The sequence below is a fragment of the Lathyrus oleraceus genome, chromosome 7, assembly GCF_024323335.1.
Source record: "Lathyrus oleraceus cultivar Zhongwan6 chromosome 7, CAAS_Psat_ZW6_1.0, whole genome shotgun sequence".
In the NCBI taxonomy this organism is placed as follows: Eukaryota; Viridiplantae; Streptophyta; class Magnoliopsida; order Fabales; family Fabaceae; genus Lathyrus; species Lathyrus oleraceus.
Window position 1 is genome coordinate 121,622,838 of NC_066585.1, and position 72,089 is coordinate 121,694,926.

Below are 72,089 nucleotides of genomic sequence, written 5' to 3' on the forward strand. Positions count from 1 at the left end.
TATGATCGGTCCCCGAAATTTAATTTGGTTTTAATAAATTAAAGGAATTAAAATTATTAATAATAATAATGTGTTTATCATTATTGCCTTATGGTGATCAGTTATGGCCTTAGTCTTCCTTCATTTTGTTTTGGGTTTTTTAAATACAACCTGTGTGTCGTGCCTCTCCTTTTAATCTCTTAATGTAACTTCTTTTCTCATCTCAATCTCTCGTATGTAAAACGAGTTTCTTCTGTAATGTAATGTTATGAAGAAAGAGAAGAAGACAATGTTATGAAGAAAGAGAAGATTTCAATATCAAAGGAGGACAACCTTGAAGATCAAAGGAGGACAGCCTTGAAGATCTTGCTTGGAGAAGCTTAGATCGTTATTAGGTTAACTTAGGTTCTCTCATTGGCTTGGGAGAACAATTGCGCTAGGGGCCATAAATGTTTCATTATGTATATTGATGCATGTGAATATATGTTGATGCATGTGAGAGACGATTTATATGATAAATAAGCCGGTGAGATCAGAACAATTGCAATTCCCTCAAATTAAATATTAAGTTTATGCTTTCTAAGTTTTAACACTCATCAAGACTAGTAATGGATAATGTAGATTTCGCCTACGCGAGGTGCATGATCTATATATTAGTAAGGTGCGATGGGATAATTGTAATATCCAACTGTTAAAACAATGGGTCAAACTTAACTAAACAAAGTATAATAAGATTATATATATGTTTAGAAGCAAGAGTTGGTAATGATCCATATGATGGATTGGAATAAGGAGTTATTCACCCAACTGAAATTTTCGAGAGTTGTATGAGATACAATTGGAAGGAGTTCCTACCTAAATAACCTAGTTTTGTGTAATCCGCCTACGCGGACTTAGAACGAAGTGAAATATGGATCTCGACCCACTAGAAAATCTTCCAACGGGATTTTCCGAATCAAATGATGAGGGTCATTTGTTTTGAGTAAAATAGTGGGAGCATATTTAATTAAAGGCCTAATTAAATATGTCAATGATACTTATATTTTCATTAATCCTTATGTAGATTACCATGACAACAAACACCTCTAACAACATTTTGCGATCAATCCTTGACAAGGAAAAATTGTCTGGGACAAATTTTCTGGATTGGCACCGAAACCTGAGGATTGTCCTCAAACATGATAAAAAGCTGTATGTCTTGGAGAAACCTGTTCCTGAAGAGGAACCTCCTAGTTCTGCACCTAAGGTAGAAAGAGATGCTTATAAGAAGCATGTCGATGATGCCAATGAAACTGCTTGTCTCATGCTAGCTACCATGAACTCAGAATTGCAAAAGCAACATGAGAACATGACAGCGTTCAATATGATCGAACACCTGAAGATGCTCTATCAAGAGCAAGCAAGGCATGAGAGGTTTGAAGTTTCAAAAGCCCTTTTTCAAAGCAAGTTAGCTGAGGGAGCCCCTGTAAGTCCCCATGTGCTCAAGATGATTGGGTATGTGGAAAACCTTGAAAGGTTGGGTTTTCCTCTCGGAAACGAACTTGCGACTGATGTGACTTGCAATCGTTGCCAGATGGATTCAGTCAATTTGTCCTAAATTTTAATATGAATGATATGGACAAATCTCTTCCTGAACTGCTAGCCATGTTAAGAACAACTGAGCAGAATCTGAAGACAAAAGGGAAGTCCATTATGATGATCGGGAATGGAAAGAGACAGAACAAAAGGCCCACCAAGCAGTGTGATAAAGGGAAAGGCAAGGAAGTTTCCAAACCCAGACCCACTTTTGCTGCTTTGAAGCCTAGTGGAGGCATAGCAAAGGCAGGCAACTGCTTCCATTGTGGGAAGACCGGACACTGGAAGAGAAACTGCCCAAAGTACCTGGAAGATACGAAGAATGGAGTAGAGACTTCAACTTCAGGTATTTTTGTTATTAAATAAATTTATCTACTTCTTCATCATGGGTATTAGATACTGGATGCGGTTCTCACATTTGTACAAATGTGCAGGGGCTGAAAAGGAGTAGAGATTTGGCAAAAGGTGAAGTTGACCTACGAGTTGGCAATGGAGCAAAGGTTGCTACTTTAGCCGTAGGATCTTATGTATTGACTTTACCTAGTGGTTTTATAATTCAGTTAGAGAACTGTTATTATGTACCTGCAATTAGCAGGAATATTATTTCCATTTCTTGTTTGGACAAGTTTTTGGTTTTTCATTTATAATAAAGAACAATTGTTGCTCAATTTATTTGAATGATATATTCTATGCTACTGCACAAATGAGCAATGGACTATATATCCTTGATCTCGAAATGCCTATTAATAACATTAATACTAAAAGGGTGAAACCTAACGAGTTAAAACCAACTAGTTAAGAATATTAAAACTCTTTGATCAGATCGAGGTGGTGAGTATTTAAGCCTAGGGTTTGATGACCATCAGAAAGAGTGTGGGATCCTATCCCAACTTACTCCTCCTGGAACACCCCAATGGAATGGTGTATCTGAGAGAAGAAATCGAACCCTGTTAGACATGGTCCGATCCATGATGAGTCACGCCGATCTTCCAAACTCCTTTTGGGGACATGCACTATTGACAGCAGCTTACACACTTAACCATGTTCCATCCAAAAAGGTTGAGAAGACACCATATGAGATATGGAGTGGTAAGAAACCACATATGTCTTACATGAAGATTTGGGGTTGCGAAGTTTATGTGAAATGACAAGTTTCAACTAAGCTTGAGCCCAAATCTGACAAATGCTTATTTGTGGGGTATCCTAAAGAAAAAGGAGGGTATTACTTCTACAATCCTTCTGAGGGCAAAATGTTTGTCGCTCTAACTGGAGTTTTCCTAGAAAAGGATTTTATTTCCAAAGGAACCAGTGGGAGGAAAGTAGAGCTTGAAGAAATTCAAGAATCACAAAGCATTGATACACCTATGGAGGAATTAGAGCAGGAAACACAAGTAGTTGTGTAAGAGCAACCTGCTCAAGTAGAACAAGACCAACGTAGGTCAGGCAGGATACATCACCTACCTGAGAGATATGGATATCTCATAACTGATCAAGGTGATGTATCACTCATGGATCAAGAACGAATATGAGCCTTGTGTCTACAAGAAGGTTAGTGAGAGCATGATCATTTTCCTGGTATTATATGTAGATGACATATTACTCATTGGAAACGATGTCCCTATCTCGCAACAAGTAAAGTCTTGGTTGGGGAAAAGCTTTTCTATGAAGGACCTAGGTGAAACAACCTATATATTAGGAATCAGAATCTATAGAGATAGATCACAAAACTGGTTGACCTAAGTCAAAGTACATACATAGACAAAGTGCTGAGAAACTTTAATATGCATGATTCCAATGGTTATGTGTTTTGCTTAAATGGTGGCGCTGTGAGCTAGAAAAGTTCAAAGCAAGATACAGTTGCTGATTCTACAATCGAGGCCGAGTATATTGCTACCTCAAGTGCAGCAAAGGAAGTTGTTTGGATAAAAAAGTTCATTAGTGAACTTGGCGTGGTTCCTAGCATTGTGGATCCCATTGGTCTCTATTATGATAACAATGGTGCTATCGCACAAGCTAAGTGTAGCACCTCAAATTTGCACCTATCATTGTACATACATTTTCATATTAGGTCATAGCATATCATGGTCCATTGCATAGCATTGCATTGCCTTTTTGCCTCAAGTGCAAGCCAATCAGAAGAATTAGGTCAAACTGATCAGGAGATCAGTCAACCAAGCAAACAAGGGTGTTTCCCAAGGAGCCAAGGCCCTGGGGTTGGTCCAACATGTTCACACAACTTGGGACATCATTTGAAGCCAAGTTCTCAAGGAATTAGGGTTTGGAAGTCATCAGTCAATGCACAATCAGCCAGAAACCCTAAAAGTCAACTGTTGGTCAACTGTCCATTTAATCAGGGATTTGATGATTGGATTTGGTTTGAGAGAGCTTATTCATGTCCAAATAGGCCTCATATATCATGTCAAACACCATCATGGAAGAATTTGAAGCCAGATCAAAAATTTCCAAAAATGGAAACTGGACCTGTAACTGAAACTTACCAAAAATGGAAAGTCTTGATCCTCAAACTTACATCATGATACAAGCTTCAAATGAATTTTTGCCCAACATGAAAGTTGAAGATCTTGTTCTCCCATTTCCAAAAAGTCCAAGAACTCTCAATTCCCATGTGTGGTTGGCAAGTTATGATCGGATCGATTTCAGAAAATCTTGAACTTCAAAAGGCCATATCTCTCAAACCATTTGGCCAATTTTGGTGGGGTTTTTTCCTACAAGTCACATTTGATCCCCTCTTTCCAAAAATATAAATTTCATGAGCCAAAACTTCACCAATCAAAATGGCATTTTTTGACTTGTCTCATTTAAATTCAAGTGTGGACCAAAGTTTGACTTTTTGAATTAGTGATTTTTAAACCATTTGGCCAATTGGGAATTGTTTAGAATATTATTTGCAGCATGCTCAAAGTCCCTTTTGTGCAGTACATGGAGCCCATGCTAGTTTGCTTGAACATTGGAACAAAAGTACAACTTTCTACTAACTCTATCCCACCATTTCATGGACCATGCTTTGTACTCTTAAACAGAATTTTTGGACATTTTTTTCTGTCACTTAGAAACACTAATTGCAGCCACGATCAAAGATTGCAACAGAAAAAAAGATCACTCATCCTCAAACTGCATTGACCTTGCTTTGCATTTCTACTTTTCTGTCCAAACTTCCAATGGACAAACCTTGGCCTTGCTTGTAACAAGAAAAGCTTCATTTTCCTGTCATGAGGAACTAGCAGACCAAGCACTTATCCTCTTATTTCCCTCAAGCCTCAATCCTTGCATTTTCCAAAAAACAGTCAAAACACAAAATAACTTAAACCTGGCATTGCTGTCACTATCTTTTCACCCTCTCAAACCTCACCTTGTTATTTGGCATTGAAGATTTTCTGTCAGAAAAAAACACAAAAAGCACCAAAACCTTGCCTTGCCAAAAAGCAACATGAAGGAGCAGATTATGGTCATTTTCCTGTCATGAGGAACTAATGACAGCAGCACCATCCAACACAACCAACTGACTCATACAAAAATCCTCACTCTCTCTCATTGGACATTCTCTCTCAAAAATTGCCAATGCTATTGAAAAGAACCAAAACACAAACCAACAGAACTGATTTCTCTCACTCCTCCTAAAAAACCTGCATTTGACCTTTGGCTTTGGCATTTTAGAATTTCCTGTCCAAACTTCCAATGAATTAAACCTGAGCCTTGCATTGCATCTTAAAACCCTGCTAGCCAACATAACCAACTGCATACAGCACTCTCTCTCAAAAAACTCACCTTGCTATTTTTGCATTTCAAACTTTCTGTCAAACACCACAGACCAAACTTTGCCCTGCAGCATCCAAGAGCAACATCCAACAGCAGGAATTCACCTTGCTTTGGCATTTGAGAAAATGCTGTCAAAAAGATTGCAACACAAGAAAACAACAAGGCCTTGTATTGTCACATGAAACAGCCACAAACCAACTCACTCATGCTGAATCCCTCTTACTTGCATTTCAAAAAGCTGTCAAAAACTCAAAACCACAAAGGCAATTTCTAACAGCATGATATACCTCATTTTCCTGTCATGGCATTGCACACAAAACAGCACACCTTTTCATCATTTTGAATGAACATTACACAAGCCACAAGACAGCAGACCAAACACTTGTCCTATCATTTCTCTCAAACCTCAATCCTTGCATTTACCAAATCATTCCAAAACTCACAAAATGAATTAAGCCTGGCTTTGATACAACCCAAACTGCATTTCCTGTCACAAAAAACCAGTAGCCCTACCACAACCAACTTCACATTCTCAAAAGACCTTGCCTTGCATTTCCAATTTCCTGTCCAAGAACTAAAAGGACACAAACCTAGCCATGACTATTTTCACCACCATTTCACCATTTCAAAACCTGTTTTCCACCACCATCCAATAGCAGAAAACATTGGTTCACAATTTTCTCAAAAATCACACTTTTGGCCATTTTCCAAAAACAGTCAACAAAACTCCAAATAACCAAGCCTGGCTTTTGTTAATTCATCATCAAGACAACATCATGAGCATACTTCCATCACCCTAAACCATCTGCATCAGCATCTTGCAAACACTAATTGTGTAGAACATTCATCCATGGCAATCCAAGTTTGAAGCATCCACAAGTCACAAGACCTTCACCATTCATCATCAGGAGGGCTCTAGGGTAACTGTTTCACTTCAATAACACCAAACAACATCAAGAACACAACTGCCCTTCAATTTTTGGTAAATATTCGACCTCCCTCTTTTGTCAAATTGATACATGATTTTAAAAGGTCTTTCAATGCTGAGTGTCATGATGCTTTTCTTTTTGAAAATGGTTGTGTATTCATGAAGATGTGATGAGATGAAGTTTGATGCTCGAAAATGTTTCCATTGATTTCTTGTTGAGTAGTTCAAATTAATGAAAACCAATGTTAGGATGTTGTTGTATGTTGTTTGATGATCACAATGGTGTAATCAATTGCAATTTCTGGAGAACTTTGAAAATCACGATTTGGGATGGTGATGAACAGTGGAAACCCTAATTTTCTTCAAGCCTGCCCAGAATTTCTTCCCCTCTCTCACGTGCATGCATGCCTTCATTTCACCAGCCAATAAGAACATTTCAATTCTGGGCCAAAACGGCATCGTTTAGATTAAGTGAATCATGGAATTACAAAAATGCCATTCTTTCAATATTAATTCAATTAATTTCTTCATGTTATTTCATTTTGATATCCCATCTTACAAAAATCATAACTTGCTCATTTTTGATCAAATTCAATGGGATTTTTTGTGTTGAGTTCATCATGACCTCTAGTATTTTATCATTATTTTTCCAGAATTTTTGGATGAGTGGTTTTTAAATGTTGCTAGGGTTTGTGACATGTGACCAAGTTTTGTACACTTTGCCAAAACATTTGTGAAATGATGAGAATGTATCCAATGGCTCCCAAATTTTTTGTGCTTAAACTAGACACACTCATGGTGATTTTGGTGTAGAGTTTGTGAATTTATCATTTGTGGTTTGTGAGTTATGATTTTTTTGAATTAGGGTGTGACAATTTGTGTCACACCATTGATGTCCAACTTCATGATTTTCATTACCATGCTTCTTGACCTCCAAATGACTTGATTTTTTGCATGAACCTACTATTGTATGTCTAGTTTACATGTGAATTTTCTTGGAATTATTTGTGGCATTTCCTAATTGTTTGAGATTTTCTCCCCTGTTGACCAAGATGTTGACCTTGTGTGACACTTGTTCCCATTTCATTTGTGAAATTCTCATACTTTATTAGATGGACATGAAATTTTACATGAGATAACTAGACATCCTCATCTTTGCCATGGTTTTAGTCCCATTCATTTATCATACACCATTTCTGACTTATGATTTTTCTAAGTTGATGCATGTTTGGTTGACTTCTTTGAGCATGTTCAAAATTGCTTTGACTTTCTGATTTTCATTGACTGCCTTCCACTTGTCCAAATGAGATGAAATTTGACATGCTTACCATGCTGTGGATTGTGATTGATCATGATTTATTTGGTGATTTTTGGAAATGTTTAAGATTGCTTTTGAGTTAAGTCTTGCTGTTGACTTCTATGAGCTTCTGTTTGCCATGTCTTGACCTAAATGGTTCACGAAATGATGATAGTGATTGATATGGATGTGAACCCAATTGGTTGTGTTTCTTAATTGTTTGAACATGATTTTAGATGCTTGCCCTTTGCTGTTTTGACTTTATCATTCATTTTTGACCCTAGGCTTGCCCTAGTGGTCCTGTTACTCACCTTTGAGCTTGTGTTTTCAGGTTGACCATCAAATGGCCATTGAGACCAATTCTTTTGATTGAGCTTGCTTAGAAATCATTGTCTAACTTGTTTGTTTTGTAGGTGGCTTGGCTCACATGCCCTAAGCCTTGTGCCTTGCACATCCATGTGCCTCTAATTGACTGTTGGTGTCTGTTTCTGTTTGAAGTTGCATACTAACATCTGCTTGACTGTTTCAGGTGCTTTAGTTGCTTAGTTCCTTGTGAACTTTTTTGCTTTGCTTTGCTTGTATAAGCAATTTGCATTGAGGTATGTCTCTTTTACTTCATGTAGTCTGGAAGACCTGGTCTGTTACTTGACCAGGCAACTGTCTGAAGTCCTCCTTAAGAGGCAATGTTTGTGGATGTTTAATTTTGTCCTTGCATAGAGTCAAAGACCTCCTAAGTGAAGAGGCAATTGGTGGAAGGTAGGGATATGCAATCTATCCCCCACTATTCAGTGTGTCATCTGCTTTGCTCACACCACTGTGTTGATGCATTGCAGATACAAACCCAAGATCTTGTACAATTGTACAGTTGAGTCAGTTTTAAATGTGTAGAAGGGTTCCCACTTTCTGAACCCACACATTCTTGTCTTAAGCTCTCCCAGGCCAGGGGTAAGAGCTGTGAAGTCTCATCTTCACTCACCTTTCATCTGCTTCACCTTAGCCCCTCAATGGCAAGGTTAAGAGCAACACTCACCCCATTCCAGAGGTTTGTTTGTTGAGGTTGATATGACCCCTCGACTAAAACCTAACCCTTGTTTGAGCCACTTGCTTGTGTATAGTGTGTGCTATCTGTGCTTGTAGGATTGTTTGACTTGCTTCCTGTGCAAGTTAGGATTGTTTGACTTGCTTCCCGTGCAAGTTAGGATTGTTTGACTTGCTTCCTGTGCAAGTTAGGATTAGTTTAGACTTGCTTCCTGTGCAAGTTAGGTTTTGCTTGGCTTGCTTCCTGTGCAAGTTAAGTGTGTGTGGCTTGCTTCCTGTGTGAGCCATGCTTAGGATAGGTTGGCCCTTGTGCCATTTAGCTAGAAACCTTAGCTTAGGGATGATTTTGCATGATAACATCTAGGCTCGAGTCGTAGTCTCCCTAGTGTTGTGTCTCCCTCTGTTATCTGGTTAGGCTAATCCTTTATCCCTCCGTAGGGGAACTACATCGCCCTGATCTTCATACCAGATGAAGTATGTAGGCAGAAGATTGAGCTGATCTCTCCGGGCGCCCCTTTTTTTTCTTTTTGAGTGTGTTGTCTGACAGTTGCTAGGCTCGAGTCCCCGACTCCTTAGCAATCTGTTACCCTTTTTTCTTTTTGAGTGTGTGCTTGACAGTTATAGGCTCGAGTCCCCGACTCCCTATCAACCTGTTGTGTTGTTGTGTGCTTGGAGGCCGATGTAAGTCCATCGAGTGGCATTTGGGTTCCAGTGTGCGTGTGTTTAGGTTCGGATGTCAATGTAAGCCCAGTGATTGGCATTTGGGCTCCACGTTTGCCTCTTTGCGTGTGTTTTGGTTCGGATGCTGATATAAGTCCAGTGATTGGCAGTCGGGCTCCACGTTTGCCTGTGTCTTGTTTTGTTTGTGTGCGTGTCAGCCGAGCTACGAATGCTCTGATTCTTCTTCGTCCAAGAAGATACGTATGCATAGGATGCGACATCCTAGCGAGCATGTGTCGTTTCCCCAGTCCGAACTACTTCGACTCTGATGTCTATGCCTGATAGACTAAGTAGGCCCAGGATACGATATCCTGCCGAGTCAGTTTCAGTCAGTCTCTTGCGTTTCTTTCAGCCAGTGTGTGTGAGTATTTGAGCAGTGTTTAGCAACCAATATTCTTTCCTTTTGTTCGTGGATCCCGTAGAGTACTACGGATGCGTAGGGGTGCTAATACCTTCCCTTCGCATAACCGACTCCCGAACCCATTCTCTTTGGTCGCGAGACCATGTTCTTTCCAGGTTTACTCTGAGCGTTTCCTTTCCCTCTTTTGGGATAAATAACGCACGGTGGCGGCTCTGTTGTTTCTTTCTTTTCCCGCCGGTTTTTCGCGCGATGCGACACTAAGGAGCCTAGATCTCACCAACGATCCAAACACATACTTAGGCGTTATCATCTCATTCGAGAGATAATAGATAGAGGACATGTGAAAATATGCAGAGTACCTACACTTGACAATATTGCTGACCCACTGACAAAGCCTCTTGCGCAGCAGAAGCATGATGGCTATACTAGATCTATGGGTATTAAGGGTATGCCTGATTGGCTCTAGTGCTAGTGGGAGATTGTTGGTGTAAGCCCTAGAGGCCAATACTTTTGGTACTTGTATCGAATTATATATTAATAATAAAAGGCTTTTTCTTGATTACGTTTGTTGAATAAAGTCCCTAGAATAGCTAGTCTGTTTAATGTATCAAGTATGACTTAATCATGAGATCACATTAAACATAAGGACACTATTCTTAAAGTATCCGTAGTCGAGCTTTAGTGTGAAATGGGATAACATTAAAGCATTAAGACTATTATGTTTGTAGACTGATGATTACATCTCATGGATCATGGATAATAAGTTATCAAGTCTTAAACATAGGTATAAATATTAAGAGTAATATTTATACCGGATTGACCCGCTATGAGAATACTATATAGAAAGTTATGCAAAGTGTCATAAGTAATTCTCATGGTGATAATGGTGTATACCACTCTTCGACCTGAAACCACTATGGATCCTAGATGTGGAGTCAGGTGCTTTATTGCTGATCCAACATTGTCCGTAACTGGATAACCATAAAGACAGTTGATGGGTACTCCACGAAGCATGCTGAGGGACATGAGTGACCTAGATGGAATTTGCCCATCCTGCATAACAGGATAAATGTCTATGGGCCCAATATTGAACTGGACAAGGATGACACGGTCTATGCCTTGTGTTCAATATAGACATAAGGGCAAAAGGGTAATTATACACATAAGTATTATCACAGAAGGTTTTGTCAGATCACATGACATTTTCGTGTCTTGGGTAGCAGTGATGTGTTGCTAGATACCGCTCACTGTTTATTATGTTAAATGCGTGATTTAATATAGTTGCCAACGTCACGAAAACCTACAGGGTCACACACAAAGGACGGATTGATGAGAGATAGAGTAACTAAGGAATACCGTAAGGTACGGTGCCCTTAAGTGAATTATAGAACATCGTAAGGTACGGTGTACTTGAGTAGAATACGAAATATGGTAAGGTACCATGGGCTTAAGTGATTTTGGGCATATTATAAGATATGGGCCAAAATACACTTAAGTGGGCTTTTTAGCTTGAAGCCCACACAAGTGGTTCTATAAATAGAACCCTTGTGCAGAAGCATTCATTGCGGTTGCATTTTTTTTATTTTTTCTCTCTCTCTCTCTCTCACTCAAAGCCTTCATTCGTACCAGCTAGCACTGAGATTGAAGGAATCCGTTCGTGTGGACTGAGTAGAGACGTTGTCATCGTTCAACGTTCGTGATCGCTCCGTGGATCTGCATCAAAGGTTCCGTAGACCTTATGTTAAGATTATCTGCAAAAATAGAGTTTACGAGGTTATTATTGTTATAACCATTTTTATGTTGTTTGTGCAAATATTAAATTTGCAAACTTCAATTTGATCTCAATAAAGATTTCGGTTTGAATAGTTGGAAATAAGCATAATTCAGATATTACATTACGTGAAATTTTCATGTCATTCATCTATATCGATATATGTCATCAAGTAAATTGATGTGGTGGTTGTCGGAGTCCTGTCACATTATATGTCAGTGACGAAAGTTGCGGTTGTTCCATTATTGATATATGAGTTTGACTAGATTGTAAAGTCGAAATCTACCGATAAATATCATTTGGATGCATGCCTAAAGAACTCTAATATAATTATTAAGATATATTGCCCAAGTGGGAGATTGTTGGGATATTTTTTATATAAATATTATTTAATTATTATATCACAATAATTATTATATGGGTATATATATTTATATTAATTATTATCAAATTAAGAAACTTAGGTTATTAAATGGTTAAATAAAGTTAAAAAGAGTAATTACATTTTTATTTAGTAATTAATTAATTTGTTGGATATGAGCTGAAATATGATTGACTGTCAAGATAACTCATTTCAAAATAATGGAAACCCTAATTGTCCATCACTCAATATATAGGTTATGATCCTTAATATATCGTATAACATGCATATTATCTCTTCTTTCAATCTGAAGAGTATTCAAAGTATTGCGACTACCAGTTGAGGATAGTCCACAAACCATCAAGTGTCGGTCACTTGTCAATCACTACTAAGGAAAATACTTATCACAACAGTTGCAAAAGGGATACCACGACGTTGAATTTAATGAGCTGAATTTAATGACACTTGTTAGCTCCTAGGTTATAAATAAACGGTTTAGGATCCAAAATAGGTCTAGCAAAAATATATTAATAAATTTGATGAGTTATTTGTCATTGTTTTTCCTATTAAAATATTCACTTACATTTGAATAATATTTAATACTAATTATTTTCTAAATAGTAAATAATATCAATAAATTAATTTTTAATTTATTTTCAAATATCAAGTTTTAAATTTCAATATGTTTCTTGTATATGTACGTAAATTTATAAAAATGTTTTATTTTATATTTTAACAATTTGTTTGTTTGTATATAAAAAAATTAGCTACTGATGTTAAAAATTGCAAAATAAAGAAAATAAGTTTGTGGAACTAGACCCAGATTCAATGAAAATAGAAAAATGACACCTACGAATATAAATTCATAATATACGAGATTTTTAACTATATATTGGAAATTTTGTAATAAAGGCCAATTAAATGATAAAAATAATATATTATTTTTATTTAAAAATTGAACTTTTTTTTCCTATGCAAGGATGTACTTTTACAATGCATGTTTAATGTGAAAAAATTAATTTTTTATATGTTCTAAAATGTGGTAATGTGTTAATGTGTGTGTGTAAGACCCCAATTTTGGCCCTACGATCCCTCATGGCATCATAACATGACATTTGCATAGCCTCAAGGATCATGATCATCTTGGTTCCTTACCTTTGGGTGGGACCTCTTGTGAGTGTTTTGAGATCATCAAGCATACTTGAATTGTATATTATTGCTTTTCTCCTTTTTTTTTCTAACCAAAAGCACAAAAATATGTCACTAACATCTTTTGTTTGAAGTTTGAGCAGTCACAAGGTCAAAAGCTCCTAGGAGATCCTTTGTGCAATGATAAGGTCAAAAGGAGATAAAAGCAAGCATGGTAATGGTTCCCAAAGATCTCATCCATCAAATATGCCTCCCTAAGTATCTCAATTCATCATTTTGATCAAAGCAAATCAAAGGGTTTGAGGTTTGTGTCCCAAGGAAACCCTAATTCATCTGTGTACCAAGTGTGCCTTGCTCATGAAGCAACCCCAGCCCATGGTCAAATACAATCAAGGGAAGTTCTTTAATTCATCATTTCATGCATATTTGAACTTATTTTAGTGTCCTCAATCATCAATTCATCAAGATATGAGTTATGGACTTGAGAAGTTGATCAGTCAATTCATCTGACTATTTTAAAATGCACTGAGACCTAACTTTTCATGTGTTGGTCAAATGGAGATGACCCCAAGAGAAACAATATTCTTAAGAACAATATGAACAACTTTCATGTTCATCAAAATTGGATTTGAAGCATGGAAGGTCATCATCCATTCCAAGACATTATAGGTCATTTTGACTGAAACCCTAATTTTGGGTCAACTTCCCAAGAACATAACTCATTCATTTTTTATGATTTTGAGGTGGAACTAAATGAATTGGAAATATTATTGTGTCTAATTCAAATGTTATGTTGAGAAAAATTTCAAAATCTCAAAAGAAATACATGTGATAATGCAAAACATTATAGGTCACTTTGGGCCAAATGCATTGAAATGTAAAAAAGTCCAACTTCAAGTGTCTATAACTTCTTCATTAAAAATCCAAATGAGGAAAAATTTAAGTCCAAATTGATTTTCTTGAAAATATCTACAACTTTGATGTTGAAGGTTTTATCATTTGGAGCTTGCACCATTTAGACAGAAGGGCTTGAACATTGGCCAAATTTGGAAACTTCACTTTTGCATGTTTTGCACCCTATACTTTAAACTCAAAATTCACTAATTTCCAAGGCCCAATTGAAATTTTGATCAACATATCATTTGTTCCTTATGAAATAAGCTTTCTAACCATTACACATGAGGTAGAATTTGGAGTTTGGAAGCACCATTTTCGAAGACATGAAGATTGAATGCATTTTGTGAAATTCCATTCAAATTGCCATGCATGAGCTGTTTATACTTAATGTACACGTCCATTTGCAATTCACATGAACTCAGCAGCTTGTTTCAGTCTTCATTGGGCCTTCCACATGATCACACAAGCCCATGCAATGAGAAATCCATTTGCCATGCACACGAGTAAACTCATGCACTCAGCCATTTCCAGCTATAAATACATGTGTTATGCTTCCTAATTCTCCAACCTAAAGGCGCCTGAAATGCTGCAAGAGTGAATCCCTAACCATACCAAAGGAATTAAGTTCATCTTTCTTCAAAAATTCAGATCTGAAATTCAATTGCATTTGGTTGAATTTTCAGATCTAAAGTTCCTAAACCTTCATCATTTGATCCATTGAAGTTCTGTTTTGCAAAAGGAACCAAGGAAAGAGACTCAAAGCTTCATAATCTAAAGGTTTTGATCAACTGGTTTTTGCTTCGAATCTCTTTATGCTTTGATCCATTGGCCTTGATATTATGTTGTCTGAAGTCCTCTCTATAGAGGCATCATTGTTGTATGCTTAATTTTTGAAATCGAGCAAGTTCATGATGAACACCACCAAACTTCCATCTCTAATTTCTCTCTTAATAGGAATCTAGAGTGGAAGTGAGTGGCACAGGAGTGATGTACATCCCTTCACCTTTCGAACGGTGCCTGGATCGTCCATTTTAATGAACATTTGAATCTCTGCATTTTTTGAACTTCGCCGGAGCTCACCGGAGAAGACGGTGGCGCTGGCCACCGTCTCATTGCCAGATTGCATCTGGACCGTTTGATCACTTTCCCAGATTGAATCATGGCCTTTGTTTGTTATGACTTTTTTAAATGCATTGTGTGACGCGTTTGACTAAGGCATTTGGTAGGCGCGCGCTTGAGATCCGTCTGATCTGCCAGGTCAATTAATGAACTGGATCCAACGCCTCTCCTTTTTTCTGATTTTTCTAATTTCCATTTTATTTCTTTTATTTCATTTTATTTCAAAAATTCATAACTCTCTCATTTTAATTCCAAAAAATATGGGACCAATTGCATTATTTTTGTTTTTTATTCTAGTTTCTAAAAATGATTTTTAATATTTTTTATTTGATCATTTGATATTTTTTGTGAATTTTCTCTTTTCTGGTTATTTTTAATTCATTTTAAATAGTTTTTGATATTCAAAAAATACAAAAATATTTTCTCAACCTATTTGAATGATGATGGATCTATGAAAAATATTCTCATCAATTTATTAATTGATTTGAAAGTTATTTGAGATTTTAGTTCAATTAGGTTATTTTTATTCATTTTTAGTTGATTAAAAATAGTTTCTGACTTTTAAAAATGCTGAAATTTTTTGTCAAACTTTGTTTGACCTTGTTGAACTTGGGATAATTCACTTGGACTTTCCAAAGTTGATTTGAAGTGATTTTGAAGTTTGACCTTTCTTTAATATTTTAATTCAAGTTTATTTTCAGAAATTAAAAAATGCCAAAAATATTTTGTTTATTTCTTGACTTCCAATCTTCATCCCACTTCTGTTTGACCATGATCCTCAATGTCTTTGGTCAACTTTTGATTGATTGGTACATTCCATTCCATTTTAATGCACTTTAATTCTTCATCTCCATTCTTCTTCTTCTTCTTCTTCTTCTTCTTCTTCTTTTCTTTTGGATCAATGAGTTAAAGATTGATAAGTTAGCATTGATTAGGGATGTTTAATCTTCCTTGATTAAAATCTAATTCATCTTGATCAATTGATCAAGTGAATGGCTTTGCATTAAGGATAGATTGCTTCCTAAATCATGCAAAGGACTTAAACCAATACAAGATCATTTCTCTTCTTCTTTTTTGGCATGGCAATTTGTTGGAACTTGGTTCACTAATCAAGACTTCTAACTTGTGTTGTTGCCTACATTATTATTGGCCGACCTTAGATAGTTGTGACTTCTACATAAGTCCAATTACGATTGCTTAACATAGCGCTAAATTTGCCTTATGGCACACTAATTACTAACATTAACCATTAACCATTAACATTTACTTCTTGCACTTTACTTTTATGCAATTTATTATCCTTGTACATATTATTCATTTGCTTTTCCTTTTGCTCACTTGAGCACATGTTTATGTTAATGCTATTTGCCTTTTACTCACTTGAGCACATAATTGTGTATATTTCATTGTGTTTGTGTTTTGATTGTTGTGGACCAAATGCAAAGAAATGGACAAAAGGACTTAGATGTTAGGACCTTACCCAAGCTAATGGAGTTTGAAGAGCAACTAGGCCTCATGCCTTTAGAATGCTTAAAGCTTGAAGATGAACATTGAAAGGACCAAATTTTAAACTCCCTCTTGTCCATTCTTTGATTGCATTATAGAACTTTTTGATGTGTGTGTTCTTGTGCTAGGGATTCTAACATTGAGCCAAAGTGAAGAACCATTGCCATGAGCTTCCAAGAGAGAGAGATCTAAAAGCCATTGGAAGATTCCTAGGAGCTTGTTGTGATTGTGTGCTTGATTGCTTGAATGTTTGTTTATCTTGCTTGCACATTCCAAAGGATGGGAGCTACTTGGATCATCAATATGATCTCAAGAGAGGAACTCCATTTGTGGTCTTGTTCTCTTATCTCTTACCTCTTGTATGATTAAGACTTTAGCCATTCTTCTTCTTCTCTCCACTCTAACCCAAGCCAAAACTTTTTGTGCAAACATTTAACACTTCTTTTCAAACATTAGAAACCCAAGACTTATGCTTTTGATTTTCAAACTTCCTTTTCATAACACTTATTTTGAATTGAATCTTTAAGTCAAACTTTGACCATATTTTGTAAATACTTTTCATTGGTAAATATAACCCATTCAAATATCTTTTTGTGGTTTCAATGGCCACTTTCTTAATCAAACTTTTCATAACCTTTAGCTATTAGGTTTGAGTTATCCTTGAGCTAGATGTAATACTCACCTATATCCTTAGTGATGGACAATGAGTCTTCCATGCTTATTATAGGGCTAACCCCTCACTAGCATGTTGAAGCTATCCTCACATGGTGGATTTGTGGTTTTTAGGTTGAGTTTTCTCCCTTGGATAACAAAATACCTTAAGGCTTTTGGACCAATCAATTCACCAACTCATTTCAAGATTTTTTTACCCCGAACTACGAGGTTTTGATCCTAATCTTTTTTAAGATGGTACGTAGGCAATGGGTTTATCCATCCAAACACAAAATGTAAATAAACTTGTATATTCTCTTCTCACCTCTTCAATCATGTTTGCACAAATAAATTTCACAAAACACCAACCTTACAACAAATGTGAAAAGGGCTCCCTAGGAGTACCTAGGATGTTTTGGGTGCTTAACACCTTCCCATTGCATAACCAACCCGCTTACCCCGATCTCTGACATTTTTACTAGTTTTTTATTCGATAAAACTTTTAGGTTTTTGTTTGTTTTCTAACCATTCCTTTGGATAAATAGAAGTGCGGTGGCGACTCGACTTGTATGGTTTACCTTGGATTTAGTCAATATCTCTAATGGTAACGAATACCCCGCTACAGTGTGGTGCAAAGTCGTTATTAATGAAAATATAACATCAAAAAAAGTAATGGTCGGGTACTTATAATAAATTTATTACATTGAAAATATCACAGTGATCAGGAAACAAGGGACAACTTTATCTAATCGGAAAGTCTATAAATTATTAGATTTGTATTCATATGATTCAAAGAACTCTAAAAAGAATACAATCATAGATTTTTGCTGTAACATTTTTAATTGTTTTAAAAAACAATAATTATCATCTTACAAGTTGTCATGCACATAAAAATCTAGTATAAATTTGTTTTCCTCTTCCTACTGAGTAATTGCGATTTATTATCAAACTCCAAAAAAATATCTTTGGATGCAGAAAATATACATTATGTCATCTTTGAGAATTTCTAAAATTGTTCTTGCAATCTTGTCGTTTGTTTGGATTTCCAACATTTCCACCCATGCACAAGTTCTATTTCCCTTGAAGAAAACATCTGAGTTTCGTCAATCACTTTCTTCACAGATTGGAGAATGGGCTACAAATAATACATATGACTCTATATTAAAATTCATAAATTCACCAAGTTTTCCGAGTCGAGGATCATTTCCAAATGGCTTTTTGTTTGGTGCTGGATCTTCTGCCCTTCAGATTGAAGGAGCGCAACATGAAGGAGGAAGAGGACTTGGTATATGGGATGATATAACTGAGCATAAAAAAGTGTGTATTTAGATGTGGATAAGTTTTCCAAAAAGAATGAACATTATAAGCGCTATAAGGAGGATGTGCAACTTTTAAAGAAGCTTGGAGTAAACTCTTATAGAATGTCCATCTCTTGGAATAGAGTAATGCCAAATGGAACCTTGGAAGGAGGTATAAATCAAGAAGGTATCAACTTCTACAACAATTTGATCAACGAGTTGCTAAAAAATGGTATTGAACCTTTTGTGACTATCATGCACTTTGACTATCCATTAGCTCTTCAACAAAAACTCGGTGGCTTCTTAAATCACTCCATTGTGACACATTTCAAGGATTTTAGTGAACTCTTATTCAAAACATATGGAGATCGGGTGAAACATTGGACTACAATCAATGAGGGAGAGGTCACAGCTGTATTTCAATACATGCACAATAGTGATAATATGTCTGTTGAGGCATGCCCAACTAAAGGTAGAATATGTACAGAAGCATACATTATACTTCATAATTTCCTCATTGCCCATGCTACATCATCAAATTTATACAAAACAAAATTTCAAGCAATACAAGGGGGGGATATTGGAATTGCCCTTTCATCAGGAAGTTATGTTCCCTACAACTCTAATCCGGAGGATGTGGCTGCTACTAAAAGACTAACAGATTTCTATTGGGGATGGGTTTTAGATCCAATTTTCCATGGAGACTATCCATAAATAATGAGAAAGCTAGTGGGGAACAGGCTACCCAAATTTACAAAAAAGGATAAAAAAATGTTAAATGGAAGCACAGACTTTATCGGGATCAATTATTATACTTCTCACTTTGCTAGATATGAATCAAATAGAACCAAAGTTTTTGGTGATAATTTGGATGCCTTAGCCATGTCTGAAGTTTCTAACATCGAAGGAAAAACTCTAGGTTACATCAATCAATACGGTTTAAACTTTGTCTACCCTGAAGGATTATATGACTTCTTACTTTATATTAAGAAAAATGACCAACATCCAAAAGTCTACATAACGGAAAATGGCATTGCTTCTTTCAAAACCCCAAATCCATTAAAGGACGAACATCGAGTTGCTTACATTGCTTCACATATTAACGCGACCAAAGCAGCCATAGATGCTGGTGTAAACGTTCGTGGTTACTTTGCCTGGGCAGCTTTTTATATATTTGAATTTCAAGCCGGCTATTCTAGAAATTGGGAGCTTTATCATGTCGATTTTAATGATAGTCTAAAGCGTATACCAACTGACGCAACTAATTGGTATAGCAAGTATTTGACAGATGAACTTAGTTATCTAAACTAAAAAATAAAGTATATCAATCCAAATGGATAACATGGAAAACAATCCCGTTGAAAAATTATTATTTATAACACGATGATTATTTAATTTGTTTGTTTGGAAATTATTTAAATACTCATATTTATGATTTTGATTAGCGTAGATACTAGTACGATTCACGTGTTAATGTTCACTCGTGTAAAAATTCAAAGAATGTGTAAGGAATTTTGCGGTAAAATATATTGTAAACTCGTTGTTTGCCAAAGTTAAACAAAAATTTATTTATTTTAAGTGATTTCATGTATGTGAAGAATTTATTACCCATTCCGTCTAGCTATTAGAGTAAATTGTTAAATACTTCAAAATCGTAAGCTTAGCTTTCTAGCGCAGGTGTTATATGCATTAGACCACTTTATAGCTCCTGACAATAAAAACAATCATGCGTACATTTTTGTTCATATAAGTTACTTTTAAATGAAATATTATGAAGCCATTGTGGCAAATGACCATTCATAACATTATTCTCTTTCACATTTTGTCGTATTGCTCATCTAAATGTTATATTCATCCTAATTATCTAAATTGAGTTTTTAATCATATGAAAATTCTATAGCTATTGAACATCCAAAACTAGAACACACGTCATTTTTTTTATTTTAATAATATATTTAAGTGGACTTTGATTTGAATTAATTTTGCATTTTGGGTACTTATATCTAGCCGTTTTAATGGGTAACAAAGAATATTCCTACTAATTACTATTGATTATTTATTTGTATTGTTGATTGTCTCATTTGTAGACAATTTTAAATCTAATTAATTTTATTTTCTAAATTAAAAGTAATACTATTTAATGTTCTGTCAAAGAGATGTGAAAGACTAATTAGAAATAGAAATGGAAAAATATATCTCCATAATACTCTTCCTTTAATGTCCATTGAAGAAGTGTCTTGATAAAATCTTACAAAAAAAAGTAGGACAAAAATCAGAGTGAATATAAAAGAAAAGTGCAACATCAATTTATAGGAAATCTGGATTGTTAAAAAAATCTTACAAAGAATTAAAAATGATACAAAACCATTGTGAAGATAAAATGGTGGATAATTTATTTATACCTCTTCTTCACGCACAATATAATTTCTCATATGTGGAGACTAATCTTCGCGAAATCATTTTGATTATGCGGTGACTTTGAAAAATTACGGTTATATATCCTTTAATATATTCTTTTTCAGATTAGCAACCCAATCAATATCATACTCATTGAATTATTGATAAAAAATTTATGTTGAAGCAAGGTCGTCAGCTTCATATAAGTATCAAATCATAGACCTCAACCAAAACAAACTCACGACTTATTTCATATTGTGCTAAAAATCTACATATCCATGATAACAAACTATATGCTTGATGGGTCGGATAAAGTTTTGAAAAAAAACACTAATGTGGCTATGATAGAGTTTCCTTTTTCATAATGGACAACCATCCGTTCCAGAGAGGATGGAAGTTCATGACTAGGGCATCATGTGTTAAAAATATTGACTATAAAGAAAAATTCTATTTGGTTTTCTTGGAAACTCTTTGTATGGTTACTCATGAAGCTCTTTGTTCATTATATATTTTGGACTTACATGAGATGAATGTTAAAATTGTACTTCGTAATAAAAATATTAATGAAATAATATGGTATAACCACGAGAAACTTTATGCCAATAGAAAAAAAGTAGATGGTTTGAAAATTAATAAAATTCTTTTGAGTTAATAACGATATCTCCTTAGCGATACCACATCGTCATGCAACTTAATTGCCTCACTTGGTTTTGAGATGAATATTATAATATTAATTGTCTTATTTATTTTTAAGATAAGTATTTTAAAGTTAGTTGTCTTATTCGATTTTGAGATGAATAAGAGGAAAAATTATGGGTATTATAAAGTATGTGGGAGTAAATTTATGTTTCTTATATAACCTATCGGTTTTATTCTATTAAGTGGAGTTTTCTTTTTACGTGAAACCAAGAAGTCTCTAATTAAAATTTACCGTGCAAGATCTTGGGGACACCTCAGTTATTTTGATATTTAGATATTATTCTCATGGTATCCTTTGAATATCGCAAAAGAGTTTAAATCATTAAGGTTGAAAGTAAATTCGACATGAAATAAAATAAACTTTAGGACATGTCAATTATAAACTGGAAACTATTAGGTCTCATTTATATCTACCTTAAAGTAAATATGAAAATTTAAAATTTTGAGCATTCTCCTATGCTTAGGTTGTGAGAATTTTATATATGATTTTATTTATATGTATATAATTTGAACAAATCAATATTTAATTGCTTAAATAAATAAAAAAGCAACCACGAGGATTGTTATAGAGAACAAAAGAGTTTTTGCTCATAAATCGAAGATCTAACATCGGGGAGATCATTAGTATATTCAACTCAAATCTTTTAATAGTCAAATAGACATTCTAATATGATAAAAATAAAGGTAAGTATTTACATCACACAGTTACAATTCACTACAAAGTTTTTAAAGACCACTCAAGTTATGTTGTGTTGTAAGACAATCATATGGTGTTTCAGTAAAAGATTTTAAAAATTCCATTGACAAATAAGTTATTATTCTTGAAATAGAATATATACAAATAAAAGTTATGATAAGAGACTCAATCATCAAAGACTTGACATATAACATCTTTCATATGATTCTTGTCACTGAGAATGTCTTGGATTAGTGAGAGACACTACTTATTAATGTTTTATATTATTGTTTCCATATCAATATAGACTTTATGTTAAGATTATCTGCAAAAATAGAGTTTACGAGGTTATTATTGTTATAACCATTTTTGTGTTGTTTGTGCAAATAATAAATTTGCAAACTTCAATTTGATCTCAATAAAGATTTCAGTTTGAATAGTTGGAAATAAGCATTATTCAGATATTACATTACGTGAAATTTTCATGTCATTCATCTATATCGATATATGTCATCAAGTAAATTGATGTGGTGGTTGTCGGAGTCCTGTCACATTATATGTCAGTGACGAAAGTTGCGGTTGTTCCATTATTGATATATGAGTTTGACTAGATTGTAAAGTCGAAATCTACCGATAAATATCATTTGGATGCATGCCTAAAGAAGTCTAATATAATTATTAAGATATATTGCCCAAATGGGAGATTGTTGGGATATTTTTTATATAAATATTATTTAATTATTATATTCCAATAATTATTATATGGGTATATATATTTATATTAATTATTATCAAATTAAGAAACTTAGTTTATTAAATGGTTAAATAAAGTTAAAAAGAGTAATTACATTTTTATTTAGTAATTAATTAATTTGTTGGATATGAGCTGAAATATGATTGACTGTCAAGATAACTCATTTCAAAATAATGGAAACCCTAATTGTCCATCACTCAATATATAGGTTACGATCCTTAATATATCGTATAACATGCATATTATCTCTTCTTTCAATCTGAAGAGTATTCAAAGTATTATGACTACCAGTTGAGGATAGTCCACAAACCATCAAGTGTCGGTCACTTGTCTATCACTACTAAGGAAAACACTTATCACAACAGTTGCAAAAGGGATACCACGACGTTGAATTTAATGAGCTGAATTTAATGACACTTGTTAGCTCCTAGGTTATAAATAAACGGTTTAGGATCCAAAATAGGTCTAGCAAAAATATATTAATAAATTTGATGAGTTATTTGTCATTGTTTTTCCTATTAAAATATTCACTTACATTTGAATAATATTTAATACTAATTATTTTCTAAATAGTAAATAATATCAATAAATTAATTTTTAATTTATTTTCAAATATCAAGTTTAAAATTTCAATATGTTTCTTGTATATGTACGTAAATTTATAAAAATGTTTTATTTTATATTTTAACAATTTGTTTGTTTGTATATAAAAAAATTAGCTACTGATGTTAAAAATTGCAAAATAAAGAAAATAAGTTTGTGGAACTAGACCCAGATTCAATGAAAATAGAAAAATGACACCTACGAATATAAATTCATAATATACGAGAATTTTAACTATATATTGGAAATTTTGTAACAAAGGCCAATAAAATGATAAAAATAATTTTTTTTTTTTTGTTTTAAATTTAACTTTTTTTCCTATGCAAGGATGTACTTTTACAATGCATGTTTAATGTGACAAAATTAATTTTTTTATATGTTCTAAAATGTGGTAATGTGTTAATGCATGTGGTGCAAAGTCGTTATTGATGAAAATATAACATCAAAAAAAGTAATGGTCGGGTACTTACAATAAATTTATTACATTGAAAATATCACAGTGATCATGAAACAAGTGACAACTTTATCTAATTGGAAAGTCTATAAATAATAAGATTTGTATTCATATGATTCAAAGAACTCTAAAAAGAATACAATCATAGATTTTCGCTGTAACATTTTTAATTGTTTTAAAAAACAACAATTATCATCTTACAAGTTGTCATGCACATAAAAATCTAGTATAAATTTGTTTTCCTCTTCCTACTGAGTAATTGCGATTTATTATCAAACTCCAAAAAAATATCTTTGGATGCAGAAAATATACATTATGTCATCTTTGAGAATTTCTAAAATTGTTCTTGCAATCTTGTCGTTTGTTTGGATTTCCAACATTTCCACCCATGCACAAGTTCTATTTCCCTTGAAGAAAACATCTTAGTTTCGTATATTGGAGAATTGGCTACAAATAATACATATGACTCTATATTAAAATTCATAAATTCACCAAGTTTTTCGAGTCGAGGATCATTTCCAAATGGCTTTTTGTTTGGTGCTGGATCTTCTGCCCTTCAGATTGAAGGAGCGCAACATGAAGGAGGAAGAGGACTTTGTATATGGGATGATATAATTGAGTATAAAAAAGGTGTGTATTTAGATGTGGATAAGTTTTCCAAAAAGATTGAACATTATAAGCGCTATAAGGAGGATGTGCAACTTTTAAAGAAGCTTGGAGTAAACTCTTATAGAATGTCCATCTCTTGTAATAGAGTAATGCCAAATAGAAACTTGGAAGGAGGTATAAATCAAGAAGGTATCAACTTCTACAACAATTTGATCAACGGGTTGCTAAAAAATGGTATTGAACCTTTTGTGACTATCATGCACTTTGACTATCCATTAGCTCTTCAACAAAAACTCGGTGGCTTCTTAAATCACTCTATTGTGACACATTTCAAGGATTTTAGTGAACTCTTATTCAAACATATGGAGATCGGGTGAAACATTGGACTACAATCAATGAGGGAGAGGTCACAGTTGTATTTCAATACATGCACAATAGTGATAATATGTTTGTTGAGGCATGCCCAACTAAAGGTAGAATATGTACAGAATCATACATTCTACTTCATAATTTCCTCATTGCCCATGCTACATCATCAAATTTATACAAAACAAAATTTCAAGCAATACAAGTGGGGGAAATTGGAATTCCCCTTTCATCAGGAAGTTATGTTCCCCTACAGCTCTAATCCGGAGGATGTGGCTGCTGCAAAAAGACTAACGGATTTCTATTGGGGATGCGTTTTAGATCCAATTTTCCATGGAGACTATCCACAAATAATGAAAAAGCTAGTGTGGAACAGGCTACCCAAATTTACAAAAAGCGAATAAAAAAATGTTAAATGGAAGCACAAACTTTATCTGGATCAATTATTATACTACTCACTTTGCTAGATATGAATCAAATAGAACCAAAGTTTTTGGTGATAATTTTGATGCCTTAGCCATGTCAGAAGTTTCAAACATCGAAGGAAGAACTCTAGGTTACATCGATCAATACGGTTTAAACTTTGTCTACCCTAAAGGATTATATGACTTCTTACTTTATATTAATAAAAATTACCAAAATCCAAAAATCTACATAACAGAAAATGGCATTGCTTCTTTCAAAACCCCAAATCCATTAAAGCACAAAACATCGAGTTGCTTACATTGCTTCACATATTAACGCGACCAAAGCAGCCATAGATGCTGGTGTAAACGTTCGTGGTTACTTTGCCTGGGCAGCTTTTGATACATTTGAATTTCAAGCAGGCTATTCTAGAAATTGGGGGCTTTATCATGTCGATTTTAATGATAGTCTCAAGCGTATACCAACTGAAGCAGCTAATTGGTATAACAAGAATTTGACAGATGAATTTAGTAATCTAAACTAAAAAATAAAGTATATCAATACAAATGGATAACATGGAAAACAATCCCGTTGAAAAATTATTATTTATAACACGATGATTATTTAATTTGTTTGTTTGGAAATTATTTAAATACTCATATTTATGATTTTGATTAGCGTAGATACTAGTACGATTCACGTGTTAATGTTCACTCGTGTAAAAATTCAATGAATGTGTAAGGAATTTTGCGCTACAATGTAATGTAAACTTGTTGTCTACCAAAGTTAACCAAAAATTTATTTATTTTAAGTGATTTCATGTATGTGAAGAATTTATTACCCATTCCGTGTAGCTATTAGAGTGAATTGTTAAATACTTCAAAATCGTAAGCTTAGCTTTCTAGCCCATGTGTTATATGCATTAGACCACTTTATAGCTCCTGACAATAAAAACAATCATGCGTACATTTTTGTTCATATAAGTTTCTTTTAAATGATATATTATGAAGCCATTGTGGCAAATGACCATTCATAACATTATTCTCTTTCACATTTTGCCGTATTGCTCATCTAAATGTTATATTCATCCTAATCATCTAAATTGAGTTTTTAATCATATGAAAATTCTATAGCTATTGAACATCCAAAACTAGAACGCACGTCATTTTTTTTATTTTTAATAATATATTTTAAGTGGACTTTGATTTGAATTAATTTTTCATTTTGGGTACTTATATCTAGCCGTTTTAATGGGTAACAAAGAATATTCCTACTAATTACTATTGATAATTTATTTGTATTGTTGATTGTCTCATTTGTAGACAATTTTAAATCTAATTAATTTTATTTTCTAAATTAAAAGTAATACTAATTAATGTTCTGTCAAAGAGATGTGAAAGACTAATTAGAAATAGAAATGGAAAAATATATCTCCATAATACTCTTCCTTTAATGTCCATTGAAAAGGTGTCTTGATTAAATCTTACAAAAAAAATGTAGGACAAAAATCAGAGTGAATATAAAAGAAAAGTGGAACATCAATTTATTGGAAATCTGGATTGTTAAAAAAATCTTACAAAGAATTAAAAATGATACAAAACCATTGTGAAGATAAAATGGTGGATAATTTATTTATACCTCTTCTTCACGCACAGTATAATTTCTCATATGTGGAGACTAATCTTCTCGAAATCATTTTGATTATGCGGTGACTTTGTAAATTTACGGTTATATATCCTTTAATATATTCCTTTTCAGATTAGCAACACAATCAATATCACTCATTGAATTATTGATAACAAATTTATGTTGAAGCAAGGTCGTCAGTTTCATATAAGTATCAAATCATAGACCTCAACCAAAACAAACTCACGACTTATTTCATATTGTGCTAAAAATCTACATATCCATGATAACAAACTATATGCTTGATGGGTCGAATAAAGTTTTGAAAAAAAACACTAATGTGGCTATGACAGAGTTTCCTTTTTCATAATGGACAACCATCCGTTCCAGAGAGAATGTAAGGTCATGACTAGGGCATCATGTGTAAAAATATTGACTATAAAGAAAAATTCTATTTGGTTTCTTGGAAACTCTTTGTATGGTTAGTTATGAGGCTCTTTGTTCATTATATATTTTGGACTTACATGAGATGAATGTTAAAATTGTACTTCGTAATAAAATATTAATGAAATAATATGGTATAACCACGAGAAACTTTATGCCAATAGAAAAAAAGTAGATGGTTTGAAAATTAATAAAATTCTTTTGAATTAATAAAGATATCTCCTTAGCGATACCACATCGTCATGCAACTTAATTGTCTCACTTGGTTTTGAGATGCATATTATAATATTAATTGTCTTATTTATTTTTAAGATAAGTATTTTAAAGTTAGTTGTCTTATTCTATTTTGAGATGAATAAGAGGAAAACTTATGGGTATTATAAAGTATGTGGGAGTAAATTTATGTTTCTTATATAACCTATCGGTTTTATTGTATTAAGTGGAGTTTTTTTTTTCACGTGAAACCAAGAAGTCTCTAATTAAAATTTACCGTGCAAGATCTTGGGGACACCTCGGTTATTTTGATATTTAGATATTATTCTCATGGTATCCTTTGAATATTGCAAAAGAGTTTAAATCATTAAGGTTGAAAGTAAATTCGACATGAAATAAAATAAACTTTAGGACATGTCAATTATAAACGGAGACTATTAGGTCTCATTTATATGTACCTTAAAGTAAATATGAAAATTTAAAATTTTGAGCATTCTTCTATGCTTAGGTTGTGAGAATTTTATATATGATTTTATTTATATGTATATAATTTGAACAAATCAATATTTAATTGCTTAAATAAATAAAAAAGCAACCATGAGGATTGTTATAGAGAATAAAAGAGTTTCTTCTCATAAATCGAAGATCTAACAACGGGGAGATCATTAGTATATTCAACTCAAATATTTTAATAGTCAAATAAACATTCTAATATGATAAAAATAAAAGTAAGTATTTACGTCACACAGTTACTGTTGGTGTAAGCCCTAGAGGCCAATACTTTTGGTACATGTATCGAATTATATATTAATAATAAAAGGCTTTTTCTTTATTACGTTTGTTTAATAAAGTCCCTAGAATAGCTAGTCTGTTTAATGTATCAAGTATGACTTAATCATTAGATCACATTAAACATAAGGACACTATTCTTAAAGTATCCGTAGTCGAGCTTTAGTGTGAAATGGGATAACATTAAAGCATTAAGACTATTATGTTTGTAGACTGATGATCACATCTAATGGATCATGGATAAAGAGTTATCAAGTCTTAAACATAGGTATGAATATTAAGAGTAATATTTATACCGGATTGACCCGCTATGAGAATACTATATAGAAAGTTATGCAAAGTGTCATAAGTTATTCTCATGGTGATAATGGTGTATACCACTCTTCGACCTGAAACCACTATGGACCCTAGATGTGGAGTCGGGTGCTTTATTGCTGATCCAACATTGTCCGTAACTGGATAACCATAAAGACAGTTGATGGGTACTCCACGAAGTATGCTGAGGGACATGAGTGACCTAGATGGAATTTGCCCATCCTGCATAACAGGATAAATGTCTATGGGCCCAATATTGAACTGGACAAGGATGACACGGTATATGCCTTGTGTTCAATATAGACATAAGGGCAAAAGGGTAATTATACACATAAGTATTATCACAGAAGGTTTTGTCAGATCACATGACATTTTCGTGTCTTGGGTAGCAGTGATGTGTTGCTAGATACCGCTCACTGTTTATTATGTTAAATGCGTGATTTAATATAATTGCCAACGTCACGAAAACCTACAGGGTCACACACAAAGGACGGATTGATGAGAGATAGAGTAACTAAGGAATACCGTAAGGTACGGTGCCCTTAAGTGAATTATAGAACATCGTAAGGTACGGTGTCCTTAAGTGAATTATAGAACATCGTAAGGTACGGTGCCCTTAAGTGAATTATAGAACATCGTAAGGTACGGTGCCCTTAAGTGAATTATAGAACATCGTAAGGTACGGTGTACTTGAGTAGAATACGAAATATGGTAAGGTACCATGGGCTTAAGTGATTTTGGGCATATTATAAGATATGGGCCAAAATACACTTAAGTGGGCTTTTTAGCTTGAAGCCCATACAAGTGGTTCTAGAAATAGAACCCTTGTGCAGAAGCATTCATTGCGGTTGCATTTTTTTTGTTTTCTCTCTCTCTCTCTCTCTCTCTCTCTCTCTCTCTCTCACTCAAAGCCTTCATTCGTACCAGCTAGCACTGAGATTGAAGGAATCCGTTCGTGTGGACTGAGTAGAGACGTTGTCATCGTTCAACGTTCGTGATCGCTCCGTGGATCTGCATCAAAGGTTTTGATCGTCACAAGAGATCTGCACCAAAGTTTTCAATCGTCACAAGAGGTAAATATTCTATCACTGATCATGACCATTCGTAAGGATCTCTAAAGGAGAAAATTTAATTTCCGCTGCGTTCTAGATCGCAATTCTCCTTCAGTGGTATCAGAGCCACTTACGAAACCATGAATCGGATAGCTGTTTAATTTCTATATTAATATGATTAAAAGATAGAATGAATCAATTAATTAAACGGGTAATTAAATTTGGCATCATGAGTGTACGAGTTGGATGATTGATGTTGACTATGCTTCGGAACCGACATTAGTATGGTGAAGCAGCGATACATCGATCGTTCATATGTTACGCAATTGAGACCGATCAACTTATATATGATATAAGTAATCCTAATCCAAAGTACGGTATATATGATATATTGTTTTTGTTTCGTTCATTCAAACACTAAATGGTTGTTTTCCTTTGAGCGATCAATGGTCATTTGCTTCGGAATCCGACATTAGTATGGTGAAGCAATGACCTGTTGATCAATCATACTGAATCAACAATCGAGGTGTGTTTGACGGTCTAAAATTGGCGCATTAGGGTTGGTGACGGCGCAAGGGTTGTGCCGTCAAAGAGTTGTGAATTTAGGGCCTTTTGGAACACGTCTCTTGACTATTTCAAATTTTTGTAATTTGGCCACGTGACGTTCGTCACGAGCTTGTGACGATTGTAACAAGCTGGACATGACGGTCGTCACGTGCTTTGTGACGGTCGTCACATTCACAGATCCAGAATTCGAGAGTTGTATGAGATACAATTGGAAGGAGTTCCTACCTAAATAACCTAGTTTTGTGTAATCCGCCTACGCGGACTTAGAACGAAGTGAAATATGGATCTCGACCCACTAGAAAATCTTCCAACGGGATTTTCCGAATCAAATGATGAGGGTCATTTGTTTTGAGTAAAATAGTGGGAGCATATTTAATTAAAGGCCTAATTAAATATGTCAATGATACTTATATTTTCATTAATCCTTATGTAGATTACCATGACAACAAACACCTCTAACAACATTTTGCGATCAATCCTTGACAAGGAAAAATTGTCTGGGACAAATTTTCTGGATTGGCACCGAAACCTGAGGATTGTCCTCAAACATGATAAAAAGCTGTATGTCTTGGAGAAACCTGTTCCTGAAGAGGAACCTCCTAGTTCTGCACCTAAGGTAGAAAGAGATGCTTATAAGAAGTATGTCGATGATGCCAATGAAACTGCTTGTCTCATGCTAGCTACCATGAACTCAGAATTGCAAAAGCAACATGAGAACATGACAGCGTTCAATATGATCGAACACCTGAAGATGCTCTATCAAGAGCAAGCAAGGCATGAGAGGTTTGAAGTTTCAAAAGCCCTTTTTCAAAGCAAGTTAGCTGAGGGAGCCCCTGTAAGTCCCCATGTGCTCAAGATGATTGGGTATGTGGAAAACCTTGAAAGGTTGGGTTTTCCTCTCGGAAACGAACTTGCGACTGATGTGATCTTGCAATCGTTGCCAGATGGATTCAGTCAATTTGTCCTAAATTTTAATATGAATGATATGGACAAATCTCTTCCTGAACTGCTAGCCATGTTAAGAACAGCTGAGCAGAATCTGAAGACAAAAGGGAAGTCCATTATGATGATCGGGAATGGAAAGAGACAGAACAAAAGGCCCACCAAGCAGTGTGATAAAGGGAAAGGCAAGGAAGTTTCCAAACCCAGACCCACTTTTGCTGCTTTGAAGCCTAGTGGAGGCATAGCAAAGGCAGGCAACTGCTTCCATTGTGGGAAGACCGGACACTGGAAGAGAAACTGCCCAAAGTACCTGGAAGATACGAAGAATGGAGTAGAGACTTCAACTTCAGGTATTTTTGTTATTAAATAAATTTATCTACTTCTTCATCATGGGTATTAGATACTGGATGCGGTTCTCACATTTGTACAAATGTGCAGGGGCTGAAAAGGAGTAGAGATTTGGCAAAAGGTGAAGTTGACCTACGAGTTGGCAATGGAGCAAAGGTTGCTACTTTAGCCGTAGGATCTTATGTATTGACTTAACCTAGTGGTTTTATAATTCAGTTAGAGAACTGTTATTATGTACCTGCAATTAGCAGGAATATTATTTCCATTTCTTGTTTGGACAAGTTTTTGGTTTTTCATTTATAATAAAGAACAATTGTTGCTCAATTTATTTGAATGATATATTCTATGCTACTGCACAAATGAGCAATGGACTATATATCCTTGATCTCGAAATGCCTATTAATAACATTAATACTAAAATGGTGAAACCTAACGAGTTAAAACCAACTAGTTAAGAATATTAAAACTCTTTGATCAGATCGAGGTGGTGAGTATTTAAGCCTAGGGTTTGATGACCATCAGAAAGAGTGTGGGATCCTATCCCAACTTACTCCTCCTGGAACACCCCAATGGAATGGTGTATATGAGAGAAGAAATCGAACCCTGTTAGACATGGTCCGATCCATGATGAGTCACGCCGATCTTCCAAACTCCTTTTGGGGACATGCACTATTGACAGCAGCTTACACACTTAACCATGTTCCATCCAAAAAGGTTGAGAAGACACCATATGAGATATGGAGTGGTAAGAAACCACATATGTCTTACATGAAGATTTGGGGTTGCGAAGTTTATGTGAAATGACAAGTTTCAACTAAGCTTGAGCCCAAATCTGACAAATGCTTATTTGTGGGGTATCCTAAAGAAAAAGGAGGGTATTACTTCTACAATCCTTCTGAGGGCAAAATGTTTGTCGCTCTAACTGGAGTTTTCCTAGAAAAGGATTTTATTTCCAAAGGAACCAGTGGGAGGAAAGTAGAGCTTGAAGAAATTCAAGAATCACAAAGCATTGATACACCTATGGAGGAATTAGAGCAGGAAACACAAGTAGTTGTGTAAGAGCAACCTGCTCAAGTAGAACAAGACCAACGTAGGTCAGGCAGGATACATCACCTACCTGAGAGATATGGATATCTCATAACTGATCAAGGTGATGTATCACTCATGGATCAAGAACGAATATGAGCCTTGTGTCTACAAGAAGGTTAGTGGGAGCATGATCATTTTCCTGGTATTATATGTAGATGACATATTACTCATTGGAAACGATGTCCCTATCCTGCAACAAGTAAAGTCTTGGTTGGGGAAATGCTTTTCTATGAAGGACCTAGGTGAAACAACCTATATATTAGGAATCAGAATCTATAGAGATAGATCACAAAACTGGTTGACCTAAGTCAAAGTACATACATAGACAAAGTGCTGAGACACTTTAATATGCATGATTCCAATGGTTATGTGTTTTGCTTAAATGGTGGTGCTGTGAGCTAGAAAAGTTCAAAGCAAGATACAGTTGCTGATTCTACAATCGAGGCCGAGTATATTGCTACCTCAAGTGCAGCAAAGGAAGTTGTTTGGATCAAAAAGTTCATTAGTGAACTTGGCGTGGTTCCTAGCATTGTGGATCCCATTGGTCTCTATTATGATAACAATGGTGCTATCGCACAAGCTAAGGAGCCTAGATCTCACCAACGATCCAAACACATACTTAGGCGTTATCATCTCATTCGAGAGATAATAGATAGAGGACATGTGAAAATATGCAGAGTACCTACACTTGACAATATTGCTGACCCACTGACAAAGCCTCTTGCGCAGCAGAAGCATGATGGCTATACTAGATCTATGGGTATTAAGGGTATGCCTGATTGGCTCTAGTGCTAGTGGGAGATTGTTGGTGTAAGCCCTAGAGGCCAATACTTTTGGTACTTGTATCGAATTATATATTAATAATAAAAGGCTTTTTCTTGATTACGTTTGTTTAATAAAGTCCCTAGAATAACTAGTCTGTTTAATGTATCAAGTATGACTTAATCATGAGATCACATTAAACATAAGGACACTATTCTTAAAGTATCCGTAGTCGAGCTTTAGTGTGAAATGGGATAACATTAAAGCATTAAGACTATTATGTTTGTAGACTGATGATTACATCTCATGGATCATGGATAATAAGTTATCAAGTCTTAAACATAGGTATAAATATTAAGAGTAATATTTATACCGGATTGACCCGCTATGAGAATACTATATAGAAAGTTATGCAAAGTGTCATAAGTAATTCTCATGGTGATAATGGTGTATACCACTCTTCGACCTGAAACCACTATGGATCCTAGATGTGGAGTCAGGTGCTTTATTGCTGATCCAACATTGTCCGTAACTGGATAACCATAAAGACAGTTGATGGGTACTCCACGAAGCATGCTGAGGGACATGAGTGACCTAGATGGAATTTGCCCATCCTGCATAACAGGATAAATGTCTATGGGCCCAATATTGAACTGGACAAGGATGACACGGTCTATGCCTTGTGTTCAATATAGACATAAGGGCAAAAGGGTAATTATACACATAAGTATTATCACAGAAGGTTTTGTCAGATCACATGACATTTTCGTGTCTTGGGTAGCAGTGATGTGTTGCTAGATACCGCTCACTGTTTATTATGTTAAATGCGTGATTTAATATAGTTGCCAACGTCACGAAAACCTACAGGGTCACACACAAAGTACGGATTGATGAGAGATAGAGTAACTAAGGAATACCGTAAGGTACGGTGCCCTTAAGTGAATTATAGAACATCGTAAGGTACGGTGTACTTGAGTAGAATACGAAATATGGTAAGGTACCATGGGCTTAAGTGATTTTGGGCATATTATAAGATATGGGCCAAAATACACTTAAGTGGGCTTTTTAGCTTGAAGCCCACACAAGTGGTTCTATAAATAGAACCCTTGTGCAGAAGCATTCATTGCGGTTGCATTTTTTTTATTTTTTCTCTCTCTCTCTCTCTCTCACTCAAAGCCTTCATTCGTACCAGCTAGCACTGAGATTGAAGGAATCCGTTCGTGTGGACTGAGTAGAGACGTTGTCATCGTTCAACGTTCGTGATCGCTCCGTGGATCTGCATCAAAGGTTCTGATCGTCACAAGAGATATGCACCAAAGTTTTCAATCGTCACAAGAGGTAAATATTCTATCACTGATCATGACCATTCGTAAGGATCTCTAAAGGAGAAAATTTAATTTCCGCTGCGTTCTGGATCGCAATTCTCCTTCAGTTACAATTCACTACAAAGTTTTTAAAGACCACTCAAGTTATGTTGTGTTGTAAGACAATCATATAGTGTTTCAGTAAAAGATTTTAAAAATTCCATTGACAAATAAGTTATTATTCTTGAAATAGAATATATACAAATAAAAGTTATGATAAGAGACTCAATCATCAAAGACTTGACATATAACGTCTTTCATATGATTCTTGTCACTGAGAATGTCTTAGATTAGTGAGAGACACTACTTATTAATGTTTTATATTATTGTTTTCATATCAATATAGACCTTATGTTAAGATTATCTGCAAAAATAGAGTTTACGAGGTTATTATTGTTATAACCATTTTTATGTTGTTTGTGCAAATATTAAATTTGCAAACTTCAATTTGATCTCAATAAAGATTTCGGTTTGAATAGTTGGAAATAAGCATAATTCAGATATTACATTACGTGAAATTTTCATGTCATTCATCTATATCGATATATGTCATCAAGTAAATTGATGTGGTGGTTGTCGGAGTCCTGTCACATTATATGTCAGTGACGAAAGTTGCGGTTGTTCCATTATTGATATATGAGTTTGACTAGATTGTAAAGTCGAAATCTACCGATAAATATCATTTGGATGCATGCCTAAAGAACTCTAATATAATTATTAAGATATATTGCCCAAGTGGGAGATTGTTGGGATATTTTTTATATAAATATTATTTAATTATTATATCACAATAATTATTATATGGGTATATATATTTATATTAATTATTATCAAATTAAGAAACTTAGGTTATTAAATGGTTAAATAAAGTTAAAAAGAGTAATTACATTTTTATTTAGTAATTAATTAATTTGTTGGATATGAGCTGAAATATGATTGACTGTCAAGATAACTCATTTCAAAATAATGGAAACCCTAATTGTCCATCACTCAATATATAGGTTATGATCCTTAATATATCGTATAACATGCATATTATCTCTTCTTTCAATCTGAAGAGTATTCAAAGTATTACGACTACCAGTTGAGGATAGTCCACAAACCATCAAGTGTCGGTCACTTGTCAATCACTACTAAGGAAAATACTTATCACAACAGTTGCAAAAGGGATACCACGACGTTGAATTTAATGAGCTGAATTTAATGACACTTGTTAGCTCCTAGGTTATAAATAAACGGTTTAGGATCCAAAATAGGTCTAGCAAAAATATATTAATAAATTTGATGAGTTATTTGTCATTGTTTTTCCTATTAAAATATTCACTTACATTTGAATAATATTTAATACTAATTATTTTCTAAATAGTAAATAATATCAATAAATTAATTTTTAATTTATTTTCAAATATCAAGTTTTAAATTTCAATATGTTTCTTGTATATGTACGTAAATTTATAAAAATGTTTTATTTTATATTTTAACAATTTGTTTGTTTGTATATAAAAAATTAGCTACTGATGTTAAAAATTGCAAAATAAAGAAAATAAGTTTGTGGAACTAGACCCAGATTCAATGAAAATAGAAAAATGACACCTACGAATATAAATTCATAATATACGAGATTTTTAACTATATATTGGAAATTTTGTAATAAAGGCCAATTAAATGATAAAAATAATATATTATTTTTATTTAAAAATTGAACTTTTTTTTCCTATGCAAGGATGTACTTTTACAATGCATGTTTAATGTGAAAAAATTAATTTTTTATATGTTCTAAAATGTGGTAATGTGTTAATGCGTGTGTGTAAGACCCCAATTTTGGCCCTACGATCCCTCATGGCATCATAACATGACATTTGCATAGCCTCAAGGATCATGATCATCTTGGTTCCTTACCTTTGGGTGGGACCTCTTGTGAGTGTTTTGATATCACCAAGCATACTTGAATTGTATATTATTGCTTTTCTCCTTTTTTTTTCTAACCAAAAGCACAAAAATATGTCACTAACATCTTTTGTTTGAAGTTTGAGCAGTCACAAGGTCAAAAGCTCCTAGGAGATCCTTTGTGCAATGATAAGGTCAAAAGGAGATAAAAGCAAGCATGGTAATGGTTCCCAAAGATCTCATCCATCAAATATGCCTCCCTAAGTATCTCAATTCATCATTTTGATCAAAGCAAATCAAAGGGTTTGAGGTTTGTGTCCCAAGGAAACCCTAATTCATCTGTGTACCAAGTGTGCCTTGCTCATGAAGCAACCCCAGCCCATGGTCAAATACAATCAAGGGAAGTTCTTTAATTCATCATTTCATGCATATTTGAACTTATTTTAGTGTCCTCAATCATCAATTCATCAAGATATGAGTTATGGACTTGAGAAGTTGATCAGTCAATTCATCTGACTATTTTAAAATGCACTGAGACCTAACTTTTCATGTGTTGGTCAAATGGAGATGACCCCAAGAGAAACAATATTCTTAAGAACAATATGAACAACTTTCATGTTCATCAAAATTGGATTTGAAGCATGGAAGGTCATCATCCATTCCAAGACATTATAGGTCATTTTGACTGAAACCCTAATTTTGGGTCAACTTCCCAAGAACATAACTCATTCATTTTTTATGATTTTGAGGTGGAACTAAATGAATTGGAAATATTATTGTGTCTAATTCAAATGTTATGTTGAGAAAAATTTCAAAATCTCAAAAGAAATACATGTGATAATGCAAAACATTATAGGTCACTTTGGGCCAAATGCATTGAAATGTAAAAAAGTCCAACTTCAAGTGTCTATAACTTCTTCATTAAAAATCCAAATGAGGAAAAATTTAAGTCCAAATTGATTTTCTTGAAAATATCTACAACTTTGATGTTGAAGGTTTTATCATTTGGAGCTTGCACCATTTAGACAGAAGGGCTTGAACATTGGCCAAATTTGGAAACTTCACTTTTGCATGTTTTGCACCCTATACTTTAAACTCAAAATTCACTAATTTCCAAGGCCCAATTGAAATTTTGATCAACATATCATTTGTTCCTTATGAAATAAGCTTTCTAACCATTACACATGAGGTAGAATTTGGAGTTTGGAAGCACCATTTTCGAAGACATGAAGATTGAATGCATTTTGTGAAATTCCATTCAAATTGCCATGCATGAGCTGTTTATACTTAATGTACACGTCCATTTGCAATTCACATGAACTCAGCAGCTTGTTTCAGTCTTCATTGGGCCTTCCACATGATCACACAAGCCCATGCAATGAGAAATCCATTTGCCATGCACACGAGTAAACTCATGCACTCAGCCATTTCCAGCTATAAATACATGTGTTATGCTTCCTAATTCTCCAACCTAAAGGCGCCTGAAATGCTGCAAGAGTGAATCCCTAACCATACCAAAGGAATTAAGTTCATCTTTCTTCAAAAATTCAGATCTGAAATTCAATTGCATTTGGTTGAATTTTCAGATCTAAAGTTCCTAAACCTTCATCATTTGATCCATTGAAGTTCTGTTTTGCAAAAGGAACCAAGGAAAGAGACTCAAAGCTTCATAATCTAAAGGTTTTGATCAACTGGTTTTTGCTTCGAATCTCTTTATGCTTTGATCCATTGGCCTTGATATTATGTTGTCTGAAGTCCTCTCTATAGAGGCATCATTGTTGTATGCTTAATTTTTGAAATCGAGCAAGTTCATGATGAACACCACCAAACTTCCATCTCTAATTTCTCTCTTAATAGGAATCTAGAGTGGAAGTGAGTGGCACAGGAGTGATGTACATCCCTTCACCTTTCGAACGGTGCCTGGATCGTCCATTTTAATGAACATTTGAATCTCTGCATTTTTTGAACTTCGCCGGAGCTCACCGGAGAAGACGGTGGCGTTGGCCACCGTCTCATTGCCAGATTGCATCTGGACCGTTTGATCCCTTTCCCAGATTGAATCATGGCCTTTGTTTGTTATGACTTTTTTAAATGCATTGTGTGACGCGTTTGACTAAGGCATTTGGTAGGCGCGCGCTTGAGATCCGTCTGATCTGCCAGGTCAATTAATGAACTGGATCCAACGCCTCTCCTTTTTTCTGATTTTTCTAATTTCCATTTTATTTCTTTTATTTCATTTTATTTCAAAAATTCATAACTCTCTCATTTTAATTCCAAAAAATATGGGACCAATTGCATTATTTTTGTTTTTTATTCTAGTTTCTAAAAATGATTTTTAATATTTTTTATTTGATCATTTGATATTTTTTGTGAATTTTCTCTTTTCTGGTTATTTTTAATTCATTTTAAATAGTTTTTGATATTCAAAAAATACAAAAATATTTTCTCAACCTATTTGAATGATGATGGATCTATGAAAAATATTCTCATCAATTTATTAATTGATTTGAAAGTTATTTGAGATTTTAGTTCAATTAGGTTATTTTTATTCATTTTTAGTTGATTAAAAATAGTTTTTGACTTTTAAAAATGCTGAAATTTTTTGTCAAACTTTGTTTGACCTTGTTGAACTTGGGATAATTCACTTGGACTTTCCAAAGTTGATTTGAAGTGATTTTGAAGTTTGACCTTTCTTTAATATTTTAATTCAAGTTTATTTTCAAATATTAAAAAATGCCAAAAATATTTTGTTTATTTCTTGACTTCCAATCTTCATCCCACTTCTGCTTGACCATGATCCTCAATGTCTTTGGTCAACTTTTGATTGATTGGTACATTCCATTCCATTTTAATGCACTTTAATTCTTCATCTCCATTCTTCTTCTTCTTCTTCTTCTTCTTCTTCTTCTTTTCTTTTGGATCAATGAGTTAAAGATTGATAAGTTAGCATTGATTAGGGATGTTTAATCTTCCTTGATTAAAATCTAATTCATCTTGATCAATTGATCAAGTGAATGGCTTTGCATTAAGGATAGATTGCTTCCTAAATCATGCAAAGGACTTAAACCAATACAAGATCATTTCTCTTCTTCTTTTTTGGCATGGCAATTTGTTGGAACTTGGTTCACTAATCAAGACTTCTAACTTGTGTTGTTGCCTACATTATTATTGACCGACCTTAGATAGTTGTGACTTCTACATAAGTCCAATTACGATTGCTTAACATAGCGCTAAATTTGCCTTATGGCACACTAATTACTAACATTAACCATTAACCATTAACATTTACTTCTTGCACTTTACTTTTATGCAATTTATTATCCTTGTACATATTATTCATTTGCTTTTCCTTTTGCTCACTTGAGCACATGTTTATGTTAATGCTATTTGCCTTTTACTCACTTGAGCACATAATTGTGTATATTTCATTGTGTTTGTGTTTTGATTGTTGTGGACCAAATGCAAAGAAATGGACAAAAGGACTTAGATGTTAGGACCTTACCCAAGCTAATGGAGTTTGAAGAGCAACTAGGCCTCATGCCTTTAGAATGCTTAAAGCTTGAAGATGAACATTGAAAGGACCAAATTTTAAACTCCCTCTTGTCCATTCTTTGATTGCATTATAGAACTTTTTGATGTGTGTGTTCTTGTGCTAGGGATTCTAACATTGAGCCAAAGTGAAGAACCATTGCCATGAGCTTCCAAGAGAGAGAGATCTAAAAGCCATTGGAAGATTCCTAGGAGCTTGTTGTGACTGTGTGCTTGATTGCTTGAATGTTTGTTTATCTTGCTTGCACATTCCAAAGGATGGGAGCTACTTGGATCATCAATATGATCTCAAGAGAGGAACTCCATTTGTGGTCTTGTTCTCTTATCTCTTACCTCTTGTATGATTAGGACTTTAGCCATTCTTCTTCTTCTCTCCACTCTAACCCAAGCCAAAACTTTTTGTGCAAACATTTAACACTTCTTTTCAAACATTAGAAACCTAAGACTTATGCTTTTGATTTTCAAACTTCCTTTTCATAACACTTATTTTGAATTGAATCTTTAAGTCAAACTTTGACCATATTTTGTAAATACTTTTCATTGGTAAATATAACCCATTCAAATATCTTTTTGTGGTTTCAATGGCCACTTTCTTAATCAAACTTTTCATAACCTTTAGCTATTAGGTTTGAGTTATCCTTGAGCTAGATGTAATACTCACCTATATCCTTAGTGATGGACAATGAGTCTTCCATGCTTATTATAGGGCTAACCCCTCACTAGCATGTTGAAGCTATCCTCACATGGTGGATTTGTGGTTTTTAGGTTGAGTTTTCTCCCTTGGATAACAAAATACCTTAAGGCTTTTGGACCAATCAATTCACCAACTCATTTCAAGATTTTTTTACCCCGAACTACGAGGTTTTGATCCTAATCTTTTTTAAGATGGTACGTAGGCAATGGGTTTATCCATCCAAACACAAAATGTAAATAAACTTGTATATTCTCTTCTCACCTCTTCAATCATGTTTGCACAAATAAATTTCACAAAACACCAACCTTACAACAAATGTGAAAAGGGCTCCCTAGGAGTACCTAGGATGTTTTGGGTGCTTAACACCTTCCCATTGCATAACCAACCCGCTTACCCCGATCTCTGACATTTTTACTAGTTTTTTATTCGATAAAACTTTTAGGTTTTTGTTTGTTTTCTAACCATTCCTTTGGATAAATAGAAGTGCGGTGGCAACTCGACTTGTATGGTTTACCTTGGATTTAGTCAATATCTCTAATGGTAACGAATACCCCGCTACAGTGTGGTGCAAAGTCGTTATTAATGAAAATATAACATCAAAAAAAGTAATGGTCGGGTACTTATAATAAATTTATTACATTGAAAATATCACAGTGATCAGGAAACAAGTGACAACTTTATCTAATCGGAAAGTCTATAAATTATTAGATTTGTATTCATATGATTCAAAGAACTCTAAAAAGAATACAATCATAGATTTTTGCTGTAACATTTTTAATTGTTTTAAAAAACAATAATTATCATCTTACAAGTTGTCATGCACATAAAAATCTAGTATAAATTTGTTTTCCTCTTCCTACTGAGTAATTGCGATTTATTATCAAACTCCAAAAAAATATCTTTGGATGCAGAAAATATACATTATGTCATCTTTGAGAATTTCTAAAATTGTTCTTGCAATCTTGTCGTTTGTTTGGATTTCCAACATTTCCACCCATGCACAAGTTCTATTTCCCTTGAAGAAAACATCTGAGTTTCGTCAATCACTTTCTTCACAGATTGGAGAATGGGCTACAAATAATACATATGACTCTATATTAAAATTCATAAATTCACCAAGTTTTCCGAGTCGAGGATCATTTCCAAATGGCTTTTTGTTTGGTGCTGGATCTTCTGCCCTTCAGATTGAAGGAGCGCAACATGAAGGAGGAAGAGGACTTGGTATATGGGATGATATAACTGAGCATAAAAATGGTGTGTATTTAGATGTGGATAAGTTTTCCAAAAAGAATGAACATTATAAGCGCTATAAGGAGGATGTGCAACTTTTAAAGAAGCTTGGAGTAAACTCTTATAGAATGTCCATCTCTTGGAATAGAGTAATGCCAAATGGAACCTTGGAAGGAGGTATAAATCAAGAAGGTATCAACTTCTACAACAATTTGATCAACGAGTTGCTAAAAAATGGTATTGAACCTTTTGTGACTATCATGCACTTTGACTATCCATTAGCTCTTCAACAAAAACTCGGTGGCTTCTTAAATCACTCCATTGTGACACATTTCAAGGATTTTAGTGAACTCTTATTCAAAACATATGGAGATCGGGTGAAACATTGGACTACAATCAATGAGGGAGAGGTCACAGCTGTATTTCAATACATGCACAATAGTGATAATATGTCTGTTGAGGCATGCCCAACTAAAGGTAGAATATGTACAGAAGCATACATTATACTTCATAATTTCCTCATTGCCCATGCTACATCATCAAATTTATACAAAACAAAATTTCAAGCAATACAAGGGGGGGATATTGGAATTGCCCTTTCATCAGGAAGTTATGTTCCTTACAACTCTAATCCGGAGGATGTGGCTGCTGCTAAAAGACTAACAGATTTCTATTGGGGATGGGTTTTAGATCCAATTTTCCATGGAGACTATCCATAAATAATGAGAAAGCTAGTGGGGAACAGGCTACCCAAATTTACAAAAAAGGATAAAAAAATGTTAAATGGAAGCACAGACTTTATCGGGATCAATTATTATACTTCTCACTTTGCTAGATATGAATCAAATAGAACCAAAGTTTTTGGTGATAATTTGGATGCCTTAGCCATGTCTGAAGTTTCTAACATCGAAGGAAAAACTCTAGGTTACAACAATCAATACGGTTTAAACTTTGTCTACCCTGAAGGATTATATGACTTCTTACTTTATATTAAGAAAAATGACCAACATCCAAAAGTCTACATAACGGAAAATGGCATTGCTTCTTTCAAAACCCCAAATCCATTAAAGGACGAACATCGAGTTGCTTACATTGCTTCACATATTAACGCGACCAAAGCAGCCATAGATGCTGGTGTAAACGTTCGTGGTTACTTTGCCTGGGCAGCTTTTTATATATTTGAATTTCAAGCCGGCTATTCTAGAAATTGGGAGCTTTATCATGTCGATTTTAATGATAGTCTAAAGCGTATACCAACTGACGCAACTAATTGGTATAGCAAGTATTTGACAGATGAACTTAGTTATCTAAACTAAAAAATAAAGTATATCAATCCAAATGGATAACATGGAAAACAATCCCGTTGAAAAATTATTATTTATAACACGATGATTATTTAATTTGTTTGTTTGGAAATTATTTAAATACTCATATTTATGATTTTGATTAGCGTAGATACTAGTACGATTCACGTGTTAATGTTCACTCGTGTAAAAATTCAAAGAATGTGTAAGGAATTTTGCGGTAAAATATATTGTAAACTCGTTGTTTACCAAAGTTAAACAAAAATTTATTTATTTTAAGTGATTTCATGTATGTGAAGAATTTATTACCCATTCCGTCTAGCTATTAGAGTAAATTGTTAAATACTTCAAAATCGTAAGCTTAGCTTTCTAGCGCAAGTGTTATATGCATTAGACCACTTTATAGCTCCTGACAATAAAAACAATCATGCGTACATTTTTGTTCATATAAGTTACTTTTAAATGAAATATTATGAAGCCATTGTGGCAAATGACCATTCATAACATTATTCTCTTTCACATTTTGTCGTATTGCTCATCTAAATGTTATATTCATCCTAATTATCTAAATTGAGTTTTTAATCATATGAAAATTCTATAGCTATTGAACATCCAAAACTAGAACACACGTCATTTTTTTTATTTTTAATAATATATTTAAGTGGACTTTGATTTGAATTAATTTTGCATTTTGGGTACTTATATCTAGCCGTTTTAATGGCTAACAAAGAATATTCCTACTAATTACTATTGATTATTTATTTGTATTGTTGATTGTCTCATTTGTAGACAATTTTAAATCTAATTAATTTTATTTTCTAAATTAAAAGTAATACTATTTAATGTTCTGTCAAAGAGATGTGAAAGACTAATTAGAAATAGAAATGGAAAAATATATCTCCATAATACTCTTCCTTTAATGTCCATTGAAGAAGTGTCTTGATAAAATCTTACAAAAAAAAGTAGGACAAAAATCAGAGTGAATATAAAAGAAAAGTGCAACATCAATTTATAGGAAATCTGGATTGTTAAAAATATCTTACAAAGAATTAAAAATGATACAAAACCATTGTGAAGATAAAATGGTGGATAATTTATTTATACCTCTTCTTCACGCACAATATAATTTCTCATATGTGGAGACTAATCTTCGCGAAATCATTTTGATTATGCGGTGACTTTGAAAAATTACGGTTATATATCCTTTAATATATTCTTTTTCAGATTAGCAACCCAATCAATATCATACTCATTGAATTATTGATAAAAAATTTATGTTGAAGCAAGGTCGTCAGTTTCATATAAGTATCAAATCATAGACCTCAACCAAAACAAACTCACGACTTATTTCATATTGTGCTAAAAATCTACATATCCATGATAACAAACTATATGCTTGATGGGTCGGATAAAGTTTTGAAAAAAAACACTAATGTGGCTATGATAGAGTTTCCTTTTTCATAATGGACAACCATCCGTTCCAGAGAGGATGGAAGTTCATGACTAGGGCATCATGTGTAAAAAATATTGACTATAAAGAAAAATTCTATTTGGTTTTCTTGGAAACTCTTTGTATGGTTACTCATGAAGCTCTTTGTTCATTATATATTTTGGACTTACATGAGATGAATGTTAAAATTGTACTTCGTAATAAAAATATTAATGAAATAATATGGTATAAGCACGAGAAACTTTATGCCAATAGAAAAAAAGTAGATGGTTTGAAAATTAATAAAATTCTTTTGAGTTAATAACGATATCTCCTTAGCGATACCACATCGTCATGCAACTTAATTGTCTCACTTGGTTTTGAGATGAATATTATAATATTAATTGTCTTATTTATTTTTAAGATAAGTATTTTAAAGTTAGTTGTCTTATTCGATTTTGAGATGAATAAGAGGAAAAATTATGGGTATTATAAAGTATGTGGGAGTAAATTTATGTTTCTTATATAACCTATCGGTTTTATTCTATTAAGTGGAGTTTTCTTTTTACGTGAAACCAAGAAGTCTCTAATTAAAATTTACCGTGCAAGATCTTGGGGACACCTCAGTTATTTTGATATTTAGATATTATTCTCATGGTATCCTTTGAATATCGCAAAAGAGTTTAAATCATTAAGGTTGAAAGTAAATTCGACATGAAATAAAATAAACTTTAGGACATGTCAATTATAAACTGGAAACTATTAGGTCTCATTTATATCTACCTTAAAGTAAATATGAAAATTTAAAATTTTGAGCATTCTCCTATGCTTAGGTTGTGAGAATTTTATATATGATTTTATTTATATGTATATAATTTGAACAAATCAATATTTAATTGCTTAAATAAATAAAAAAGCAACCACGAGGATTGTTATAGAGAACAAAAGAGTTTTTGCTCATAAATCGAAGATCTAACATCGGGGAGATCATTAGTATATTCAACTCAAATCTTTTAATAGTCAAATAGACATTCTAATATGATAAAAATAAAGGTAAGTATTTACATCACACAGTTACAATTCACTACAAAGTTTTTAAAGACCACTCAAGTTATGTTGTGTTGTAAGACAATCATATGGTGTTTCAGTAAAAGATTTTAAAAATTCCATTGACAAATAAGTTATTATTCTTGAAATAGAATATATACAAATAAAAGTTATGATAAGAGACTCAATCATCAAAGACTTGACATATAACATCTTTCATATGATTCTTGTCACTGAGAATGTCTTGGATTAGTGAGAGACACTACTTATTAATGTTTTATATTATTGTTTCCATATCAATATAGACTTTATGTTAAGATTATCTGCAAAAATAGAGTTTACGAGGTTATTATTGTTATAACCATTTTGTGTTGTTTGTGCAAATAATAAATTTGCAAACTTCAATTTGATCTCAATAAAGATTTCAGTTTGAATAGTTGGAAATAAGCATTATTCAGATATTACATTACGTGAAATTTTCATGTCATTCATCTATATCGATATATGTCATCAAGTAAATTGATGTGGTGGTTGTCGGAGTCCTGTCACATTATATGTCAGTGACGAAAGTTGCGGTTGTTCCATTATTGATATATGAGTTTGACTAGATTGTAAAGTCGAAATCTACCGATAAATATCATTTGGATGCATGCCTAAAGAACTCTAATATAATTATTAAGATATATTGCCCAAATGGGAGATTGTTGGGATATTTTTTATATAAATATTATTTAATTATTATATTCCAATAATTATTATATGGGTATATATATTTATATTAATTATTATCAAATTAAGAAACTTAGTTTATTAAATGGTTAAATAAAGTTAAAAAGAGTAATTACATTTTTATTTAGTAATTAATTAATTTGTTGGATATGAGCTGAAATATGATTGACTGTCAAGATAACTCATTTCAAAATAATGGAAACCCTAATTGTCCATCACTCAATATATAGGTTACGATCCTTAATATATCGTATAACATGCATATTATCTCTTCTTTCAATCTGAAGAGTATTCAAAGTATTATGACTACCAGTTGAGGATAGTCCACAAACCATCAAGTGTCGGTCACTTGTCTATCACTACTAAGGAAAACACTTATCACAACAGTTGCAAAAGGGATACCACGACGTTGAATTTAATGAGCTGAATTTAATGACACTTGTTAGCTCCTAGGTTATAAATAAACGGTTTAGGATCCAAAATAGGTCTAGCAAAAATATATTAATAAATTTGATGAGTTATTTGTCATTGTTTTTCCTATTAAAATATTCACTTACATTTGAATAATATTTAATACTAATTATTTTCTAAATAGTAAATAATATCAATAAATTAATTTTTAATTTATTTTCAAATATCAAGTTTAAAATTTCAATATGTTTCTTGTATATGTACGTAAATTTATAAAAATGTTTTATTTTATATTTTAACAATTTGTTTGTTTGTATATAAAAAAATTAGCTACTGATGTTAAAAATTGCAAAATAAAGAAAATAAGTTTGTGGAACTAGACCCAGATTCAATGAAAATAGAAAAATGACACCTACGAATATAAATTCATAATATACGAGAATTTTAACTATATATTGGAAATTTTGTAACAAAGGCCAATAAAATGATAAAAATAATATTTTTTTTTTTTTTTAAAATTTAACTTTTTTTCCTATGCAAGGATGTACTTTTACAATGCATGTTTAATGTGACAAAATTAATTTTTTATATGTTCTAAAATGTGGTAATGTGTTAATGCATGTGGTGCAAAGTCGTTATTGATGAAAATATAACATCAAAAAAAGTAATGGTCGAGTACTTACAATAAATTTATTACATTGAAAATATCACAGTGATCATGAAACAAGTGACAACTTTATCTAATTGGAAAGTCTATAAATAATAAGATTTGTATTCATATGATTCAAAGAACTCTAAAAAGAATACAATCATAGATTTTCGCTGTAACATTTTTAATTGTTTTAAAAAACAACAATTATCATCTTACAAGTTGTCATGCACATAAAAATCTAGTACAAATTTGTTTTCCTCTTCCTACTGAGTAATTGTGATTTATTATCAAACTCCAAAAAAATATCTTTGAATGCAGAAAATATACATTATGTCATCTTTGAGAATTTCTAAAATTGTTCTTGCAATCTTGTCGTTTGTTTGGATTTCCAACATTTCCACCCATGCACAAGTTCTATTTCCCTTGAAGAAAACATCTGAGTTTCGTCAATCACTTTCTTCACAGATTGGAGAATGGGCTACAAATAATACATATGACTCTATATTAAAATTCATAAATTCACCAAGTTTTCCGAGTCGAGGATCATTTCCAAATGGCTTTTTGTTTGGCGCTGGATCTTCTGCCCTTCAGATTGAAGGAGCGCAACATGAAGGAGGAAGAGGACTTGGTATATGGGATGATATAATTGAGCATAAAAAAGGTGTGTATTTAGATGTGGATAAGTTTTCCAAAAAGATTGAACATTATAAGCGTTATAAGGAGGATGTGCAACTTTTAAAGAAACTTGGAGTAAACTCTTACAGAATGTCCATCTCTTGGAATAGAGTAATGCCAAATGGAACCTTGGAAGGAGGTATAAATCAAGAAGGTATCAACTTCTACAACAATTTGATCAACGAGTTGCTAAAAAATGGTATTGAACCTTTTGTGACTATCATGCACTTTGACTATCCATTAGCTCTTCAACAAAAACTCGGTGGCTTCTTAAATCACTCCATTGTGACACATTTCAAGGATTTTAGTGAACTCTTATTCAAAACATATGGAGATCGGGTGAAACATTGGACTACAATCAATGAGGGAGAGGTCACAGCTGTATTTCAATACATGCACAATATTGATAATATGTCTGTTGAGGCATGCCCAACTAAAGGTAGAATATGTACAGAAGCATACATTATACTTCATAATGTCCTCATTGCCCATGCTACATCATCAAATTTATACAAAACAAAATTTCAAGCAATACAAGGGGGGGAAATTGGAATTGCCCTTTCATCAGGAAGTTATGTTCCCTACAGTTCTAATCCGGAGGATGTGGCTGCTGCTAAAAGACTAACGGATTTCTATTGGGGATGGGTTTTAGATCCAATTTTCCATGGAGACTATCCACAAATAATGAGAAAGCTAGTGGGGAACAGGCTACCCAAATTTACAAAAAAGGATAAAAAAATGTTAAATGGAAGCACAGACTTTATCGGGATCAATTATTATACTTCTCACTTTGCTAGATATGAATCAAATAGAACCAAAGTTTTTGGTGATAATTTTGATGCCTTAGCCATGTCAGAAGTTTCTAACATCGAAGGAAAAACTCTAGGTTACATCGATCAATACGGTTTAAACTTTGTCTACCCTGAAGGATTATATGACTTCTTACTTTATATTAAGAAAAATTACCAAAATCCAAAAGTCTACATAACGGAAAATGGCATTGCTTCTTTCAAAACCCCAAATCCATTAAAGGACGAACATCGAGTTGCTTACATTGCTTCACATATTAACGCGACCAAAGCAGCCATAGATGCTGGTGTAAACGTTCGTGGTTACTTTGCCTGGGCAGCTTTTGATACATTTGAATTTCAAGCAGGCTATTCTAGAAATTGGAGGCTTTATCATGTCGATTTTAATGATAGTCTAAAGCGTATACCAACTGACGCAGCTAATTGGTATAGCAAGTATTTGACAGATGAATTTAGTTATCTAAACTAAAAAATAAAGTATATCAATACAAATGGATAACATGGAAAACAATCCCGTTGAAAAATTATCATTTATAACACGATGATTATTTAATTTGTTTGTTTGGAAATTATTTAAATACTCATATTTATGATTTTGATTAGCATAGATACTAGTACGATTCACGTGTTAATGTTCACTCGTGTAAAAATTCAAAGAATGTGTAAGGAATTTTGCGCTAAAATATATTGTAAACTCGTTGTTTACCAAAGTTAAACAAAAATTTATTTATTTTAAGTGATTTCATGTATGTGAAGAATTTATTACCCATTCCGTGTAGCTATTAGAGTGAATTGTTAAATACTTCAAAATCGTAAGCTTAGCTTTCTAGCACAGGTGTTATATGCATTAGACCACTTTATAGCTCCTGACAATAAAAACAATCATGCGTACATTTTTGTTCATATAAGTTACTTTTAAATGAAATATTATGAAGCCATTGTGGCAAATGACCATTCATAACATTATTCTCTTTCACATTTTGTCGTATTGCTCATCTAAATGTTATATTCATCCTAATTATCTAAATTGAGTTTTTAATCATATGAAAATTCTATAGCTATTGAACATCCAAAACTAGAACACACGTCATTTTTTTTATTTTTAATAATATATTTAAGTGGACTTTGATTTGAATTAATTTTGCATTTTGGGTACTTATATCTAGCCGTTTTAATGGGTAACAAAGAATATTCCTACTAATTACTATTGATTATTTATTTGTATTGTAGATTGTCTCATTTGTAGACAATTTTAAATCTAATTAATTTTATTTTCTAAATTAAAAGTAATACTATTTAATGTTCTGTCAAAGAGATGTGAAAGACTAATTAGAAATAGAAATGGAAAAATATATCTCCATAATACTCTTCCTTTAATGTCCATTGAAGAAGTGTCTTGATAAAATCTTACAAAAAAAAGTAGGACAAAAATCAGAGTGAATATAAAAGAAAAGTGCAACATCAATTTATAGGAAATCTGGATTGTTAAAAAAATCTTACAAAGAATTAAAAATGATACAAAACCATTGTGAAGATAAAATGGTGGATAATTTATTTATACCTCTTCTTCACGCACAATATAATTTCTCATATGTGGAGACTAATCTTCCCGAAATCATTTTGATTATGCGGTGACTTTGAAAAATTACGGTTATATATCCTTTAATATATTCTTTTTCAGATTAGCAACCCAATCAATATCATACTCATTGAATTATTGATAAAAAATTTATGTTGAAGCAAGGTCGTCAGTTTCATATAAGTATCAAATCATAGACCTCAACCAAAACAAACTCACGACTTATTTCATATTGTGCTAGAAATCTACATATCCATGATAACAAACTATATGCTTGATGGGTCGGATAAAGTTTTGAAAAAAAACACTAATGTGGCTATGATAGAGTTTCCTTTTTCATAATGGACAACCATCCGTTCCAGAGAGGATGGAAGTTCATGACTAGGGCATCATGTGTAAAAAATATTGACTATAAAGAAAAATTCTATTTGGTTTTCTTGGAAACTCTTTGTATGGTTACTCATGAGGCTCTTTGTTCATTATATATTTTGGACTTACATGAGATGAATGTTAAAATTGTACTTCGTAATAAAAATATTAATGAAATAATATGGTATAACCACGAGAAACTTTATGCCAATAGAAAAAAAGTAGATGGTTTGAAAATTAATAAAATTCTTTTGAGTTAATAACGATATCTCCTTAGCGATACCACATCGTCATGCAACTTAATTGTCTCACTTGGTTTTGAGATGAATATTATAATATTAATTGTCTTATTTATTTTTAAGATAAGTATTTTAAAGTTAGTTGTCTTATTCGATTTTGAGATGAATAAGAGGAAAAATTATGGGTATTATAAAGTATGTGGGAGTAAATTTATGTTTCTTATATAACCTATCGGTTTTATTCTATTAAGTGGAGTTTTTTTTTTACGTGAAACCAAGAAGTCTCTAATTAAAATTTACCGTGCAAGATCTTGGGGACACCTCAGTTATTTTGATATTTAGATATTATTCTCATGGTATCCTTTGAATATCGCAAAAGAGTTTAAATCATTAAGGTTGAAAGTAAATTCGACATGAAATAAAATAAACTTTAGGACATGTCAATTATAAACTGGAAACTATTAGGTCTCATTTATATCTACCTTAAAGTAAATATGAAAATTTAAAATTTTGAGCATTCTCCTATGCTTAGGTTGTGAGAATTTTATATATGATTTTATTTATATGTATATAATTTGAACAAATCAATATTTAATTGCTTAAATAAATAAAAAAGCAACCACGAGGATTGTTATAAAGAACAAAAGAGTTTTTGCTCATAAATCGAAGATCTAACAACGGGGAGATCATTAGTATATTCAACTCAAATCTTTTAATAGTCAAATAGACATTCTAATATGATAAAAATAAAGGTAAGTATTTACATCACACAGTTACAATTCACTACAAAGTTTTTAAAGACCACTCAAGTTATGTTGTGTTGTAAGACAATCATATGGTGTTTCAGTAAAAGATTTTAAAAATTCCATTGACAAATAAGTTATTATTCTTGAAATAGAATATATACAAATAAAAGTTATGATAAGAGACTCAATCATCAAAGACTTGACATATAACATCTTTCATATGATTCTTGTCACTGAGAATGTCTTGGATTAGTGAGAGACACTACTTATTAATGTTTTATATTATTGTTTCCATATCAATATAGACTTTATGTTAAGATTATCTGCAAAAATAGAGTTTACGAGGTTATTATTGTTATAACCATTTCTGTGTTGTTTGTGCAAATAATAAATTTGCAAACTTCAATTTGATCTCAATAAAGATTTCAGTTTGAATAGTTGGAAATAAGAATTATTCAGATATTACATTACGTGAAATTTTCATGTCATTCATCTATATCGATATATGTCATCAAGTAAATTGATGTGGTGGTTGTCGGAGTCCTGTCACATTATATGTCAGTGACGAAAGTTGCGGTTGTTCCATTATTGATATATGAGTTTGACTAGATTGTAAAGTCGAAATCTACCGATAAATATCATTTGGATGCATGCCTAAAGAAGTCTAATATAATTATTAAGATATATTGCCCAAATGGGAGATTGTTGGGATATTTTTTATATAAATATTATTTAATTATTATATTCCAATAATTATTATATGGGTATATATATTTATATTAATTATTATCAAATTAAGAAACTTAGTTTATTAAATGGTTAAATAAAGTTAAAAAGAGTAATTACATTTTTATTTAGTAATTAATTAATTTGTTGGATATGAGCTGAAATATGATTGACTGTCAAGATAACTCATTTCAAAATAATGGAAACCCTAATTGTCCATCACTCAATATATAGGTTACGATCCTTAATATATCGTATAACATGCATATTATCTCTTCTTTCAATCTGAAGAGTATTCAAAGTATTATGACTACCAGTTGAGGATAGTCCACAAACCATCAAGTGTCGGTCACTTGTCTATCACTACTAAGGAAAACACTTATCACAACAGTTGCAAAAGGGATACCACGACGTTGAATTTAATGAGCTGAATTTAATGACACTTGTTAGCTCCTAGGTTATAAATAAACGGTTTAGGATCCAAAATAGGTCTAGCAAAAATATATTAATAAATTTGATGAGTTATTTGTCATTGTTTTTCCTATTAAAATATTCACTTACATTTGAATAATATTTAATACTAATTATTTTCTAAATAGTAAATAATATCAATAAATTAATTTTTAATTTATTTTCAAATATCAAGTTTAAAATTTCAATATGTTTCTTGTATATGTACGTAAATTTATAAAAATGTTTTATTTTATATTTTAACAATTTGTTTGTTTGTATACAAAAAAATTAGCTACTGATGTTAAAAATTGCAAAATAAAGAAAATAAGTTTGTGGAACTAGACCCAGATTCAATGAAAATAGAAAAATGACACCTACGAATATAAATTCATAATATACGAGAATTTTAACTATATATTGGAAATTTTGTAACAAAGGCCAATAAAATGATAAAAATAATTTTTTTTTTTTTTTTAAAATTTAACTTTTTTTCCTATGCAAGGATGTACTTTTACAATGCATGTTTAATGTGACAAAATTAATTTTTTATATGTTCTAAAATGTGGTAATGTGTTAATGCATGTGGTGCAAAGTCGTTATTGATGAAAATATAACATCAAAAAAAGTAATGGTCGGGTACTTACAATAAATTTATTACATTGAAAATATCACAGTGATCATGAAACAAGTGACAACTTTATCTAATTGGAAAGTCTATAAATAATAAGATTTGTATTCATATGATTCAAAGAACTCTAAAAAGAATACAATCATAGATTTTCGCTGTAACATTTTTAATTGTTTTAAAAAACAACAATTATCATCTTACAAGTTGTCATGCACATAAAAATCTAGTACAAATTTGTTTTCCTCTTCCTACTGAGTAATTGTGATTTATTATCAAACTCCAAAAAAATATCTTTGAATGCAGAAAATATACATTATGTCATCTTTGAGAATTTCTAAAATTGTTCTTGCAATCTTGTCGTTTGTTTGGATTTCCAACATTTCCACCCATGCACAAGTTATATTTCCCTTGAAGAAAACATTTGAGTTTCGTCAATCACTTTCTTCACAGATTGGAGAATGGGCTACAAATAATACATATGACTCTATATTAAAATTCATAAATTCACCAAGTTTTCCGAGTCGAGGATCATTTCCAAATGGCTTTTTGTTTGGCGCTGGATCTTCTGCCCTTCAGATTGAAGGAGCGCAACATGAAGGAGGAAGAGGACTTGGTATATGGGATGATATAATTGAGCATAAAAAAGGTGTGTATTTAGATATGGATAAGTTTTCCAAAAAGATTGAACATTATAAGCGTTATAAGGAGGATGTGCAACTTTTAAAGAAACTTGGAGTAAACTCTTACAGAATGTCCATCTCTTGGAATAGAGTAATGCCAAATGGAACTTTGGAAGGAGGTATAAATCAAGAAGGTATCAACTTCTACAACAATTTGATCAACGAGTTGCTAAAAAATGGTATTGAACCTTTTGTGACTATCATGCACTTTGACTATCCATTAGCTCTTCAAGAAAAACTCGGTGGCTTCTTAAATCACTCCATTGTGACACATTTCAAGGATTTTAGTGAACTCTTATTCAAAACATATGGAGATCGGGTGAAACATTGGACTACAATCAATGAGGGAGAGGTCACAGCTGTATTTCAATACATGCACAATATTGATAATATGTCTGTTGAGGCATGCCCAACTAAAGGTAGAATATGTACAGAAGCATACATTATACTTCATAATTTCCTCATTGCCCATGCTACATCATCAGATTTATACAAAACAAAATTTCAAGCAATACAAGGGGGGGAAATTGGAATTGCCCTTTCATCAGGAAGTTATGTTCCCTACAGCTCTAATCCGGAGGATGTGGCTGCTGCTAAAAGACTAATGGATTTCTATTGGGGATGGGTTTTAGATCCAATTTTCCATGGAGACTATCCACAAATAATGAGAAAGCTAGTGGGGAACAGGCTACCCAAATTTACAAAAAAGGATAAAAAAATGTTAAATGGAAGCACAGACTTTATCGGGATCAATTATTATACTTCTCACTTTGCTAGATATGAATCAAATAGAACCAAAGTTTTTGGTGATAATTTTGATGCCTTAGCCATGTCAGAAGTTTCTAACATCGAAGGAAAAACTCTAGGTTACATCGATCAATACGGTTTAAACTTTGTCTACCCTGAAGGATTATATGACTTCTTACTTTATATTAAGAAAAATTACCAAAATCCAAAAGTCTACATAACGGAAAATGGCATTGCTTCTTTCAAAACCCCAAATCCATTAAAGGACGAACATCGAGTTGCTTACATTGCTTCACATATTAACGCGACCAAAGCAGCCATAGATGCTGGTGTAAACGTTCATGGTTACTTTGCCTGGGCAGCTTTTGATACATTTGAATTTCAAGCAGGCTATTCTAGAAATTGGGGGCTTTATCATGTCGATTTTAATGATAGTCTAAAGCGTATACCAACTGACGCAGCTAATTGGTATAGCAAGTATTTGACAGATGAATTTAGTTATCTAAACTAAAAATTAAAGTATATGAATACAAATGGATAACATGGAAAGCAATCCCGTTGAAAAATTATCATTTATAACACGATGATTATTTAATTTGTTTGTTTGGATATTATTTAAATACTCATATTTATGATTTTGATTAGCATAGATACTAGTACGATTCACGTGTTAATGTTCACTCGTGTAAAAATTCAAAGAATGTGTAAGCAATTTTGCGCTAAAATATATTGTAAACTCGTTGTTTACCAAAGTTAAACAAAAATTTATTTATTTTAAGTGATTTCATGTATGTGAAGAATTTATTACCCATTCCGTGTAGCTATTAGAGTGAATTGTTAAATACTTCAAAATCGTAAGCTTAGCTTTCTAGCACAGGTGTTATATGCATTAGACCACTTTATAGCTCCTGACAATAAAAACAATCATGCGTACATTTTTGTTCATATAAGTTACTTTTAAATGAAATATTATGAAGCCATTGTGGCAAATGACCATTCATAACATTATTCTCTTTCACATTTTGTCGTATTGCTCATCTAAATGTTATATTCATCCTAATTATCTAAATTGAGTTTTTAATCATATGAAAATTCTATAGCTATTGAACATCCAAAACTAGAACACACGTAATTTTTTTTTAATTTTTAATAATATATTTAAGTGGACTTTGATTTGAATTAATTTTGCATTTTGGGTACTTATATCTAGCCGTTTTAATGGGTAACAAAGAATATTACTACTAATTACTATTGATTATTTATTTGTATTGTTGATTGTCTCATTTGTAGACAATTTTAAATCTAATTAATTTTATTTTCTAAATTAAAAGTAATACTATTTAATGTTCTGTCAAAGAGATGTGAAAGACTAATTAGAAATAGAAATGGAAAAATATATCTCCATAATACTCTTCCTTTAATGTCCATTGAAGAAGTGTCTTGATAAAATCTTACAAAAAAAAGTAGGACAAAAATCAGAGTGAATATAAAAGAAAAGTGCAACATCAATTTATAGGAAATTTGGATTGTTAAAAAAATCTTACAAAGAATTAAAAATGATACAAAACCATTGTGAAGATAAAATGGTGGATAATTTATTTATACCTCTTCTTCACGCACAATATAATTTCTCATATGTGGAGACTAATCTTCCCGAAATCATTTTGATTATGCGGTGACTTTGAAAAATTACGGTTATATATCCTTTAATATATTCTTTTTCAGATTAGCAACCCAATCAATATCATACTCATTGAATTATTGATAAAAAATTTATGTTGAAGCAAGGTCGTCAGTTTCATATAAGTATCAAATCATAGACCTCAACCAAAACAAACTCACGACTTATTTCATATTGTGCTAAAAATCTACATATCCATGATAACAAATTATATGCTTGATGGGTCGGATAAAGTTTTGAAAAAAAACACTAATGTGGCTATGATAGAATTTCCTTTTTCATAATGGACAACCATCCGTTCTAGAGAGGATGGAAGTTCATGACTAGGGCATCATGTGTAAAAAATATTGACTATAAAGAAAAATTCTATTTGGTTTTCTTGGAAACTCTTTGTATGGTTACTCATGAGGCTCTTTGTTCATTATATATTTTGGACTTACATGAGATGAATGTTAAAATTGTACTTCGTAATAAAAATATTAATGAAATAATATGGTATAACCACGAGAAACTTTATGCCAATAGAAAAAAAGTAGATGGTTTGAAAATTAATAAAATTCTTTTGAGTTAATAACGATATCTCCTTAGAGATACCACATCGTCATGCAACTTAATTGTCTCACTTGGTTTTGAGATGAATATTATAATATTAATTGTCATATTTATTTTTAAGATAAGTATTTTAAAGTTAGTTGTCTTATTCGATTTTGAGATGAATAAGAGGAAAAATTATGGGTATTATAAAGTATGTGGGAGTAAATTTATGTTTCTTATATAACCTATCGGTTTTATTCTATTAAGTGGAGTTTTTTTTTCACGTGAAACCAAGAAGTCTCTAATTAAAATTTACCGTGCAAGATCTTGGGGACACCTTAGTTATTTTGATATTTAGATATTATTCTCATGGTATCCTTTGAATATCGCAAAAGAGTTTAAATCATTAAGGTTGAAAGTAAATTCGACATGAAATAAAATAAACTTTAGGACATGTCAATTATAAACGGAAACTATTAGGTCTCATTTATATCTACCTTAAAGTAAATTATGAAAATTTAAAATTTTGAGCATTCTCCTATGCTTAGGTTGTGAGAATTTTATATATGATTTTATTTATATGTATATAATTTGAACAAATCAATATTTAATTGCTTAAATAAATAAAAAAGCAACCACGAGGATTGTTATAGAGAACAAAAGAGTTTTTGCTCATAAATCGAAGATCTAACAACGGGGAGATCATTAGTATATTCAACTCAAATCTTTTAATAGTCAAATAGACATTCTAATATGATAAAAATAAAGGTAAGTATTTACATCACACAGTTACAATTCACTACAAAGTTTTTAAAGACCACTCAAGTTATGTTGTGTTGTAAGACAATCATATGGTGTTTCAGTAAAAGATTTTAAAAATTCCATTGACAAATAAGTTATTATTCTTGAAATAGAATATATACAAATAAAAGTTATGATAAGAGACTCAATCATCAAAGACTTGACATATAACATCTTTCATATGATTCTTGTCACTGAGAATGTCTTGGATTAGTGAGAGACACTACTTATTAATGTTTTATATTATTGTTTCCATATCAATATAGACTTTATGTTAAGATTATCTGCAAAAATAGAGTTTACGAGGTTATTATTGTTATAACCATTTCTGTGTTGTTTGTGCAAATAATAAATTTGCAAACTTCAATTTGATCTCAATAAAGATTTCAGTTTGAATAGTTAGAAATAAGCATTATTCAGATATTACATTACGTGAAATTTTCATGTCATTCATCTATATCGATATATGTCATCAAGTAAATTGATGTGGTGGTTGTCGGAGTCCTGTCACATTATATGTCAGTGACGAAAGTTGCGGTTGTTCCATTATTGATATATGAGTTTGACTAGATTGTAAAGTCGAAATCTACCGATAAATATCATTTGGATGCATGCCTAAAGAACTCTAATATAATTATTAAGATATATTGCCCAAATGGGAGATTGTTGGGATATTTTTTATATAATATTATTTAATTATTATATTCCAATAATTATTATATGGGTATATATATTTATATTAATTATTATCAAATTAAGAAACTTAGTTTATTAAATGGTTAAATAAAGTTAAAAAGAGTAATTACATTTTTATTTAGTAATTAATTAATTTGTTGGATATGAGCTGAAATATGATTGACTGTCAAGATAACTCATTTCAAAATAATGGAAACCCTAATTGTCCATCACTCAATATATAGGTTACGATCCTTAATATATCGTATAACATGCATATTATCTCTTCTTTCAATCTGAAGAGTATTCAAAGTATTATGACTACCAGTTGAGGATAGTCCACAAACCATCAAGTGTCGGTCACTTGTCTATCACTACTAAGGAAAACACTTATCACAACAGTTGCAAAAGGGATACCACGACGTTGAATTTAATGAGCTGAATTTAATGACACTTGTTAGCTCCTAGGTTATAAATAAACGGTTTAGGATCCAAAATAGGTCTAGCAAAAATATATTAATAAATTTGATGAGTTATTTGTCATTGTTTTTCCTATTAAAATATTCACTTACATTTGAATAATATTTAATACTAATTATTTTCTAAATAGTAAATAATATCAATAAATTAATTTTTAATTTATTTTCAAATATCAAGTTTAAAATTTCAATATGTTTCTTGTATATGTACGTAAATTTATAAAAATGTTTTATTTTATATTTTAACAATTTGTTTGTTTGTATATAAAAAAATTAGCTACTGATGTTAAAAATTGCAAAATAAAGAAAATAAGTTTGTGGAACTAGACCCAGATTCAATGAAAATAGAAAAATGACACCTACGAATATAAATTCATAATATACGAGAATTTTAACCATATATTGGAAATTTTGTAACAAAGGCCAATAAAATGATAAAAATAATATTATTTTTTTTTTTTTAAATTTAACTTTTTTTTCCTATGCAAGGATGTACTTTTACAATGCATGTTTAATGTGACAAAATTAATTTTTTATATGTTCTAAAATGTGGTAATGTGTTAATGCGTGTGGTGCAAAGTCGTTATTCATGAAAATATAACATCAAAAAAAGTAATGGTCGGGTACTTACAATAAATTTATTACATTGAAAATATCACAGTGATCATGAAACAAGTGACAACTTTATCTAATTGGAAAGTCTATAAATAATAAGATTTGTATTCATATGATTCAAAGAACTCTAAAAAGAATACAATCATAGATTTTCGCTGTAACATTTTTAATTGTTTTAAAAAACAACAATTATCATCTTACAAGTTGTCATGCACATAAAAATCTAGTATAAATTTGTTTTCCTCTTCCTACTGAGTAATTGTGATTTATTATCAAACTCCAAAAAAATATCTTTGAATGCAGAAAATATACATTATGTCATCTTTGAGAATTTCTAAAATTGTTCTTGCAATCTTGTCGTTTGTTTGGATTTCCAACATTTCCACCCATGCACAAGTTATATTTCCCTTGAAGAAAACATTTGAGTTTCGTCAATCACTTTCTTCACAGATTGGAGAATGGGCTACAAATAATACATATGACTCTATATTAAAATTCATAAATTCACCAAGTTTTCCGAGTCGAGGATCATTTCCAAATGGCTTTTTGTTTGGCGCTGGATCTTCTGCCCTTCAGATTGAAGGAGCACAACATGAAGGAGGAAGAGGACTTGGTATATGGGATGATATAATTGAGCATAAAAAAGGAGTGTATTTAGATGTGGATAAGTTTTCCAAAAAGATTGAACATTATAAGCGTTATAAGGAGGATGTGCAACTTTTAAAGAAACTTGGAGTAAACTCTTACAGAATGTCCATCTCTTGGAATAGAGTAATGCCAAATGGAACCTTGGAAGGAGGTATAAATCAAGAAGGTATCAACTTCTACAACAATTTGATCAACGAGTTGCTAAAAAATGGTATTGAACCTTTTGTGACTATCATGCACTTTGACGATCCATTAGCTCTTCAAGAAAAACTCGGTGGCTTCTTAAATCACTCCATTGTGACACATTTCAAGGATTTTAGTGAACTCTTATTCAAAACATATGGAGATCGGGTGAAACATTGGACTACAATCAATGAGGGAGAGGTCACAGCTGTATTTCAATACATGCACAATATTGATAATATGTCTGTTGAGGCATGCCCAACTAAAGGTAGAATATGTACAGAAGCATACATTATACTTCATAATTTCCTCATTGCCCATGCTACATCATCAAATTTATACAAAACAAAATTTCAAGCAATACAAGGGGGGGAAATTGGAATTGCCCTTTCATCAGGAAGTTATGTTCCCTACAGCTCTAATCCGGAGGATGTGGCTGCTGCTAAAAGACTAACGGATTTCTATTGGGGATGGGTTTTAGATCCAATTTTCCATGGAGACTATCCACAAATAATGAGAAAGCTAGTGGGGAACAGGCTACCCAAATTTACAAAAAAGGATAAAAAAATGTTAAATGGAAGCACAGACTTTATCGGGATCAATTATTATACTTCTCACTTTGCTAGATATGAATCAAATAGAACCAAAGTTTTTGGTGATAATTTTGATGCCTTAGCCATGTCAGAAGTTTCTAACATCGAAGGAAAAACTCTAGGTTACATCGATCAATACGGTTTAAACTTTGTCTATCCTGAAGGATTATACGACTTCTTACTTTATATTAAGAAAAATTACCAAAATCCAAAAGTCTACATAACGGAAAATGGCATTGCTTCTTTCAAAACCCCAAATCCATTAAAGGACGAACATCGAGTTGCTTACATTGCTTCACATATTAACGCGACCAAAGCAGCCATAGATGCTGGTGTAAACGTTCGTGGTTACTTTGCCTGGGCAGCTTTTGATACATTTGAATTTCAAGCAGGCTATTCTAGAAATTGGGGGCTTTATCATGTCGATTTTAATGATAGTCTAAAGCGTATACCAACTGACGCAGCTAATTGGTATAGCAAGTATTTGACAGATGAATTTAGTTATCTAAACTAAAAAATAAAGTATATCAATACAAATGGATAACATGGAAAACAATCCCGTTGAAAAATTATCATTTATAACACGATGATTATTTAATTTGTTTGTTTGGAAATTATTTAAATACTCATATTTATGATTTTGATTAGCGTAGATACTAGTACGATTCACGTGTTAATGTTCACTCGTGTAAAAATTCAAAGAATGTGTAAGCAATTTTGCGCTAAAATATATTGTAAACTCGTTGTTTACCAAAGTTAAACAAAAATTTATTTATTTTAAGTGATTTCATGTATGTGAAGAATTTATTACCCATTCCGTGTAGCTATTAGAGTAAATTGTTAAATACTTCAAAATCGTAAGCTTAGCTTTCTAGCACAGGTGTTATATGCATTAGACCACTTTATAGCTCCTGACAATAAAAACAATCATGCGTACATTTTTGTTCATATAAGTTACTTTTAAATGAAATATTATGAAGCCATTGTGGCAAATGACCATTCATAACATTATTCTCTTTCACATTTTGTCGTATTGCTCATCTAAATGTTATATTCATCCTAATTATCTAAATTGAGTTTTTAATCATATGAAAATTCTATAGCTATTGAACATCCAAAACTAGAACACACGTCATTTTTTTTTATTTTTAATAATATATTTAAGTGGACTTTGATTTGAATTAATTTTGCATTTTGGGTACTTATATCTAGCCGTTTTAATGGGTAACAAAGAATATTACTACTAATTACTATTGATTATTTATTTGTATTGTTGATTGTCTCATTTGTAGACAATTTTAAATCTAATTAATTTTATTTTCTAAATTAAAAGTAATACTATTTAATGTTCTGTCAAAGAGATGTGAAAGACTAATTAGAAATAGAAATGGAAAAATATATCTCCATAATACTCTTCCTTTAATGTCCATTGAAGAAGTGTCTTGATAAAATCTTACAAAAAAAAGTAGGACAAAAATCAGAGTGAATATAAAAGAAAAGTGCAACATCAATTATAGGAAATCTGGATTGTTAAAAAAATCTTACAAAGAATTAAAAATGATACAAAACCATTGTGAAGATAAAATGGTGGATAATTTATTTATACCTCTTCTTCACGCACAATATAATTTCTCATATGTGGAGACTAATCTTCCCGAAATCATTTTGATTATGGGGTGACTTTGAAAAATTACGGTTATATATCCTTTAATATATTCTTTTTCAGATTAGCAACCCAATCAATATCAAACTCATTGAATTATTGATAAAAAATTTATGTTGAAGCAAGGTCGTCAGTTTCATATAAGTATCAAATCATAGACCTCAAACAAAACAAACTCACGACTTATTTCATATTGTGCTAAAAATCTACATATCCATGATAACAAACTATACGCTTGATGGGTCGGATAAAATTTTGAAAAAAAACACTAATGTGGCTATGATAGAGTTTCCTTTTTCATAATGGACAACCATCCGTTCTAGAGAGAATGGAAGTTCATGACTAGGGCATCATGTGTAAAAAATATTGTCTATGAAGAAAAATTCTATTTGGTTTTCTTGGAAACTCTTTGTATTTTGGAAACTCATGAGGCTCTTTGTTCATTATATATTTTGGACAAATATTAATGAAATAATATGGTATAGCCACGAGAAAATTTATGCCAATAGAAAAAAAGTAGATGGTTTGAAAATTAATAAAATTCTTTTGATTTAATAAAGCTATCTCTTTAGCGATGCCACATAGGCATGCAACTTAATTGTCTCACTTGATTTTGAGATGAATATTATAATATTAATTGTTATATTTATTTTTAAGATAAGTATTTTAAAGTTAATTGTCTTATTCGGTTTTGAGATGAATAAGAGGAAAATTTATGGGTATTATAAAGTTTGTGGGAGTAAATTTATGTTTCTTATATAACCTATCGGTTTTATTGTATTAAGTGGAGTTTTTCTTTTCACGTGAAACCAAGAAGTCTCTAATTAAAATTTAGCATGAAAGATCTTGGGGACACCACGATTATTTTGAAATTTAGATATTATTCTCATGGTATCCTTTGAATATCACAAAAGAGTTTAAATCATTAATGTTGAAAGTAAATTCGACATGAAATAAAATAAACTTTAGGACATGTCAATTATAAACGGAGACTATTAGGTCCCATTTATATCTACCTTAAAGTAAATATGAAAATTTAAAATTTTGAGCATTCTCCTATGCTTAGGTTGTGAGAATTTTATATATGATTTTATTTATATGTATATGGAAAATGTGTATATTTGAACAAATCAATATTTAATTGCTTAAATAAATAAAAAAGCAACCATGAGGATTGTTAATCTAGAACAAATGATAATTCATAACATTATTCTCTTTCCCATTTTGCCGTATTGCTCATCTAAATGTTATATTCATCCTAATTATCTAAATTGAGTTTTTAATCATATGAAAATTCTATAGATATTGAACATCCAAAATTAGAATGCATGTCATTTTTTTATTTTTTATAATATATTTAAGTGGACTTTGATTTGAATTAATTTTGCATTTTCGGTACTTATATCTTGCCATTTTAATGGGTAACAAAAAATATTCCTACTAATTACTATTGATTATTTATTTTTATTGTTGATTGTCTCATTTGTAGACAATTTTAAATCTAATTAATTTTATTTTCTAAATTAAAAGTAATACTAACTAATGTTCTGTCAAAGAGATGTGAAAGACATTGAAGAAGTGTCTTGATAAAATCTTTTTATAGGAAAAATCAGAGTAAACATAAAAGAAAAGTGCAACATCATTTTATAGGAAATATGGATTGTTAAAAAAATCATACCAAGAATTAAAAATGTAACAACCCGTATAATATATATATCTAGAATAATATCATACAACTGTTATTAATTGGTACTGATCCAACATAAGTGCCTAATGGCATCAATATATACACATGTCCAAACTAAAAACATAAATGGGACATGTTATACAATAGTGTCTAAAAAATAAAAATTTAAGAACTATGTACAATATCTTCATTGTACACAACACCACAACGGAAGATCACGATAATCATCGTCCCTTGAAACATCCGTAGTCAGCTTCTCTTGAATTCAACCTGCAAGGAATACTAGAAAAATAACAACAATAATGGGATGAGATAATAATCTCAGTGAGTTCTCCTATCCTATGGGTCTACTCGGCTCTACAGGGTTTTCTAATCAATTCTAACTCAAGTATTCACCTTCTGTTACTGGTGCATCATTCGCACCTTGTTACTAGGACATGAGTATCTGAGGGGTAATCGCTATGTATGGGAACATGTTACTTGAGTGCATCCACTCAACAAAATCACTATTTGGATGCACGAAACATCAATCCCCAAGCGGACTTACGTCTAATCCAGGCCCGGTTCATGCATGCTCGTATTGTTCGACTTTCGTTGTGGATATCGGGTCCTCTATAAGTTCCAAACTCATTTCAAGCGACCGTCACCCGTATGGGACTCTAACCCACTTAGGGTATCTTTCACCGTTTGGGACTCTAACCCACTTAGGTGTCCACCTTTCCCCCACGTCCGCCATGGTTAGGGCTCAAACCCAATTGAGGTACGAATCATTGGTGCCACATCCTCACTTACCGCTTTACCTAAGCCTTTGAAGTGGTATGTGCACCACCAAAACTAATTCCAAATACGTGATTAATTCACAATAATAAATAGGACTTTTGGAGCAACGCTCCTAACCAAAATAGGACTTTTGGAACAAAAGTTCCTCACCAAAATATCAAACAAATCTCATGATATCATATCAATTCTCATGGCATCATAACATAATCCATTCTCATTACATAAAAACACACATGTTCCATACAAAGCATATTGATTCATTTATCAGGTGAATACTTGTCCACGATACACACCTAGGTACCGTTGCATCCAAGCATCACCGTATATTCATTTCCATAATCTAGATTATCTTTCTAAGTTATTAATCAAGTTACTCTCCCAGGTTTCCTCACTCATCTTTTTAAGGTTTTTAATCATGTTATTTCACAATCAAATATAACAACAATGTTTAACATTCATCATAATGTAATTCATAGAATTTGTAAGGCACATAATATACTATAACATGGTATAATAATGATAGTGTTTTACGTTATCTTTCTAACACATCCGTCCGCGTCCAAAACGGAGTTATAACACTCAAATAATCTAACACACTAATTTAATCGAGAATATAAGTTAACACTTGTTCCTTACACAAATATTCAACAACAAGAGCTTAGCCTAGTGGTAAGGCTTGGTCCATACTAAGGAGGTCCTGGGTTTGAACCTCATTGGTTACATATTTTAATTTATCAAAGAATTATTTCATGTTAATTGATTGATCAAATGAATCGATTAAATGGGAGATTTCTCATAAAATTTCATTAAACCAATCGATTGGAACTGCATATTCACAAAAATACAAATGACCAATCCATTAAATATAGGAAGCCAATCGATTGTAAGGAAGGCCCAATCGATTGGCTCATTGATTGGCCTGGAAGAGAGCCCATGACCAATCGATTGGTCCATGCTATTTTTCAACAACACCTCCCTTAAACTTCCATTTTCCACCTACATAAATTTCCAGAAACATATATCTTCTACACACTCTTTCTTCCACTAGTAATCATGACCACCAATTCTAAAACATAAGTCATGATAAACTCACACTAAACAAAACCTCTACACTTCATGCTTCTACAAGCTTATGAAACATGTAACCATGATAACAACAACAACATTCAACCATAGGTTAAACACCACAATCATAGAATACATGGGTGAATCATTCATTCATTAAGCTTTCATGACTAAGATAGAACATATATCATGGATCATTACCAACTATCATTTGATTTCATCATAAACCCTAGTTTATATTCCATGGAAGTTCTAACTAGAACTCACCTTGAAGATGAAGATGCATATGAATATGGTGAGAAGAATATGAGATGATGTTGGTGAAAATGATGATCCTCCATGTATTTTATTCTTTTTCCTCCAAGCTCTTCTTTCCTTTTTCTCTCTTCTTCTTTCTTCTCTTTTCTTTTCTTTTCTTTTCTTTTCCTGATAACTCTCCTTCTCCCTTCTTCTATAGTTATCCTCTTTTCTTACCAACTTCCACTCTTCTTATCCACCACACATACATATACTATAATATATATATATATATATATATATATATATATATATATATATAATATAATATTAAGTAGTGACATAAAATATCCCAATTGATATTTTGTCTTCTAGTACCAATTGACCAATTATTAATGTTACCAAAATATCTTCTCTTGTACTTAGTAATATTGGTCGGTCTCTTTTATTAATAATTAATTTCTTCAGAGTTCACTGGTTACTCTATTGGTTCCAATTGACAACATTTAGAGCACATAGGAACTCTAATTGTTACAACTGATAATAGATAGAGTACATAGGAACTTAATTGGTCTCAACTGACAACTAATTAAGCATTTAAGGGAATATGGGATATTACATTCTCCCCCCCTTAAATTGAAATTCGCCCCCAAATTTCCTTCACTAAACAAATAAACACTCCTTGTATCAACCTCTTAGACCAACACCTGACTTCTCTTTGATTTCAAATCTTCGACATATTCATTCTTCCAACTTATCCTACTTGGAAAACTTCTCTCTTGTGTGAAGTCTCAATACTTCATGGTCTTAACCATATCCTCATTCCAATATTGGATTAACATTTAAACTTGCTCCCGCTTAATTCATCTGATATATCTCTCTACATCAGTTGGTCACTTTCCTCCTAGAAATCATGACTTCCTTCCTTGCACTAAGTTACCCAAAACAGTACTAGGACCTCACTGACATCCATTAGTAGAACAAACTTCTCACTGATACACAAGGGTTTAAAATACGGCCAGCATCCTCCATAAGATGTACATATACAGGAGCCACGCGACTACAACCATAAAGGTGTATGATATTCAGATTTATCCTGTGCTCAAATGAACTTATCCAAATTAGTTTAACAATATACGGTTCTGGTTACTATATTCCATATCGGATCCTCTTATATGGTTCTGATTCATTCAAGACTTCTGCAGACACATGATCTTGATCAATACCAAAATAACACCATCAAGGAACTTCAAGTCATTAACGAGACACCGCTTCCAAGAAACCTTAAGAAAACTAGACTATAATTGTGAGCTTCCATAATACTCACAGAGTCCCACAACTCGGCCACACATCTTAGGGCGACATTGTAATACTCCAAAATTTACCCTACAATTTTTCCTGGAAGCATGGGATTATGCTTCACACTTCATTGGCATCATACTAGGTCATACTCATTGCATACTGCATTAGTGGCTTGGAAATCAGGTTTTGATTGATCACTCCTTAACAGAAGGAGCCCACACAAAGCAAGATTTAGAATTGGACTTCATTCTCTAAGTATACAAGTCTTATTATGGTCCTCAGTTCATCAGTGAAGGATTCAGAGCTATCAGAGTGTTCATCTGGATTTAATCAGGAAATTAGGGTTTCATGGCTACCTGCAACAGGCAATGCTTGGTTGGAAGTATAGGAGCTCATCCATGTCATGATTGGAGAGGCATCTTGGCCTAGGAAGACTCACAATTATCTCAGAAAGATCCATTGACAAGCAGTGCAATCGGTTCCCGATCAATTTTGCCCTAAAATTAGGGTTTGGTATAAAATCAGTTTATTTCTGATTCTTTGGGTGAAACTCTTTTCCATGGCCCTCCATATGTCCACAAGGGTCTACATACAAAAAAATCAGTTTTTAATTTGAGCCAGAAGTGCTTCAATTGAGCACTGGAATCGGGAATCAGACAGTTTGGGAAAAGTCAACTGTGGCCCCAGAAAAGTCAACTCCTGACTTTTTGAGAGTGGAATCTCAAAATTCATGCCTAGGGGAGCCTACATGTGAAATTTGATCAAGGATGAATCATGGATTTGTCATTTAATCAGGAATTGGAAAAGTTACTTAATTTGGAAATGGTTGAGTTTCCATTTTGGGCAAGTTTTTATGATTTTGCACTCACTTTAAGCCCATCTTCCATCAAGATAAAAGCTCCATTTGAAAATTTCTCCAACATGAAAGTTGTTCCTCTTGTTCCAAGCGTTCTAGAAATATAAAGTTTGCTCCATTTGGATCAAAATTGAGAAAGTTTTGCTTGGTCAAAGTAGGGCATATTTTTAGGACACTTAGAAAAATTTCTAAGTCTAAAAATCTTTAAATTTTGTCAAACTTTTTGGCCAGTCTTCTTGCACCTCAAGGAACCAATTGAAATTATTTTCTTCACAACAATTATACCTTGTCATGTACTCTTTCACCTCCCTTTTGAGTCATCTCATTTGGATCTATGGTTTGAGAGATAAACTCACTTAAAGTTGGTACCATGACTTGAAATTTCCAGGAAAATTTCAAGTTACCTTGGCCAGCCTTGCATTCTTTCAGTTTTGCTCAACTTTAGGCCTCTTTTTAGGTTACTTCTACTCACCATTTCTTTTAACTCTGAACATCAAAGATACTCTCCAATATGCAATCTTTCATATGCCTTTGGAATGAGAATCATAGGATGTTTCATTTGCAAGATATTAACCTTTAAATTCATCACTTAGACCTGATTTTTGTGCCCAGCATTTATGCCTAACTTGCCCAACCAATCTTGCAATGGCGTGACATGATCTTGAGGTCCATTTTCCATCTTCTTCCACTCCCTATTTCCACCCATTCTCAACATGAAACATGCTATACTCCATATTATCTCTCTATTGTTTGCATTATCTCCTCAATTTGTGATTTGCTCATCAAGTTATACTGCCATAAAGTCACCACCTTGAACTGATTTTCTTGCTTGCTGCCAAACCAAACCATGCATGCTGCACAAATGCACCTCCACAGCCAATGTTTTGTTTTCCTTATTTGGCCATACATCATATTTCCACTCACCTAGAAGTCTTGCCAAAATAAGAAACAGCATCTCACGTGCCCTCTTTCCATTTCTAATACACCTCACCAAATGCATCACTTGCTTACCCCATGGATAAACATTACTTCAGAGCCCATTAAGGAGTATTTGACCCACAATACTTAAAGCAAGAAACCCTAAGCATGAAAGGAGGGCGGTGGATTTTTGAGCAAGAAAAGGCAAGGTTCATTAGAAGTCAGCTTTTATTTCTCAGCAAGTTCTTGAGGTGAAGCTTTTGAAGCACCAAGGAAGCATTATTTTCTTCTAGTCTCTCCACAGTCAAGAAGCAGTGGACTAGACTTCCACTAGGTAACTCTCTTGCTCCATTTCCATAGATATTTATTGATACATCTATGCTCATTATCATGTTTGTTTCAATGCTATTCATGTACTTATGCTTACTTCTAAAGCCCTCAGTACGAGGCATTGTTCATGGTGTTGAGTTGTGTTGTTGGTTTTCTGCTCATGCCCGTGTTCATATTGACACCTTGCTGCTAATTTTTCTCCATGAATAAGCTACCATTTCACTTAAAAAGGTTACAACGTTAATCATTGCATTTTGTACTTGAGATCTGGGCTTTGCTTCATGATTTTTGATGCACTATAGTGTTCGTATTTCTGTATTGAAATTGAGAGAAACACACTGCATTTCCTGCATTTTCTGCATGATTATGGTTAGGGTTTGGCTCAAGGAAGAAGATGACTACGTGTCGTCTTGAGAGCCCTTGGATCCATCGCCTCTGTTTTAATCTTGCCCGTCCGTTTTGTTTTGTCTTTTAGTGACTTAAATGAAAGTGACCAATTGATTTATGTTCACATGGCTTTTTTAATTAAAATGTTCATTTAAGTATGTCACGCCTAAATTTAATGGTGGTTTGGATCGTGGGCCTTCGCTGGTTGCTTTTCACACCCCACGTTAATGGCCCATCAACGCATCACTTATTCCCAGTACAGTCATAAATGCTAATACACCCCCATTTTCATGTTCTTTTTTTTAATTCCCAATTTAGTTCTGTTTTGATTTTAATTAATTTAAAATGTTTTCTTTGTTCATAAAAATATCCAAAAATATTTTCCATATTTCTTGATGCCTTACTAAATTTTATTTAATTTTTATTTTCATTTTTATTTAGTATTAATATTTTATTTTAATTATTCATTCTAAGTGGTCCATTTAAGCATACATTAGATTCTTGATTTTATTTTTATAACATAAAATTATTTTTAGCTTCTGATTTTTTGGATTAAGGTTGACCACTTCCCCATGGTCGACCTGACTTTTTCTTAGATTTTTATTTCACATTTTTGATTTATTCTTGATCTATTTTTAACCTAGTTTTGTTGATTGACTTTTGGTTTGACTTCTGTTTTATTTCAATTAATTCATGTACTAATTTTCATTATTTTTAAAATCTTTTTGGGGGATGATGATTTCCTGACCCCACCTTACTCATTTTAATTTTTCATAATATTCCTGATTAATTTGCTATTTATTTGATATTTTTTAAGTTCGCTCGAATTTTCAGTTGACTTCTTTATGATCAATGTTTGATTTAGGGATTGCTTATGGCAATTGAAGAGATCTTTTGATCCTCCCTTGTTCATCTCATAGGCCATGTATTAGAGGCCTTTTATCTTGATTTTATCTGATCCTTACCTCATTTCTTGATTTAATTATTTCAGTGGACCCTTTTTGTGCATCTTTTCATCTGTCTAGTTCATCTGTTATCTGATATACTTGTTTCTTTCATCCATGCTTAGTATTGCTTGATTGTTTAACATGTTCATACATCCCATGCCTTGTTAAATTCTCCGTTATTTCATTCTTTGATTCTTTAATTTGATTATATACATGTTTACTTA

General features: G+C 32.5%; 3 protein-coding genes and 3 pseudogenes across 3 annotated transcripts; all 6 read left to right on the top strand.

The window, feature by feature from the left end:
• Nucleotides 1-18,098: 18,098 nt before the first annotated feature.
• On the top strand, nucleotides 18,099-19,738 carry LOC127102366 (beta-glucosidase 24-like; annotated as a pseudogene).
• A 4,569-nt stretch (nucleotides 19,739-24,307) lies between these two features.
• Nucleotides 24,308-25,934, top strand: LOC127102367 (beta-glucosidase 13-like; annotated as a pseudogene).
• Nucleotides 25,935-41,900: 15,966 nt separating this feature from the next.
• Nucleotides 41,901-43,577, top strand: LOC127102368 (beta-glucosidase 24-like; annotated as a pseudogene).
• A 4,532-nt stretch (nucleotides 43,578-48,109) lies between these two features.
• LOC127102370 (beta-glucosidase 24-like) lies at nucleotides 48,110-49,786 on the top strand. The gene is made up of 2 exons (XM_051039742.1): nucleotides 48,110-48,461; nucleotides 48,495-49,786. The coding sequence occupies exons 1-2, from the start codon at nucleotides 48,146-48,148 to the stop codon at nucleotides 49,784-49,786; spliced, it is 1,608 nt and encodes a 535-aa protein (XP_050895699.1). The 5' UTR covers nucleotides 48,110-48,145.
• A 4,568-nt stretch (nucleotides 49,787-54,354) lies between these two features.
• LOC127102371 (beta-glucosidase 24-like) lies at nucleotides 54,355-55,995 on the top strand. Its single transcript, XM_051039743.1, has one exon. It carries the CDS (start codon nucleotides 54,355-54,357, stop codon nucleotides 55,993-55,995), a length of 1,641 nt encoding a protein of 546 aa, XP_050895700.1.
• Nucleotides 55,996-60,566: 4,571 nt separating this feature from the next.
• LOC127102372 (beta-glucosidase 24-like) lies at nucleotides 60,567-62,207 on the top strand. The gene has a single exon (XM_051039744.1). The coding sequence runs from the start codon at nucleotides 60,567-60,569 to the stop codon at nucleotides 62,205-62,207; it is 1,641 nt and encodes a 546-aa protein (XP_050895701.1).
• Nucleotides 62,208-72,089: the final 9,882 nt, after the last annotated feature.

Bases quoted from the DNA above. Each gene is read 5' to 3' on its own strand.
- LOC127102372 (XM_051039744.1), top strand. From the start codon at position 60,567: ATGCAGAAAATATACATTATGTCATCTTTGAGAATTTCTAAAATTGTT.
- LOC127102371 (XM_051039743.1), top strand. From the start codon at position 54,355: ATGCAGAAAATATACATTATGTCATCTTTGAGAATTTCTAAAATTGTT.
- LOC127102370 (XM_051039742.1), top strand. From the start codon at position 48,146: ATGCAGAAAATATACATTATGTCATCTTTGAGAATTTCTAAAATTGTT. The intron at 48,462-48,494 runs GTATATGGGATG...AGCATAAAAAAG, and splicing joins TGAAGGAGGAAGAGGACTTG to GTGTGTATTTAGATGTGGAT.